Below are 72,089 nucleotides of genomic sequence, written 5' to 3'. Positions count from 1 at the left end.
AAACTTGTTGGAGCTTGATATGTTGTTTGGGATTTCTTGAAGTGATTCATTTGCTGGAAACCCTTACCAAGTTATAGTACCCCTATTATTTGCCACACTTTTGTCTTTCTAACTTGGAGCTATAGTTACATCGCCAAATCGCATATCAATGCCATGTTTTGATTGATACTCCCCCTTCATATTTCTTTTGCTGAATTAAAATCTGGAGCTCGAATCCCCATTTGCTTGTTGTACATGTTCATAAATAACTTCATAATATAGATTTTTTAGTCTATTCATCTTTTCTATCCTATTGCATATCTTATGAGGTTAAAGCACAGGCTCGTGACACTCACAAATGGTTTTATTTCTTTTAGCACTAAATGCCAATACCACTACTTGTTTTCTTTCATGATGGAATGCATTGGTAGATAGATATGTAGTCGTAGAGATAGGCAGTCATTGCTTAGATCCCTCGAGATTTAACATCAGTTGCTTTTATGTTTTGTAGATGTTGGAGATCATGGAGCTTGGAGCTGGAAGGGTGTGACAGGGATGTTGGGAACACATATCCAATTTATAACCAATCAAAGCAATAGGAAATGACTGGTTATCTCTATCACTATTTCTTTTGTGCATATGCATTTCTATTTATGTATTTCCTTATGAAATAAACCTAGCTAATTAGACTCACAGCTTGTGTGAGATCTTCTCTAATCAACATGTTAATTCATTTCATACTTTGTAAAAAAAATGAAAATTGTACATATCAGTTGATGATCTATACAATGAACATTGAATCTCTTTTGCTCAGGATTTCATATCTGATTGCAAAAATGATGGAATAGTAATGAATAGAAAATGTATGCTTTCCTTCTGCATGTTACTTGGAGTAGAATTTTCAGCATGTGTAAAATTTGGTAACATGAACAGAGATGGGGATGTTCTCAAAGCATTCTTGACACTGACTCGGTCCATCCATATTCATATTTGAGTTGAGTATGTCAGTCTTTAGGATTTTCCTTCAACAAACATCTTATTTTCATGATCAAGTTCTTATTTTTAGATTTAGCCATAACATTTCCTTGGGGATAGTAATTTGTAGAGAACTTGATTATAACCTTATTATCCAATGCCCATTGGGTAAGGAATATCGATGCAAAAGATGATCCATTATCACAAACTAGGAAGAATGGCATCCCAAATCTAGTAACAATGTGTTCTTCCAAGAAATCTATAACCACCTTTGCCATGCAATTTCTAAAGGTATCATCTTCTATCCAGCATGTGTAATAGTTTGTATCTGTGAGATTGAATGTATGTCTTGTGGATGATGGTGAGTTTATTGGACCAATAAATTCTAGCCCCCATTTTGCAAAAGGGTGTACCTCAAACACTTATTGTAATGGCATTTCCATATGTCTTTCTTTGTTAGCACTAGTTTGACAAATGTGGAAAGTATGCACATGGTCAAAAGTATCCTTGAAGATTGTAGGCCAAAAAAAACTTGATATTAAAACATATGGGCCATAGCTTCTACTGATCCACATCTTGTACCATACTTATCATGAATTTCTCCAAAACCTCTTTTACTTCTTCCTATCCTAGACACTTTAGGTAGATTCCTTCTAGTCCCTTTTATATAGCTTCCTATTTTGGAGTATGTAAGATTTACGCTTCATCTTGAGACCTCTACGCTGGGAACTATTCATCCAATTGGGGTATTAATTTTGTAAAAGATAGTAAAGAATATCTTGATACCAAACATCTATTATTATACCTTGATCAATATCAACTTGAGATAATATAATCTTCTTTTGTTGGTCTTCTATGCTGATTTCATCATCAAATTTGAATTTATTCTAATTTTTGTTCTTATTATCGACTATCATCTTCATCAATCCTTGTCCTCTCACCAACTTCATTGGTTGAATCTCTAAATTAAACTCTTGTAGTATTTCCATCCATTTTCCTTGTCTTTTTCTCAATTAATTTTTCATTAGTAATGTCTTAACCACTAGATCAGGCACAATTGCATACACCTTGCTCTTTAGTATTTAATGGTGGAATTTCTTTATATCCCTTGTCAAATAAAAATACTATTTGTTAAGATTAGAATAGTTCAACTCAACATTCTTTAGAGAAAAAATCATGAAAGTAATGGGTCTTTCATCCTCTTTGTCTTTCTTCTGTGTAAGAATCCCAACACATGAATGTTCTAAAGCAAAAGAGTATATTTTAAATGGTAGCTCATAATCTAGACTAGCAAGTACTAGAGCTATGGAAATAGCCACTTTGATGTCCTCAAATGATTTCTTAATTTTTGGAACCCATTCTATTTTCACTCCCTTCTTGAGAAAATCATTAAGGGGGCACACTATCTCATCAAATCCACTTATAAACTTTCACCCAAAATGTATCTTTCCAAAGAAAGACTTGAGTTCTTTACAACTATGTGGAGGTGAAAACTTTAGAATGGTTTCAATTCTCTTAGGATGGATGGAGATTCTAGCTTCAAAGACAATGTGACCTAGGATCTTTCCTTTAGTGACCCCAAATGAACACTTCTTAGGATTAGGTGATATGTCGTATTTTTGACACCTATTGAACACTTGTCTTAAATAAACAATAGGAGTACTTTGATCCTTTGAATAGATAATTAAGTCATCCATGTATATGACTATACATTTTTTTTATTAGCCCCTTGAAAGCTTCATCCATGGCTCATTGGAATGTATCCCTTGCATTAATCAACCCAAAGGGAATTCTTCTGTAGGAAAAAGTCCCCCATTTTGTCTTGAATGTAGTCTTCAATCTGTCTTCTTCATCAATCATCACCTGGTTGTATCCAAAATATCCATCTAAGAAAGACATCATTTTGGATCCATTGATAATTCTTAATACTTTATCAAGTGAAGGCAAAGGGCAATTATCCTTTTGAGATGCTAGGTTCAAATTACAAAAATCCACACAAAGGTGAATCTCTCCAGTCTTTTTCCTTACGAGAACCAAGCTAGCCACCCATGTAGAATGATAAATGGGGAAGATGATCTTAGCATCAAGTAATTTCTTGACTTCCTTCATTATAAATGGTTCAATAATGGGATTAACAGGTCTTTTGCTTTGTCAAAAATTTTTGGCATCTAGTTTTAATAGAATGTCATATGTGATGATATCAAGATCATATGTTTTGAGTTCTTCATAAATCCAAGCTATAATCACCTAAAAATGGTCATTTAGACTATTAGCCCCCTTCTCAACATTTTGGCTAAATTTAATTAATCATTCACCTAGACCAAATATCAATTAATTTGATTATAAACTATAGTTTGACTATGCTATCCTAAGTTCATTATTTGATTAAAAGAACATGTCCCATTTTAATTAAATAAAAGACCCCATTCTTCTAACCCACTGAAAGTGCACACATAGAGTCCTTTTCTAATTTTCAAATCAAAAGAAAAAGGCTTTGTGACTTTTGTCTTATATGAAAAGTCAACTTATATTCTATTGGTTGACTTGTGTGTGCACATGGATCATTGCTCTCTTTGAATTCCATCGTTGATCATCCACCATCTTCATCTTGATCTCTACCATTTGTACAACTTTAAAAGGGAGAGAGCTTCCCCCTCAAAGGATCCACACTCTTGAGTATTGTTATGCTATAGGTTTACTATTCAAATTCTTGAGAGCTCTTTGTGGAGAACTTCTATTTCTTGTCTACATTCTCTCATCCATGGAATTTTTAGTATATAGCATTCTAGCCTAGTTGCATGTTAATGTAGCTTCCTTACAATAGCTTAGCTCACATAGTAATTAGTTGGACTTGTAACACTTGCATATTGTTTAGAGTAGTTGAATCTTGCATTCCCATTTTAGCTTAGCTTCATCTTGCATTGCATCATTGAGGAATTCCTTATGGACATTTACACCCTCACATCTTGTCTTTGGAATCTCCTATTGCATGGTTTACTAGCAAGAAGTGTATTCCTAAGGCTCAACTAAGAGCTATTTTACTCAAAACATGCTCTCTTGCACTCTGTGGATAGGGAGCTCCAAGCTAGCATCCAAGCATTCTGAATTCAATGGAATCCCTTGGATAGAAGGGTTTGGAAAGGGACACTTTTGAGTGTATATTTTTGGTGCCCACCATGGGGTAGAACATCAGTTTTAGTCCCCTACTCTACTATTTTCATTTGCATTTTTGCTTATTATGTGCACTTTTTTTCTTTTTTAAGTCACAATTTTTGGGTGACATTTTTCCAGTTTTGTACAAAAGTTTTCATAACTCTTGGGTGATACTTTTGTGGAAATAGTGTCACATGACTATACTGCACTCTATCACCCTAGTATAGAAAATTCTATCATCTGGCTTAGGAAGAAATATCACACTGGAAGATTCTATTGTGCTTTCATACTAATAAGTATTGTATGACAATCTTCCAGTAGAAATTATCACCAAACTTGAATTTCTTTTCCTTTTAAGGGGATTTTGTCAGTTTTTTAGTGGCTACTTACTGCTTACTAGTTCTTATAGGTTCTTAGCTATTTTATAGAGGTTCTTGTTTATAGAGTAAATATTGTTTTTTAAGCTAACTTGTGGGGATAACGATTGTGGTTGCAAGGTGTTGTTTTGAAGCATTAACATTGTCTAAATTGCCTAAAAGAATGCAGGTCAAAGCTTCAAATGCACAAGGGCTACTAACAATTGTTTGCAGGGTTGCCCAATGCATAAAAACCCAACTTTCTTGCTTTTTTATTTCATGTGCAACATCTACTAGTTGCTCATTTTTTTAGGCACATTAAACTTGTGATTAAGGTTCTTCAGTGATCAGAGAGTATGCTCTTCACCCTTGCAGTGAATCAAAAATATTGACCCACCTTTGGATTTCAAAAGAAAGTAGATAATTGAATCTTCTTGGTGTGTTTGGGGGAAGCAATCAAAGTAGGAGAGTATGCTCTTCACCCTTGAGGTGAATCATAAATCTTGACCCTTGAGAGTGGATCCATTTTGTGGTAGTTAGGATCCTTTAGAGGGCCTACTCTCAGACAACCTAAGAGGAACGACCCAAGTGGGGACAAAAAAATTACCTGGCTCTTCCAACCCACTATAAACTCAAGGCTATCAAGGACAAAAAACCTTGGTAGACGTAGTGTTTGTCTTCACTTAGTATGAATGCTTATGGGATTTTGACCATAGGGAGATCACTAGGCAAGAACACTTAAGGTTCTCTTGTGGCTGTGAGGTTTGTTACCCACCACAAGATGGGGTGCCCCTTAATTGGGTGCAAGAGAAATATTACAAATGAAAGCCCTTTCTAAACATAGTAGGTTAGTATCTACCCTATTTTATTGCTCAACTTCTTGGTGCAAGGATCGATCCTTGTGGACTACCTGGATCACCCCAAGATGACAAAGCCAATATCTCTTTTGGGAAATCACTTGGTGTGAGGTGAAGGAGCATCAAACATGGGCCAAGTTGTTGAGTAATGAACTGTGACTCTAAGGTAGATTTCTTGGCTACTATTTTTGAATGTGTTGACCAGTGTTAATATTCTTACAAATCAAACATCTCAGTAATATTGGTAGAAAGGTTGTTCTAATATCACAAGTGCGTGTTGGAAAGATTGTTTTTACCCTTGTTCAACTATTTGAGACATGTTAAGACCCCTACTACTTGCAAACCTTATTGATAAATGACATAAACTAAAGTCTCACACTGTCTGATCCAAAAATTACCTGATTGTCAAACTAAAACACAAATTTTTGGAGTCAAAACTAGTCCTTTTTTGTACAAAAACTAGCACTTTAATGCATTTTCTCTAGCAAAATATCGTGTGATAGTATTTTCACAAAATTGTGTCACCCTCTTATTGTAAGGTCTATCATCCTATTATACTGAGTTCTATTGTCCTACCTTGTGCAAACTATAGCCCATAAGAAAAGTATTGCATGTGTGTGCTAAACTGTGTTGTACAACATCTTATGCTATCTCATTATTGCGTGGTCTCTAAGAAAATATCACTTGGAATTATTTACTATCAAAATAGGGTCTATGTTCTTATTTTTCTGATTTAGGGTCTTGTCATCCTAGTCCTTCCTGGTTCTAGTTGCACTTCCATTTGTTAGGTGTTATCTGAAGTTGAAAATATGGGTTTAGTTTGTTAGATGTAGGTCTTGAAACATCATTGATGAATCACTTGTCAAAATCTAGTTACTATTCTATATTATCTACTTGCTATTGAGCTTCTTGCTCACTTTCTTGGCTCAAGTCACTAGTGTTGTAAATTCTTGAGCACTATTTGATAAGCCACCTATTATACTTTGACAAGTGACTAATCTTGATTGCAAGAGCTTCAAATTTGACATACTTTTCTTATCCTATTAAGAAAAGATGAGTCCTTACATGCCAGTTACAACTAGATTTCAAGTTGGGAGTGGTAGTCATACCCCCTTTGTCTTCAATAAATTGGAAATCCCACCTAGATGTCCTTGTGGATAACCTTGTGTGGAGGACCCTGAACCTACTCAAATGAAAACAACCAATGTTAGATATAATCCACTTTATAGTTTTGAAAACCTGTTTGGTACACCCTTTGAGATACCTAAGGGTAAGAATAGTTTGGTCACCATGGTGCATGTTGATGAAGTCCAATGATGCTTAGAAGAACAAGCGCATGAAAATCAAAGGATCCTAGAAGCCATGTACACTAGAGAGAAAGAACATCAACAAGTTGAAAATGATAACCATACCCACCATGAATGGAACAAGGAGACTTGCTCTTGAAATCCTTTTAATGGAATTTATGGAAACAACACACCTCCAACAACTCCAGGAGTCACTATGGGCACATTGCCTTCCCATCATGAAAGCAATGAAGAAGTAACTAGCGAGGATGTTATAAAATTTCAATAAGATGGCTTTGCTAAAAAACTGATGCTTAGAGCTTTAGAGGAAAATGGAGACCAATACTTCTGATACGTGGTAGAAAGAGGATGGAAACTCCTCAAGATTTTGATGTAGAATGCATAATTCAAAAACAAGAACCCACTGAAGCTAAAATCTTAAGGGAAGAAATACAAGAATTGAGGAAATAATTTGCACAATTGCAAACTTCAAAAGAACCACCCAAAAATTCATTTGTCGAATCAATATATGCTCTTCCATTTCATAGGAGTCTATTCATGCTACAATTTCCTAAGGATATAGAGGTTCCTATGTATGACAAATACAATGGAAATGGTGATCCTCATGATCATGTGAGGCATTTTTATGCTCATAGCATGGATTTTATGCATGAAAACACCTTTCTTATGCATCTGTTTCCCAGTGTAACGCCTCACCAAGGGATCCAAAGAATTAACCTAAAGTTTCACTAAGTTTGGTAGCATTTTTTTTTTTTGAAACATGAAAGTGAAACCATTCATAACATAGTAGCGAAAATAATAACAATATTTAACTAAAAGTGTACATGAACATACATAACAGGTTATATTCCTTAAGGATCCCTTAACGTTGAATCACTTTTAATTAACTAATATTAATTCCATCTAATACCACATCTACATGAAATAATAATGAAAAGTCCAATGTTCTTAAAACAATATACTTTGGTTCCAAATGTCCCTTAACAATTTACATTTCTGAATGCTCAATCATCCACTGTACATGCCACAAGGTATAAAAGGCTTAAAAGAATATACATGTGTGAAATAAAGTACATCATCCTATTCTAATCCATGATGCAAGTGCAATGAAGTAAATGAAACCATATTTGATACATGATACATCATCATAGAAGATATAAACATCCATCATAAAAGATAACCATACATCACAAACACATAATTAACTAAGTGCATGGCTCCTCCCAACCATAAATAACATCATTAAACCATCGTGGGTCCTAGCCATCCCTCTATGCATAACATCCCAAATCATCGAAGAGATCTTCAGAATTATCATAGTGGGAATGTCACTCCTAAAACATACTACATCATATGCAGAAAGAAATCTAACCATGCTACAACATATGCATAAGAATTCTAATCATGCAAATTAAAACATAAGATAAGTAAATAAAAAAATCTATCATATGCTAATCATCAATATAAGGATACGTGTCCACCATCATAATCCAAGAATAGAATGAAAATAGATGCCAACAAGAATACATCAGCCACGGTGTCTCAGACAGATCTCAAATGGTAAGAGTGAAAAAAGCACTACCACCCAACTGCGTGGAACCTAAATGGTCCACTCCCACCATGCTAAGGAGATAGTCTCAAGTCCCAAATAGGATATCCAATTACATAGCACAAGTAATTTCTAAGTCCAGGCATCCTAAAAGTATACTAACTCAAAGGTTTCAACATAAACCGACATCTAAACCCAGAAGCACACAAGACACACAAAAACCTACTATGTAAGCAAGAAAGTGTCATTACATGGATCATGCTAGAGTTACCCTGGTAGTCTCTCTATAGACCCCGACCCACTAGTGATCCCTATGTGGCCACTAGCATCCTCTCATACTGACGAGGCATACTACGGAATGCAAGGTTGCAACCAAGTGTTCTCTCTACTCCCATCCTAGTCTATACTAGCACTCAAGGCATGGGTGAGAACAAAAAATTATCTTATTAGGTTCATTTAAGTCAGTATTAGGTGTAATGTTTTCACTTATTAAATAACTTGTACAATGAGTTACCTTGGCAGCCACTTAGGGCCCCGACCCCCATTGCAAGCCACTTCTTGACACTACAAGTAGATAACCTACCCTAGGCTTATGGAATCATAAATCACAAAATCATGACAGTCCTATACAAGTGACTAGAAAAAAACCAAAAGATAATCCACAATAAGAGCATCAAATCTCCATGAGCAACTGAAAAGCATCCATTGGTAATCATGACCACGACAGTTCTTTATTGGCAACTAAAGGTGTCAATGATAAATTACAATATCCATCGGTCCTCATCGAGCAACTATATGGTATTCCAAAATAAAACTCAATATCCATGTTAATGATAAATCACAACATCCATTGGTTCTCAACAAGCAACCGAAAAGGCATCTCAAAGCAAATAATACTGAATGAAGACCCCAAATCGTCAAGTCAAATGAATCATAGCATGACATCATCAAGATCAAAACAAACACTTCAGTCCCATCAAGGTGACTGGAAAGTAATCCAAGTATAACTGATTGATGACTCAAAAATGGTTAAGTCAAGTATCTCATAATCATACACCCCAGCTTCACACAAGAAGGCTGGAAAGAAATAACAATCAGTAAATACAAACATCTCATAGAGCATACCATCACATTACCATGGTTGGGTTTTAAAAATATTGAGATCAAAAGACATCATCATGACATCACAATTCATAACCCTTGAGCCTCTGGAAGACATCTTATAACTGGTCAACAAACTAGTCAACCCAAAAACCCAAAACAAATAGCATAGAGAAAACAAAAAATGCAAGCACATGTTTGGGTTTGCTAGAATAAGTTAGTTGAGTTAAGTATGGGGTTCCAGTTTTCATTTTGGAGTTAAATATCAAGTGAAAGAATAATATTTATCTAACCCACGTATTTGTTTTCAATAGGTTAAAGATTCTTTTTCCCCCTTAACTCATTTGAATTAATTTTCTAAAGTGCCCAAAAATAGATTTACTTAGACAATCACCCTTATCATGTATTAATAGGACACATAGAAAATTCAATGTAAACAAATACAATTCCTCCCTAGTTATCTATCCTTCATCTTAATTCCTATTAAATTAAATTTATATTATTAGACTAAAATATTACAAAATGATTAATTATTAAAAGAAGTAATCTATTAATAAAATTTTATTTATAATAAATATATTAGTTAATATTATATAATAATTAATATTTAAAAGTTATTAATATTTAATAATTTTAATAACAATATAATATTAAAATTGAATCACATATATCAATTAAAAGAAGAAGAAGACATAATACACATATTTTAAATCACTATCGCAGTACGCAGAACCCTACTGTCCCAGACAGCAGGTACATTGTACCCCCTATCGTCACAGTACCTACGACGACAGTGAGTACGGGATGTGGGTTTCTTCCCCCCCACAAATTCAATTTAATTTTTTTTTTCTATAACATTTTCAAAAACATTTTTTTCAAAATGAGATAATTTTTTTTAAAGAATGATTTCATTTTAAATGTTTTTCCAGTGTGACGCCTTTAAAAAGCAGCATTTTTTTAAAGAAACACACACACACACACACACACACACACACTCTCTCTCTCTCTCTCTCTCTCTCTCTCTCTCTCTCTCTCTCTCTCTCTCTCTCTCACACACACACACACACACACACACACACACACACACACACACACACACACACACACACACACACACACACACACACATTGCAGATTTTTAATAAACACTATAGCGTTTTAAATGCAAATTTGTAAACATATATGTATATTTTAAAGAGAAAACCTTTACAATAATGCCTGCAAATGTATACATAATTTTTTTTAAAATAAAAAGGGCTTTCCAATTTTATAAGTTAAAATTTTTCCCTATAATGATCGTTCTCTAGATTTACCTATTAATCCCTGTAATAGGTTTGTCCATATGCATCTAAAACCCTATTCCCATAGATTCCTTAGATCTACGCATGTGGGATTTTCTCATATAGGAATTTAACTACCCATGACAAGAATGCATACAACCAAGATATTCAACACATGAAGTCCTCAGAAAGCATTCAGAAGACACGAAGAAGAAAGGAAGAGCAAGAAGCGAAATATCATATGCAAAAATCACGAGTGTCTACTTGGACACTAATGCTAAATCACTTCTCCTCAGAATCTACAGAGAAAGCTCCTTCCTTCTCCAATGTTCACGGATCCACCCCAAACATGCTCTCTCTGAGCTTCTAGGAGTGCCTAAATATAAAGAACTCCCAGGAAGCACCTAGTATGTCTCTAGAAACAACCAGAAGATGAGATAAGCATTAACAACTAAGCACGAGCTTTTTCCAACCTTTTAGATGAGTCACAAGGTTGTAGACACCATGTGCTTAATTCATGCACTAACTCCTGTGTTGTAGACATATGTGCAATCAAGGGGTGCACTTACTCCTAGGTAGACTTATGACTTTTATTTTAATTATTTTATTATTTCTATTATTATTATTTATTTATTATTATTATTAATTTTAATTTCTTTTATTTAATTCTTTTACTCTATTAATTTTTCATTTAATTAATGAAAATCAAAATATCAAAATATCATAACATTATATTAATTTTCCCCAAAATAATTAAATTATTAATTAAATCTTTTAATTTTAGAATTAATTAATAGAAAATTCACCATAGACTTCCAAAATAAAATATGAAAACCCATCATAGAACAATCCAAACAAAATCAGTCTAAGCAGTTAAAATCACGAATTACGTCATCCGACGCATTTGGTAGGTAAAACATCTCAGTTACTTGTCCTACCTTTCTAGGACAAATAGTTTAAGGGTCTAGGATTTGGACTTGAGAATTTATCTCCCCTCTCTTACCATTGAGATAGTACGATAGGGTACGCTCATCCTAGCAATTCAGGGAAGTCGATACCTGGAACTTGCAACTTGCATAAAATCTATGCATGTACATACTATATATATATATGCTAAGCTAAATAGGCAATGGCAGGAAGTGGTGCATCGTGTAGATCCCAACTAGCAGGTGACTATGACTCCCTTCCTTAACCACATCAAAAATGTCATGCATAAGAAAACAAACACGCACACCATACACATGTAAGTATGGGGTAAGTATCCATAAGAAAACACATGTGATAATAAACCATCTAACTAATCATCATCAATAACCAAGAATAATGTAATAATCATCATGCATACATGAAATGTAGAATCTAAGCAATCTCATCATATGTCAGCTAAAACTGTAACACAATATCTAATAGTCTCAAAATAATGCTACTATCCATCAACATATAATTGGCCTAACAGAGTTCGACAATTATAGCAACAATGTAACTAGAAAAATGTAAACGAGGGCAGGCACTACACCCAGGAGTCTAAGAGGGCAAGCTATGGAATGGTTCACCAAATTGAGTCCTCCTCTTAAAAAATTTGACAAACTTGCACAACACTTTATCTAGAAATACTCCTACAACATTCAACATCTTGTAACAGTGTTGGACTTATGCAACATCAAACAAAAATTGGGAGAACCCTTTGCAACATATCTTCAACGATGGAGATCCTTATACTCTTGCTATCCTTGGCAAGTTCCTAAGGTTGAAAAAATTGACATTTTTGTCAATACCCTTGTACCAAAGTTGTACTTTGATATAAGAAACTAATTATTCACATCCTTCAATGCCATGGTTGAGAGTGCATATCACATTGAAGATGTTGCTATAAAAAAAGGAGACATTGTTATAAACAAAGACAAAAACAACAATGGAAATGGTAAAGACAAAGGTAAACCTTGGAATAAAAACAACTATGTTGTCAATAAAGGAGTAGAGGATACTCCTAAGACTAAGGAACCTACATTTAACCTTTCTACTACCATCTATAATACAAAGCAACAACAAAGTGTGAAACCAAAATTATTTGACAAGAGCTCTAAGTTTACCAAGAAATTACGTGTTTATACACCAATGGTGGAGCCTTATGAAGTAAGCTGGTTACTTTACCAGATATTTAGTACTACTATTATTAGGTTGTACATTTAGGATGTGCTATCTCTTTCTGCATTTTGTTCTTCAAAATCAAATATCTATATCTATCACTGCCTACTTGGCTTCTATTTTCTTTGATGTAATGTGTTCCTAGATCGATCACACATTAGTCAAAGAGGGGAAAATATAATCACCTAAAAATGGTTATTTAGACTATTGGCCCCCTTCTCAACATTTTGGCTAAATTTAATTAACCATTCGCCTAGGCCAAATTGCTAATAATCAATTAATTTGATTATAATCTATAGTTTGACTATGCTATCCTAAGTTCATTATTTGATTAAAAGAACATGTCCCCTTTTAATTAAATAAAAGACCTCATTCTTCTAACCCACTTAAAGCACACACATAAAGTCCTTTTCCAATTTTCAAATTAAAAGAAAAAGGCTTTGTGACTTTTGTCTTATATGAAAAGTCAACTTATATTCTATTGGTTGACTTGTGTGTGCACATGGATCACTCCTCTTTTTGAATTCCATCATTGATCATCCACCATATTCATCTTGGTCTCTACCATTTGTACAACTTTAAAAGGGAGAGATCTTTCCCCCTCAAAGGATCCACACTCTTGAGTATTGTTATGCTACAGGTTTACTATTCGAATTCTTGAGAGCTCTTTGTGGATAACCTCTATTTCTTGTCTACATTCTCTCATCCATGGAATTTTTAGTATATATAATTATAGCCTTATTAATGTAATTAGAGCATATATTCCCTTTCTTGAGTGTTGCACACCTTTCCAATGCTTACCATTTTAGAATCTTGATCAATACCTAGATTATATGAATCACATTCCTTGATTCCTATTTCTTTGACTGTTCTCTTGCTAAGTGCTAACTCATTACAATCAAATATACATTCCAACTCAACCATTCTATTAGGAATAGTATTGGTTTTCAAATTAAGAATCTCATCTTCATCTTCAAGTTCTTCATCCTCAAGTTTGTCATCCGAAATGTCATCAATCTCTTGTCCCTTAAAATGGTTGCTGTACATGATAAAATAAAGTATGTGTTGGTCATCTTGGAAAAATTGAAAGTTTGTAATGTTATTTGGGATAGATGAGGCAACAACCAATTCTATTGAAAACCTTTTTAATTTAGTTCTCTTGGCAGGTTGTAATGCATTAGCTAAAATTTCCAAGGTATCTACTACCATGTTTCTCCTTAGGGGGATGTAATTTATGTTCAAAGCTTCAAATTCTTCCATTAGATCCCATACTCTCTTTTGGTAAGCGAGTAATCTCCTATCATTGCAAGAATAAATTTATTTCACTTGTCTAGTCACCAACTGAGAGTCTCCTTCGATTATGAAAGCTTTGACTCCCTTCTCTAATGCAAAGAGAAGTCCATGAATCAAGGCTTCATACTCTACAACATTTTTAGTACATCTAAATTGTAATTGATATGCTGCATTAAAAGACCTACCTTTTGGGTTGATTAATTCAATACCTACACTAGCTCCTAATTTGCATTTAGAGCCATCAAACTTGAGTGTCTATATTGTTTCTTCTTTGGGCTTCCTAGACTTATGCTTGTTTTTCCATAGTTTTTCTTTTACTTGAACCTTAAAGGATTGTTTCTTTGGGATCCATTGTAATCTCTCATGTGGTGGACTTGATTATTTTTCATTGTTTGTCTTTGATATAGGGGTGTATGTTTCTCTTGCTGATATTGAATTTCCCTAATCAATTCTATAATTTTGTCAACTTCATGCTTAGAAGTCCAACCTTGGCCTTTTATGAAACATCTCCTTCTTTGGATCTTAATCATTCCCAGTAGAGGAGAAGACAAACCTCCACCATTTGAAGAGGTATCATTATATGATTCATTGAGATCTTCTACCTCTTCTCCATCCTTCCCTACAACTTTAGATATGTATGTGGACTTGGATTTTCTATGGGTACTTCTTTTGGAATGTGGTCACTCTTTATTTCCATTATCAGAGTTAATACCTAAGCAACCACTTCCTGGTAATGTGAACATTTGAACTCTGAATGACTAACTTTGTGCAATCTACAAAATCTAGGAAGGAGAAACACACTTGGGTCTGCTTCTTCACCTAGGCATTTTAAGTTCACCACCATGTTATCTATGAATTGTGTTACAATCTCTTCTTTTGGAATTGGTATCATGGTCCTTTTAGTTTGATCATCTGATTCTTTAGTTGAACTTGTATCAAAAGCCATCACTTTGTAAGATCCTAAATTAGATTTTAGAAATGCCACCTTGTTTGGTGCATTGTATTCTGTAATCATTATTTTCAAATTTGGCTCAACATCAATCTTGATTTGACCATTCAATCCTTTCCAAAGCAACCATAGTTGAGTAAAATTAGTTGAAAACCATCCTCTTAATCATTTTCTCCACTCTTTTCTTAGTAGAAATTTGTATTTTTAGGAATTTCAACCACATATATATCTATGATGTCTTGAATTTTGGGGTCAACTATCAACTATATCCGAGCATCTTTTAGCACACCAATAACCTTTACTTCCATTTTGTTGAGTTGTATCACTATTTGATTAGAGGGTTGAGGAGTGACTCCCATCATTTGTGCTATCAAGAGTGGCATGACTTTACAAGAAGCTCCTAAATCAATTAGGCAATTGTGAAGATTCTTCCTATATATTTTGATGCTAAGAAAAAAGGGAGGCACCTCAAACTTGTTGTTGAACATAGTTGGTATGGCATTTCAAGCATTGACCTATTGTGATACTATCTTTTGAGGAACAATATTCACATTATGGGGTGCCTACATATGATCAAGAGTTTTCATCAGTACTTCCTATTGATTAGGATAGTTTTGTAGCATGTCAAACATGGACATGTTGGCCTTTGTTCATTTGAAATCCTCCACTACACTATACTTTTTAGTAGACCATGTAGGATTCTTCAATATTGTAGGCACATATCCTTGTTTCTAATTTTTTTTCCCTCCATATAGGGGTCTGATAGGTATTGGATTGTTACTTTCTCTTAGATCTAGAGGAGTTGGTTGTAATGCATGAGGAATACCATTGGTCATGGGTTCCTTTTGACTTCATAAATTATAGGTATTTTGATTATCATTCTAGAAGACAAACACTTCTTTTGGTTGAGTATCTGGCTCTTGACTAAATGGAAAAGAAAATTGTTCATTGGCTTTTTGTTTTGTTCATGTGTTCTATGAAGAATCATACAGTTCTAGCATCATGGCATTGAATTACATAAGAGACTCATTACTATTTCCCTATGAATTTTGATTCACTTTCTGATTTCCATTATAATATGAGTTATCATTGTTAGGCACATTCTAATTATTGTCATACTGATTGATGTCTAGATATTGGGCATTGTTGTTCTTACTATCTGCAAAAATGTTTCCATTGTTTGGATGAGTGTTCCATTGTCAATTATGTCTTTGGAAGCTATTGTTTCCATCAGGAGGATTAAAATTGTTTCGTCCATTGTTGTTTCTTACATTGTTATTTCCTACATTGCTATTTCTATTGAAATTCCTATTGCAGTTTTGACCATAATTGTTGTTGTTGTAAGGACTGACATTTGTTCTTTGAAAGTTTTTAGTCTATCCTTGTGATAACCTCAAATGGGTTAGCTCATTAGTAATTTGAGACATGGTCTTCTTCATTTGACCAAGCTTAGATGCAACATTATTCTCTATTTCAATGGATGTTGCTTCTTTTTGCTCAAAGAAAGCAGCCTTTGGAGGTTCATATCCTAGGTATGTTAAATCTAGAACTTGTGGAGTAGGTGCCTATTGTAGTGGAGTTAGAATCGTTGGTATGAATTGGCTAGGCATCACTAGTTCTCCAACAAGATATGTTGGTATTGTGGTAATAGCTTGAGCTAGGGGCATCAATCCTCCTCCATTAGGATTGGCTTGTTTCGTGAAGGTAATTACTTCCAAGAAGACCTTGTCCAATGTGTCGATATTTGTAGTAGGAAGTCTTCTTAGGAAAATAGCCATAAGATGGTCCACAAAATTTTGACAAATCTGAATTGTAGCTTCAATTGATATAGTTTATGGTGTTTCTAGCTTGCGATATGCCATATGAAAGTGATGATTGAAGCATGGAATTATTTCAGATGGGTCCCTTTTGATTGATATGAATTAATGATGTATCACAACTGTGTTGATGAAAGTTTTGAATTATTCCAAGAACAATTTTTTGAAACTGTCACTAGTAGAATTTGGGCAAATAAATGACTATGTGACTAAAAATTCTTGTCACATGACTAAAAATTTTAGTCACAAGACTAAAAGTGATCCAATTGTACTACTTTTTTCCAATTCATAATTATAAATGAGTAAATAGATGACTAACTTGGTCATTGGGTAAAATCACAAGGTTAGATAAATTAAAATGATTAAATAAATGAGCAAATAAATGACTAAATGAATGATTAATGTTTTTCATACAATAAAACTTGATAAATTTAGCATAAATGATATATATGACATAATTTTAAGATTCCCCCCTATTTTTCTCTATCTTTTATATTGTATGTTTGGCCTTTGAGAACAAATAGTAATAATTTTTTTCTTAATACTAATATTTTATGGATAGTGAAAAAGTGGAACTTGATAAAAAACAATTAAGGAGAAATATGTGAAAGATTGATATACAAAATAACTATTTAAAATATTATATGTGTGTGTGTGTGTATTTTTAAAATTTATTTTCAAATTGATGATAATTAAAGTTGTTTCAAAGTTCGGATTTAGATCTAATAGATTAAAGTTTTTAATAAGTTAGAGTATTATTTTTATACATTATTATATATAATTATAATATACTAAATTGAGTAATAAATTAAATTAGGGCTCATTTGATTGCTGGAATAGGAATATGAAATCAGGAATATGTTTTCTATTCTCCATTTGGTGTGCCAATTGGAACAAGGAATATGAATACATATTCCTATTTTACCCCTAAAATGAGCTTATGTCCATTCCAAAAAATAGTTGCTATTGGAATAGGCCATTCATGTTCTCAATATGCATTCCTATTCCCAATTCCTATGCTTGCAACCAAATGGGCCCTTAGTGTATCATTATTTGTATTAGGATTGTATAATATTTATAATATTGGTGATATTTTTTTCTTGTAGGATCTATTGTATAACAATTTTTAAGCATCATCATTTCAAATTATACTACATGGTTCATCATCAAGCTGGAGGAGAGTAGAGGAAATGAAAAATATAGATTGCATAACTTAATATGAGTAAATGAGGAGGGAGGTAGAGAAGGTGGACATGGAGACCAAGGGAGAGAAGACAACTAGAAACTCAAAAAATGAGAGAGAGAGAGAGAGAGAGAGAGAGAGGAAAAACATAAAGTAATATGAATTGGATTAAGAGAAAATGATTTAACATAACAATAAATAATAATTCATTTATTAAGTCTTACATTAAATCTCATATTATTTTATACTAAAGAATGAAACAAATGCACAAACATCCAAACTAAAGTAAAGTAAAGCAATATCTACAAACACAAAAGGAGGAATTAATTTAATGTATATTTAGCTTAGGAATTAATAGATTTTATTTGTATTTTAGGTAATAATATTATAAATTCAAAAGAGAGAATCAATATATGAATTATTAATAATTCATATATTTATTCTTTCTCTCTTTTCAATTCATACTATTTTATCATTTTTGTTTTTCCTTTTCTTTTGAATTAGGCTTTTATATATGTATTCTTTTGTTATTCTTTTGATTGTGATGTTTTCTTTAGTGTAGTATTATATTCAATTTTAAAAATAAAAATAATATGAGTAAATGAATTGACGTTGATATTATTTCTATTAATTCCTTTCACATTATTTTTACTTTTAGTTTGTGTTATACAATCAATTCTAATTTACTTTTAGTTTTACTCTTATGGGCCAAAGTCAAGATTATTTATTATTTATTATTATTTTTATTTGTTGAGAATAATAATTATTGTGTGTTAAGTTTTAGTGAACTCAAATAAGAGGCTCATAATTTACAAATGTGTTGTCTCTTGTCTATATTATATATATATATATATTTTACAATTTTTCTTGTTTAGTTTAATAATAATTCTACACTAACATATAATATATATTAAATGATATTAATATTTTTATTATTGAAACAATACATTTATTCATTATTGAATCTACATTTACAAATATTGATTTAACTTGATATTTCAAAATTAAATTAAATTTATGTTGATAGATAGTTTATTTCATATACACACTGAAAAAAATAAAAAATAAATTTTTTTTACATCATAATATTATCCATTCTACAACTAATAGAATGCTCTTCTAAAATATACAATTATGATGAATAGCAATCATACTTCCCTCAAACAATGTTGATTGTACTCTACTCAACTAATGTATGACAAATAGGATGACACTATGCATGGCTTGAGATCACATCAGATGTGGATGAAGTATTCAATTTTTAATTGGTGCAAGGTAATTTATGAGCCCATTAATTGACTTGTTTTTTTTATAAAAACCCTAATAACTATATCTGTAATCTAGAAACCTTGCTTAGCAAATAAAAATTCAATTTTTTTAGTCTCATAGGAAATCTCCTCCTCTAACACCATAAAGAAAAGGGATGAAGCATATTTGTTTCAAACCCTACCTACCCTTGTGGGTGGAGTTAGACATAATATGAATCTTTAGAAGATCTACGATCTGGAGCATAACAATTGCCAATAGGAGGGTATCTGATATCCCTAGTAATCTATCATATATTATTCCTGGAAACCCCACAACAAGCATCTAAAATATTAGGGTAATATGCTCGTCATAGTGGGCATTGCATGCATATGAAACTCCTTTACATAGATGGAGTTGCAAAGAGCTTCCTGCTATTTTGAAAAAAATTAGAAGTGATTTATTTAAGTATATTTGACAAAAATAATCTAAATATATAAATGCTTTATTAAAATATATTTGTTAACAATAATCTAAACATGTATTTTCAAACCAATCTAAATGATTATGAATATTTACAAATCATTTGATTGAAATATATTAGAAAAGTTTTTGTAAATTAATCATGACAATACTAGTTTCACAACATTCATCTAAGGTCATACATTTAGCAGGCCATATGAGAAATCTTGAAATTTAAACCATCAGTTTTCTTCACACGTTCACACCTTGACTTAGAAAACAAAGTAACTACTTTGGCCACCCATAGGGGGTTGTCAATTACTTAAATTGAGTAATTTCCATGCAAATTTTGAGTTACAAATTTTCCAAACTTGGAATTGCATAATATCTCAAATATGTCTTTGAGAGTGTTGGTGTTCTCTACAACACCCTTAGCTATTCTATTACATTTGAGGGATGTCATGATTTTCACATACTTTCACTTTTGAGATTGAAATAAGTGTAATTTATACTTTGTCTTGTAAAAAATGACACTTGGATCCATCATTAGATTGGACCATAGTTTTAGGATGCCATCAAAGTCATCTTGTAGGATCAAATTTTATCTTTGGCCGAATTCCCAAGCCCCATAGAGATTTGGTTCAATTAGCCCAGGATGACAACATGACTTGGGAAACACTATCTGAGTCATTTATACATTTCCTTTAACAATCAGTATTAAAGGCTAGTTAGAGATAAGTTTTAGTATTTTCATTGACTTGCCAGAAATTAAACCCAAGACCTCTACTAAATATTAAAACTATAGATGCTTGAAGTGATTCCAACAAGAGATACTAAGGGATATGTTCATGTAAACCATTTTGAGTGGATCTAAACTTTTATTTGAAATATGCACAAGAATATCTTGCTTACCAGTTATGAAAAGGACCAATAAAATATCACATTTTCATATCCTTGAGGGTATAATTTTTTCCTTCACTCTTTAGGCTTTGTCTTCTTTTGCCACAATGTTTGTGACGTATTTCATAGTTGACAATTGTGATGAAATAAAGCTGGTCAATCTAATTTAGAAGACTACCAAAGATAACCACTTATAAACTTAAACCAATTACAATAACAATAAAAAAATAGTGGATGAATAGTAGAAGGCAATTTTTCAATAGGTCACAAACAAACAAACACAAGGACCTAAGCAGGTTGGATTCTACATAGCTAACATGCGTTTGGCAGAAGTTAGAATATGAAGCTTATCTTGATAAAGAAATTCTACTAGCTATTGGTTGTTCTGAATGCATAATCCTATAAGTACTCATGGAGAAGATGCAAAGATGAAGCTAAAACATACATAATGTAGCTCTCAAATTTTTCCATGTTTTGTATTTTCTAGTCTAACTCTAGATCGATTATGACTCTCAATTTTCTCCATGTTTTGCATTTCCCATTCTAACTCTAGATTAATTATGAGGTAGTCCACTCTATTTTTGAGTACTTGGATTTCCTCCTCCACACCTCTGAGAGCATATATATCCCATTATTTATGACATCTTCTAGAGCCCTTAAAGGTAAAAGAAGCATCATCCCCTCATCCCCATTATCCTTGACTCTTGAATGTCAGTCATTTAAACATGAAATATTACTTTGTTTTAACTTCCCTTTTACAAAAAAGGGCAATGCAATCAGAATTTTTGTTCAGTTATGGTTCTCTGTATTTATGATTAACATCTTGTTTCTAATGTTCTATTGAACATGAATATAAAATCTCAATAAGTGATGATGAGTACATGATACCAATTCAAAAACAATATTTGTGTTAAAAATGTGTTGTAAAAAGATTTACAATAAGAATACTAAGACTAGTAATTTTGGATTTGGTATTTGGACACAAAAACTACGTATATTTTCAAGTTCTAAAGTTTTAATAAACTTTTTACAAATGTTTGTGTCCTTTAACATTCCACTTCTTGCTCTGAAACAATTTGAAAGTAGAGAGAGAAACTTTTACATCCACTGATTGCACTTGATTGAAACTTTATTTTTTAAATGTATTTAAAAAATTAATCTTGAGTGTATGCTTCATAATTTGATGACTCCTCTTTAGATGTAGAAGTAGGCTTCTCTTTTTTGGTAGCAGAAGTTAATGACCCCTTAGGATCTTAAAAATATTTTAGTTTACTAGTATCCTTCAAGGCTAAGGAATTTGGTATCTAATTGAGTTTTTTACTACATTTTTGTGAAGGGTATTGCCCATATTTGTAAGGGTTTTTTTCTAGGTCAATGGGAGATACAAGAACAATTTTTTATGGTTTCAAATTAGTATGAATAATAGAAAGCTCATTTATATAGTCTAATCCTTTCAAGATATAATAGAAAATTTCCTTTGTCATATTTAATTATAAGCCTTTATAACCATACTACTTAATAAGAGAGAGACAATTGTCACCCAAAAACTATATCCATTGGGACTGTTGAGCATGAAATAATCAACCAACTTGACAACACGTTTCTTGTTCTGCACATCACCATGTTAAATTTCTTTGAGAATTTTGATTTGATCAAGTGTTGCCTCAATGAAACTTAATACAATCTTTTGCACCATAATTACAACATGTCTCTATATGTTGAGAACTAATCAAATGAAAGTTAGAGAAAATGAACATAAAAAAAAAAGTGAAGATTCAAAGGCTTGAAACACTTTAGAGAATACCATTCACATTATGAAAAACAAGCCAATTTGATAAAATTCACTTCAGGAAATTTCAAGCACACTACCTTATTTTATTGAAAGATTGGAGTGACAAATAGAGACTTCCAAACACATTTTAAAGCTAATTTTGTCAAGAAGAATCTGATTGAATTAAACAAGCAAATACTACATTAAAATCTACTCTTCTCAAAGCTGATTGTCTTCACTAATTTGAAACTTAAGATGGTGCAAAACTTCCCCACTTCACCATTTACCTTCTTTGGATTTTTTTTTCATTGAACTAGATGGGTAGTTATTATTTCTTTTAATTTTCTTTCTCTAAATTTATATTTGGTTCAAAAATTATGATCAACTTCTCATAATGCCCTTGCCCAAGAACATTTACATCTTCAAGAAAATTGTGGTAATGAGGTTGTGCCAATAAACCCATCCAAGATGTGATAATTATGGCATAGAACTAAAAGTAGAAGGTGATTTAGTTTATCTAGAAGTCTCCCCACTGGTATTACAACCTTTTTTAGATAACATCAACCTATGTATATCTCCTTTATTATAAATACTACTTAATGGTTTAACCTCAATGCATTGATGGTTATGTGCAAATAGATTCTTTCATTTGATCATTAAAGTTATGCTGTAAGAATGTAATTTAGTTTTCATTCTCCTCGGAATAGAATTTTGTTTTTCACTCTCCTAGGAATAGAATTTTGTGTAGAATTTTCTTTAATCATGCTTTTAGTTTTAGTAAATTCATCATATCAAAGGAAATTATTGAAAATCTATATGAAATATTTAAAGGATATAAGGGTTATTATTTGTGAAATATAACTATTGGGAACTTTAAGGACATAGTTGTCAATGATTTATGCTTGAGAAAAATTATGAACATATGATAAGGTAATAATAAATAGGTAGTAACAAATTACTCAAAATGACCAACACCATGGATGACCTAGTTGCATAGTTTGGAGCTATTCAAAATGAGAAAACATCATCTACTGACAACTTGTAAGTTGTGACCATGTTTCTTTGGAGATTAAAAAGGAAACTGCAAGCAAGACCCTTGAATCAATGAAAGCTTCTCAAATTTCATTTGAAGAGAAGAAACTTCAAATTCATACTATGCTAATACATCCCATCTTCCTATTCCAATTCCATAATTAGTAGAATTCAAAGTTTTACACTTTGACATAGGTGTGGCCGGTGAAAGAATTTCTCCAAGCATTGAAACTAGAATAATGATTCACAAAGATTGATTACTGATTTACTAGTTCCTACCAACAACCCACCTTGCCTAGATCACTAGGTTGGAACAACTCTACATTGGAAAATATCATCTATAGAAGTCTTAGTAGATAAGACAAAATTTTCTCTAGGATTGGAAATAAAAGCTATAAGTTAAACTATAGAATCAAGACGATATTTATAATTCTTATTTAACTGGGAATAAAGCTCACGTGAAAGAGACAAATTCAATCTTGATATTACAATTACAAAAGTTGAAGCACCAAAAGCAACCTCAAAATTTAACAAAGTAGTAGCGACACATTTTTTTAAACCTATTATAGAATTAAAAAATAGTGATTCACTAGGAACAACTCACACCAAGACTATCCTAGAATAGCAAGATGGAGATGATCAACTTGAGAGACGTCACATGTAAAAGGCTCAAATATTGTGACGCAAGTTTCTACAAAGATTGAAAAAGAAACTTCAAGTGAGACTCTCTAATCAACATGAGATTTACAAATCCCACTTGAAGAGAAATAAACCTCAAGTTTACAGAAATGAATAATGTAGTCTAATATTTTAAATTACAAGATTTGAAGAGGAAAATGCCTCAAGATCATATGAAACTAATAAATATGATATTACAGTTCCAATTCTAAAAGTTGAAGAGGAAGATGCCTCACACTTAAGGGAAATTGATAAATCTAGTCTCATAATTCCAATTCCAGAAGATGTATCAACTTTTGACATGGCTGTAGATGTCCATGAGGATGGTTCTAGCTAGGAAAATAGGGAATATAAAATTAGGGGGAGATGCCTGCAACCCTATACCTAAAGAAGAAGTTACTCTAAATGGGCAATTATCAGGATTAGATAAATTAGTAGCTATGTAACATGTTTCTAGGGGTTTAAATAAAAATTGCAAATGAGAGTACTAAATCAACTAGAGATTTTCAACATTCATTCAAAAAGGAGGAAGACTCAAAGTCATATGATATTGATGAATCAAGTATTGTAGTTCCAATTTTGGATTAGGAAGATCATCAATCATTGTTTGTGTCTACCTCGAGAATAATATCCCTTATGGTTTCTTAATCACCTAATCCATAGTTTTTGAGGGCTTGCTCCAATTCTTCCTATGTAATGCACCTATTATTATCATTATCAAAATATTGAAAGGAAAAATATACATGGTCTTTTTTGTCCATTATGTTCACATAATCTATGGTAGTGATAAATTCAAGGTAATCAATGGTTTCATTCTCATCTATATCTATAGTGTCCATCAATTGCCTAACTTCTAGGTGAGAGAGTTTAGACCCTAATCTTGCAAGGTTGGTGTAGATTTTAGAGGTGCAAATTGGACATTACAATTATTGTCATTATCTCCTTTTGCACACCAATAGAAAGTCATCATATCTAACAAAGCTCAAGGATAGTCTGGAAGATGGGTTGGCCTTACACCCATATTAACCACTAAAATTGCTGCTTGGACCATTCTCATGTTCTAGAAGGGAAGCATGACTATTATGAGATCCCATAAAATAATTCCAAAACCATACATAACCACTTTGTAATTGTATGAGATCTATATTGGATCATTTCTAGAGACATCTAGTTATATGTTCCAATCTTTGGAGTCATCTTGTTAGTCTATAATTCAATTAGACAATGACCCCAAAATTTAAAATCTTAATAGACTTATTTGTGACTATTAGAAGATTTTTAAACTCTAGATCCCTATGAATAAATCTAAGACTCTGCAGATACCTCATGCCTCTTACCACATCCAATGCCTGCTTCAGAGCCATCTTGAGAGGTACAACTCAACTTTGTCTCCTTGCCAATAAATATTGCAAAGAGCTACTCTTGGCATATTCTATCACAAAACACCAAACCATGGGATTCCTACACATTTATAACAATATTTCTCATCATACAATTGACAAATGCAAGTGTAGCTAGCTCCCTTGGAACATTTTTTTGATTCAAATGATAATAATCTTCTTGGACATGTTAGATGTTTATAGAATGTATAGTGAACTGATATCTACTAGTGTAGTAGAGGGTGGTCCATTTGCTTCTAAAATGTCATTTGTTAAACTCCTAAGGTCTATGAAGAGGGAAACTCTCAAATTAATTGAAACATTTGCAAACAAAGTAGAATATCAACCCCATATTGGAAATCATTTTTTGCCCCCAATGATGGATTCTATTCTGGGTGACTATGCATGGATTAAAATAGGAAAATATGACTACATGATTACATGATTACAACATTTATATTTTAGCCACAAATAGTCTCCACTATAATACCTATAGCATTAACTTTCTTAATTTTAATTCCATAATTTATGTATAGATTGTGGTCTAAATTATTTTGAATTTCATAAATCAAGTTGTAAAGTTTCTGGTTAATATTTGTATAGAGTTAATTTTAAAAAATTAAAATTTTAGATCACACCATGATTTAATTTTTGTGATTAGATCCCTGTGAATAAATCCAAGACTTTGTAGATACTCCATGCCTCTTACCACATCCAATGCCTACTTTGAAGCCATCTTGAGAGGTACAACTCAACTTTTTCTCCTTTCCAAGAAAATTAAAAAGAGCTACTCTTGGCATATTTTATCACAAAATACCAAACCATGGGATTCCTACACATTTATAACAATAGTTCTCATCATACAACTGACAAATGCAAGTGTAGCTAGCTCCCTTGGAATATTTTTTTGATTCAAATAATCATAATCTTCTTGGACATGCTAAATTTTTATAGAATGTATAGTGAAATGATATCTACTAGTATAGTAGAGGGTGGTCCATTTGCTTCTAAAATGCCATTTGTTAAACTCCTAAGGTCTGTGAAGAGGGAAACACTCAGATTGATCGAAACATTTGTAGACAAAGTAGAAGATCAACCCCATATTGGAAATCAATTTCTACCCCCTATGATGGATTTTGTTTTGGGTGACTATGCATGGATTAAAATAGGAAAATATATTGCATGATTATACAATTACAACATTTATATTCTAGCCGCAAATAGTCTCCACTATAATACCTATAGCATTAGCTTCCTTAATTTTAATTCCATAATTTATGTATAGATTGTGGTCTAAATTATTTTAAATTTCATAAATCAAATTGTAAAGTTTCTAGTTAATAATTGTATAGGGTTAATTTTGACAAGTAGATTTAATTTTGTGATTATGATATTTTTGTCTTCTATTCTAGTCTTATATTTTTTATTCTTTTTGCTAGTGGTCACTATGTTTCTTTTCAACTATGGTTTTTTTATCATTTTGAGTAAATGACATCATTTAGGAAGGACAAATATTGATACTTAATCTATTTTTGTTTTTTAGATGCTTTGTGGTGACAACTTCTGCTTGAAGTTGTTCTAGAAGTGGATGGTGCAAGAAAAGAACTATGCAAAATGTAGAAATACCACTCCTCCCAAGATGTACTCTTAGCCTTAAATTGGTTCAACCCTTGTAATCACTATTCATATGAGAAAAGATGTCCTATTTGATCATTTCATAAGGTCTATTTGTATTATTTTTAGGGTGATCATGCAATTGGATTTCCAGAGGGCAGACTGGGTTCTAGAGATTTCTATAGGTATTTAATTTATTACCATAGATTTATATGATGAGTAACTTTGCTTTGTTGAAATAATTTTTTGTAATATTAAAATTAAAAGTAAAAACCCTACCGTTATGAATGTTGATACCAGGAACTAGACTTCAATAAACACAATCAAAATTTATTAAAAAATACTAAAACAAAATCACAATTGAGCTAGAAGTAGCTCCTTTGGAATAGGGCTTGATTAATTTAGAAACAAAATCAAGAAAGAACTTTTACTTGGTCATTCTATTTCAATTTTTTGTAATGATTATTGATGTATTCTCTAAGATGTAATCCAATTTTTAAATCTATTTTCGTATTAAAATTTGAGCTATGTCAATTTGGATGCATTTGGGTATGTTCATGTATACATGAAAAAATATTAAAGAAGTATACAAAATTAAATCATTTGATAGTATTAAAACTTTGAGACATTATTGGCTGGAAAAAAACTTAAATATGGAATAGTGCTTTATCATAAATCTAAGACATGTAAGGAAAAAATAGACATGTTTTTTCTATTGTCAAGAATAACATTTAATAAATATTCATTAGTTTATTAACAACAAGAACCACAATATGTAGTTAGAACCTTATGACTGCTCCTATAGATTTAGATCCTCACCAACACCTTCCCTAGGCACTTCCAAGCTCTGCAACTATCAACTGAGTACAACTATAATTGTTTTTTCATTATGAAGGCTGCATTCATTTCCTACATATGATGTAGCTTCCCTACACCATCGATAGTCATGCCTAGACTGCTATCATCCATTGAACTTTTTCAAGCTTCAATCAATTAGTATTATGGTCCCTAATTGCTGTCACCTTCAAGTTCATAAACAGGTCGACCTTCATGCTAAATGTGATTTCTATAAATGAAACATCAAGTGTATTTACTAGTTTTTAAATCTTTTAGATGCATATAGGAAGTGCATCCACATGGGGTTGATTTTTCTTCCTGTACTCATATGGATGCATCTCACCTCAAAATCTATGCTTGAAGGCATCTACATCTAGAGATAAGGGGTTAATGTACAAATATGGTAACTGAACTAACATTTGTTGCCATCAACTAATTATAATTCTGAAACCTATTGAGACTCTTCATGGCCTTATTCAGATTTTTTTTTTGTTTGAAATGATAATAACTTGAATAAGAATATTGCAATGTTTATGACTGTGAGGTTTCCAATCTTTGACACTATTGCATGATGCACAATGAATAATGTTCTCATTTAATTTATGTTTTTTTGGGAGCTTTTTAATTATTATTTCTCAAATAAATTCTAATTAAAAGAGCTGGACCATGCCCATATTTTTGAAATCTAAACATTTGACTTTGAATCTAAAGTTTATTTGGTCCTATGCTTTTAACAAGTTTATTTATTTCTTTTACTATTTTCATTGATAAATGAATTTCTATGCAATGTTTTACATCATGCATTTAGAATTTTGCACTTGTGTATTTCATCTTATTCATGGAAGATATTTTGGTTTGCATTTTATTATGATTATATATGACTTCAAGAGTATGGGTGTCACCTTTCATCCATTGGCATAATTGCAACTGAGATCCTTGTTTATACCTAACTATGGTACTATGTGGCTCCTCCAGATAGACAATTATGTTATAGTTTTGATATGTTTTTCTATCCCAATCCACATTTTCTAAAAAAGTGTTTGAAATTTATTCATGCTATAATGGAACTGTTGTCTTCAAGTTTTCTAAGGTGAGAAAAAACTACACATGAGTATTCAACATAGGGGCCAAATAGATCTAACACCACGCCAACAATATAATGTGATAACTAGGTAAAAAAAAGTGATTTAATATGTATTTGTGATGGGGATATTTTAACTTGGTTAAGATAAATTAATGATAATAGGAACAATGAACTTGTTCAATCACTACAAAACTAATGAATTTTTAGTATCCTTTCAAGATTTGAAAGGAGATATTTGGGTGGGAGAAGGTAAAGTTCTGTTACTTCTAAACACTACTACTGGTAAATTATTTTATAATTAAAGGAAATGAATTCATCTCATACTTTCTTATTTAAAGTTCCAACATGTTAAAATTGGATTACAACTTTAGGGATTTTTGGGATGATAAATATATTTCATTAAGTAGAATCGTTCAAAAAATGTGGTTTCTAAATCATTGCCTACTATTTTAAGAGACATAAATTTGGTGCATATTTTAATAAATTGTAAATTACATTTTCTATTGATATAAGATTTTAAAAAAAGTATATTTCCTCTATCTTATGCAACCTCATTAAAAGAATATTCCAAAGACTATCTCCCATCCATGGTATACTGGAAGATCAGGAAGAATCATCATAAATTTTGCACTTTGGTATTTTCCAATATTTTGTATCTAGAGAATTGAACATATTTCTATATTTAAAAAAGTATGTAGATCTTAAGAAAATCCACGTGACCCTCATAAGGTAAATATTGAGATGCTTTTGGAATAACCAATTTAAGATGCAAGGAAGAATATACATATCATATGTATTGTCATCATATGTATTGTTACCATATGTATTGTTATCATATGTATTATTATCATATGCTTTCTTCCTCAAGTTTATTTCCTAATGGAACACATCATATATACTATTTTCCCTTATTGGAATCATTGTTTCAAATCTTAAGACTTTAATATTTTTTTGTCCTTGGCATCTCAAAAACTAATCAATTGTTATCTTGGTAATTCACACCTTTAGTTGGTTCCTGCTGCATTATCTTGTGACTTAATGTAGTTGTGTTGCATTCATAAAGATAGTCCTACCTTATATTGATTAGATGAAATTATGTACATTAATATCGAATTTATTTACATTAAAATTAGCAAAGCTCTTAGATTCAAACAAAAGCCTAATGAACTAGTTGACATTTTTTTAACATTATTTTAAAAGGGTACTAGCTCAATGGAAGTGCACCTAATTACTATTTAATAACAATCAATGATCAAATCAATGAACAAATCAATGATTAAAACAGTTTAGTCACAAATTTGGTTGTGATATTAATGACTGATAATAAACTACCAATGGTCATGTGATCAAAATTGGCCATATATCTACAATTTTTAGTAGTTTATTTAATCATATATTGTTGTTTTTGTACTAGTGTATCCCAGTCTTCGACACATCTTGGTGGTAAATTGACATACCAATTAAAATAAACTTCTCCCAATGAGTATGGGAACAAGTGAAGAACCACATTCTCATTAGCAATTTTCTTTTAGTTGCAAATTTCTTTGAATACCTTGATGTGATATTCAACTGTTATTGTCTCTCTATAGATGAACCTTGGGGAAAATTTCTCAGGATTCTTAGGAAGGTCATTGAGTACACTTGTTAAGTTGATCAATGAGTCTACAAAATTTGCAAAGAAGGCCATCAGTGGAGGATTTGGTAGAATGATGGGTGGTTGGTTTGGAGATAGAATTGAGGAAGATAATGAAATGTTGACTAGAAGTGAGAGAATTTTGGGAAATCACTTGTCACTATGATGATTACCAAAATAACTAAGTTCTAAGAACTTAGGCTCATTATCTAAAGATATCAAAGCTTGTTGAATTAGAGATGTTGGATCAGGATCTTCTAGCTTGTGTCAATTTTGGAAAAAGCTCACCTCTACAAAAGCACACTTTCTCAAAAACATTTCACACTTTGCACACCTTTGGACTGTGATGGACAGAAATTTTCTTGAACTTGTATAAATGTAGAATTTTGACTTTTCAAGTTGTTTTTTTCTATTCTATATGGTTCTAGGACCTCCTTCTAGTGCCACTTTTGTTGAGTTATTTTGCATGATGCTCAATGATAGGAATCCTTTTGAACTCCTCTCTTGAAAAGATAATCTAAGATCAACTCCAAGGTTTTGGGTGATCTTGTAACCTACTAGAATCTGCTCAGTTGAAGATAAATGTGTTTTTTCATAGGGAGGCATTTGCTAGTTCTGACCAATTTTAGATAAGATGTTCAATTTTCTTGCTATTTCAAAATTAACCACAAAAGAGATATTTTTTGGTATTTTCTATTTTAAAAATGAATGCAATCTAACAATGCAACTATATGAATTCCTAATTTAACTAAGTGTTAGCAAAGCAAATACTGCTTCCTAAAATCCAATAATGCAATCATCAAAGGGAATTCAGTAAAAACCAAAAGATGTTTCACTTCTCATCAAATCACAAGGCCACAAAAAGTGCACTAATGTGAGACAAGAAGCTATATGGGAAAAATAGGGTGATCTCTTCTCAAACTCAGTATATCAGGGGAATTCATTAACATGATGCAAACACCAAAACTAAAAGATCGCACAATAAAAAAATCCAAAATTTTCCCAAGTGTCAAATTGAATTTCTAGCTTCTAGGTTTTCTTCCCCTTTATACTAGAGCTATGTTTGGATGCTTGCTCTTGAATTTCTCTATAATCTCGATCACTTGGGAACCTTCTAAAAAATCCAATGCTTTATACTTATCTTTAACTATCTACTGGTAGTTACTAAACTCCATATAAATATCCACAAAATCATCTAGTTTAGTTTCCAACTTTAACAAAACCTCTTTAGTCTTGAATGTTGTCTAAAATCTTCTTCTAATGAAGCATCTTCAAAGGTTTTTCAGAGCTGTTAAACCATTAATTTTATTGGAATGAATTTAGTCCTTGAATCATCTTCAAAAATATTAAGGCATCACTATAATACTTCTTAGCTCCCAAAATATTCTCTTGTGTTTGATCTCTCAACTTCTGAATATCTTCGTGAAATCCTTCCATTACCTTATTCTCGACAACTATCTTTTCAATCCAATCTCCTAGTTTATCAATCTCATCCATTATATACACCTTTGTGATTGTATGATACCTTTGACCCTTTATCATTTAAAGCACTTGAAGGTATTTTCACTTGGTATGAATCTCATCCATCAACCCAAAATCCTGGTCCACTATGGATATCAGTTTATCCACATTAGTTTGAAGATGGTGTAATAGGTTCAAATTAGCCTATATAATTTGTACATCTTTATTCTCAAAATTGTCACGCCATTTTTGACATGCACCCAAAAATAAATCTAATTGTACACTTTCCTTATCTCTCCTCTCTAATGCCACAACAAGACTAATTTCTAGATTATCAAAGTCAATGGGGCCTGTTAGAAAGGCTAGGGTTTCTGTTGCACCAAAACATCAACCTGTTAATGCCTGATACAACCAATAATCTTATAGAACCATAGGAGGTGGTTAAGCCATGTCACAAAACCTACAAGGGACGCTGACCCACTACCAAAAATCCCCCTCCCAACATCACTCACCATGGCCAACAAGATTCAAACCTATGACCAAACTCTGATACCAATTGTTAGAAAGGCCAAGGCTACCATTACACCAAAAGATCAACCTATCAATGCTTGATATAACCAATAGTCTTATAGAACCACAAGAGGTGGTTGAGCCATGTCATAAACCCTACAAGGGACACTGACCCACTACCAATAACGCCCAAAAATTCATGAAAATAGACTCTCAATAGATCATTTTTCTTCCTCAACATTACCAATTCTAACTCATACCTATCCACCTATTTAAAAACTTTTTTCATGCCCATATTGATCAAAACTTTAGTGATGTCTACTATAAGCTTTCCTAGGAGGACCTCCTTGATTTGGTAATCACTAGAAGTCAAATCCTTGATGTTAGCATGTGGAGCAGGGATGATAATATGTGCAAAAAAATCCTAATCTTGGTTCTTCATTATGAAGGCCAAAGTTTGTGCATCACCTATAGGTGGCTTAGGCTTCTTGATAGATTCCACTAGCTCATCCATGCTTTCCTCTTCATTCAAGTTCAGCTACCTCTTTTGTCTAACCATAATGTCCCTCTTTAGCCAAGTTGGTGTAGTGCCCATAAGAGACATGCATTTGGCTAAAGAGGGAGTTTTTCTTGTGATCCCTTTTCCCTTATCACTCCTTTCTAGAGTCTTCTCCTTCTAAGAGAGATCTACATTAAGAGTTTCTATATCTATTGTAGCCACAATTCTTGCCTCTGTAACTTGAGAAGTTTACTAAGGTTCTTCACATAACTACCCCTCTTCTGATACTTCATTAGGTGGCCTTTGTTCCTACTCTTCTCCATGTATTGGTTGTTCTTATTCTTCAGTGATAGGAGGAAATGAAGTGGCTGAATCTTTGTCTAAAAAAGATAAGTTTTCAAATAGTGGGGGTGATGTACCTAGAAACCCTTGTGATTGAGGTGGCACTTGGTTCTAATCCTCCCCCAAAGGTTGGTTTGAAGGTGTATCTAATATCTTATCATCCAACATTTTAGTTCCCATGGGCATAAAATTGAAATTAGACATGTTGAAGGCATTTGTTTCTTGCCCCTCTTATTCTTCAATCCACTGCTGTTGCTTATCTTCAAAAATTGTAACCTAAATAGGTTCCTTAGGAATAGATGATGCCATCATAGTGGAGCTTCTTCTTCTCTCTTCTTGAGAAGCCTTAGCTAAATGAGTCCTATGACTCAAGGGGATATTTTCTTCTTCTTCTTCTTCATCATCTACCTTAGGGATGGTTTTAGGAAATTGAGGGATGGGAATAACCCTCTTTTGTAACTTTGGCCTTCTTGTCCTTCTCACAATAGATCCAACCCTAGCTTTCTTAGTAGCTGAAGGATAGGCTTCTTCATCTTGATTAGGTGGTGTCACTTCCTATGCTCCCTTCTCTGGTTTCTATTCTTATTCCTATTCTTGAGGGGGCACTTGTGTAGTATCTTGAGCTTGAGCTACTTCATCTTGAGGCTCTTCATTCACATGTGCTTGAGCCACCTCTTCTTCAGGCTCTTCAAATTTAGGCTCAACTTTTTTTTGGGACTTTCTTTACCTCTAATTTTTTTCCTTTATCTACTCTAAATTACCCAACATCCCTACCATGTTGATATACCATTTCTAGCCTAAGTGGAGATTTATTAGGGAATGTTGGTATTATAACTTTTGCACCTTTACCCTTTTAAGATATGTTATGACTTGAAAGGTAACAATTTGTGGAACTGGGTCAAGGTTAAAATGATTCTTGATCTAGTCCCTTGTCAATTAAATTATGTGCTTAGCCCTATGGTTTATATTTTCATTTTCATCCCTGTTAATCTCTACATTCATAATCAGCCTATCATATATCTTATCTCGGTCATACAAGGGATCCAAGAAATCTTGAGTGTGTTGTTGATAAGCCTTGAGCATGAAATTTATCTTTAAGGTGCTCCCTACCAAATTTAGAGTCATCCTACAATAATTCCTTATTTAGATATCATACTCATCTATTGCATTCATCCAATGATCTTTGATGGCATCTTTGTGCACAAATTGCTTTATTGCCAAATGTTGAACTCTGCCAATATTGTCAAAATAGGGATGAGGGGAGTTGTAATCTTCCAAGGGATATTGATCCCACTCTAAATCAAAAGTCATAATATCCTACTTTTTCTTTGCCTCAAATGCACCTATAGTAATATGCCATACCCATGTCTTCTTATGCTATTTTTTCACTCTATTATATACAAATGTGAGTTGTCTTGAAATCTCCAATAAAAAGAGCCTATTCAATGGATATCTCAAGAGTTTCTTCAGATTCACTATCATACTAGCCACCCTTAGGTAAGTAAATGTTTTAAATTGGATGTAATAGGCATTAAGCTTTGCAATCCCTGTTGCTACCTCTACTGATATCCTCTTAGCATAATTGCCCTCTATGAATCAAATGATTGCAAGTGTGAAAGCATCATTCACTATCCAAAATTCCTTGCTTTTATCTAAGAGCTTATTCTTTACCAACTAAGGATATACCACATATGGCCAAGCATTGGCATCTTGCATGCTTCCCTTCTTAAACAATCCTAGATAATTAGTTTGTTGCATGACTTTTGTTTTATAATCTATTGGAAAAAGTGAGTTTTGTGTTTTAGACCTGGTCAGTCTCTTTCACAAAATGTTTGAGTCTAGGTACAAATTCTTAAAAGCGAGGTGATCTCTATGAAAGTTTCCCAATACACCTTCTCTTTCTCCATAGCTGGGTGGGTGGTTATTTTTATATTGTAATTTATCGAGTAAGTTAGTATCTAGTTTGATAGAGATAATGTTTCAATCATTATAGATGAAACATGTTCACTATTTGTTTACAACATATTAATGGTTGAAGAAATAAGCTTCATCAAAAAATCTCATATTGCCTTCTCTTCAGTGGGTTTCCAACCCATGAAGGCAAGTTTCCATGAAGGCTCGCTTGGAGGCATGTTTAGCTTAAAGAGATTAAAAAAGTTATATTTTAAAAGTAAATAGAAATTAAAATCTAAGATAAGACTCCTAAATACAATTTAGATTTTTTTATCACTCAAATACTAAGCCTTGGTAGAAAACTTGAAATAGTCTTCTCCCTAGTGGGTTTCCAACCCATGAAGATCATTTTCCACATAAGAGATAAAAGTGAAAAACAAGATGTTAAGTAAACCCAAGTGGATCCTTACACCTTAACTAAACACCCTTAAAAGCCAAAAATACAATTGTCAAAGATTCAACCAATAAAGAAGCTTTGGTAGAAAAATGGAAATTGCCTACTCCTCAGCGAGTTTCCAACCCATGCAAGCAATTTTCTGATTATATAAGAAAAATCAAGTCAACAAGTAGATTTGGCCCCCATACTATATTTAGTGTATGTCTAAATGATATTAGAAGGAATTGAGCCATTGTGAAAGGAAGACATGGTCAAAATCTCACTTGGTAGATTTTTACAAATGGAGTACCCCAATGGAAACTTTCTAAAGTCTAAAGGAAAATGGAAAAGTAAATAATGGTTTTATAGAAAGTTACCAGTATGCTCAATGGAATAGTAAAAAAAACTTTTAAATGTCCATTGAGCCTTTGCATTTACTCTCTAATGGGTATTTCCTTAAATTTCACTGGTGTGGAATAAATTCTAAAGTATAATAGAGGAATCAAAATCCTTATATAAAAAAACACAAGAAGTTAAATGAGTTACCTTGTTACATTGTTTCCTTGACTTCTCATTCTATCAATATGCATAAGCTTTTTGGAAATTAGTGACTATTGTATTTGTTGTACTATCCACTTTTTTGATTCAAAATCTCATTCATAAGCTATGGCCACTAGGTTCATGGGGTTTGATGGTTTGATTAGAATCAAGTCTCAATTGTAGAACATCATAGACACATCCCTCCATTTGTATGATATGACAAATTTCCAAAGGAGGGTAAAATCTGAACAAATTCATCCTATCACTGAGAAGCTTTGAGGATGTGGTTTAGTCAAAGCCATTATTTTCTCAGTTGTAGTCCAAGCCACAAAACTCATTTATGAATGTATTCATCATTACAATCTGGAAACCAAGCAAATAGTTCTGTTGGATAACACTGTGTTGATTTCAATTGATAGGTAGATGGTGGTAAATTGTCTTCATGTGCCAGAGTGAGAGGAGTTCTCTAACTTAATTGTTGATGGGGCTTCCAAAGAATTCTTAGCAAAGAAGATAATATGGAGGAAGGAGATCATGTGAGCATGGTTCTAGACACCACCAAGTGACAAGAGAAAAGTCCCCAAAACTTTGTTCAGAACCAACCTCAAACTGGAGATAATTGACATCTTAGTTCTCCTGCACAGATTGAGTGGTGAAGTAGAAGCCTTAAATTTTATTGAGAAATATTTATTTTTGGTTCAAGTTATATGCTTAGACACCTAGTATATTGATTGGGCACAAGAGGTAAGTGAGATTTTGTCCAGTGCCCTCTAGCCAGCCAAGTTTTACAATTTATTCTACATGTCTTCATTCTTGAGTTACATGTTGGATTCTTTGCAATTATGGCCCGACCATCCAATATTAGAAAATTTTCTTGATGATGTTAAGTCCTATGAGTTTTACCCATATCTCCAATTGGATAATAGTTATGTGGATTATGTAAAGGTGAATGATGCATTTAAATATTACTATGAGAATTTGTAGAGAACTACAAGGCTTCCTAGAAAGGAGATTCTCTCTCAAAGCTATGGCCAATATCAATCAATTCAACTAATATTTTATTTAGTTCTCATCCTTTTCTTATCTATGTCTTGTAACTTTTGATGGTTTTCCCCTAAAGCTACCAATATATTCGAGCAATATGATAGTGTTAATCGAGATTATCTGACAAGATTTGGAGGTGAACATCCTAAGAGGAAGCTTGAAGAAGAAGGGATATGAATTCCCTATGAATGTTGGAGCTTTTAGTTGTGACACCCATTCAGATGCCAAGAACATGATGAAGGTGTTTGAAAAGAAGTACAAGCTAATATGAAGTCCTGAGGCCTATGTTTGACCCCAATGGGTATGCTAGAGATGTCTTACAAATTTGGAATGTGATCAAATATATCACCACAATTGAAGATTATTGGTCTAATTGAAAAGATTAATTTGAAAGCCATGATCAAGCCTTCACAAGGTTGACAGTTGATGAAATTAAGATGTATAAGGTAAACATAGATGTGAATAGAGTTGAGGATGATGGTTAGAATATGTATAGAAATAATTATTTGACCAAGTTAAGGGATAATCCCATGAGCTCTAAACCTTTCAAAGATGCTATAGAAGATCTAGAAATAATGATGGCCAAAATCTACAAGAGAAACAAAAAGTGGGTTGAGTGGACCACAACATGATGAAGTAGGAGCAAAGGCACATCTGCCTAGTCCTCCCCAAAGGTAGCAACAACTTCATCTTCTCATAGTAATGCCTTAGGAACAATCCTACCTCTCACTCAAGGACTCACTCAACTAGTTGGTGGAGGTGATCAACCTCATGACAAGAAAATCCTAATTGATAAAACTTGTTAGGATGGTTCAATGCCAATGATCATGATAGATACAAATGTAAAAAAGAAGGCAAAAGAATTAAAAGATAGTGAACTCATGATGGCTCTCTCACCCTGCATCAGTCTAATCCAATATATAAGTGCCATGTTACTCCTACCAAGTAGCCCTCAAATACAAGTGGTTGACCTTGGAGATGGTGGGTGTACTAAAAGTGAATTTACAAAGTTAGATGAAGCAACGATGACAATGGGTTTACTAGACCAATGAAGTCTAGCCCCCACTTTGCAAAAGGGAATACCTCAAACACTAGTTGTAATGACATCACCAAATGTCTCTCTTTGTTAGCACTAGTTTGACAAATGTGGAAAGTATGCACATTTTCAAAAGTATGCTTGAAGATGTAGGCCAAAAATAACCTAATCTTAAAATCATGTGGGCCAAGGCTTTTATTGATTAATTTCCTATGCCATGCTTATCATGAAACTATTCCAAAACCTCTTTTACTTTTTCTCATCCTAGAAACTTTTGGTAGATTCCTTCATAGTTCCTTTTATATAGCTTCCTATTCTGCAACATGTAAGATTCACACTTCATCTCGAGACCTCTACGCTGGGAACTATTCATCTAATTGGGGTAATTATTTTGTAAAAGATAGTAAACAGTATCTTGATACCAAACATCTATTATTATACCTTGATCAATATCAACTTGAGATAATATAATCTTCTTTTATTGATATTTTGCATTGATTTTGTCATCAAATCTAAGTTTATTCTCATTGTTGATCTTCTTATTAGTTATCATCTTTGTCAATCCTTGTCCTCTCACCAACTTCATTGGTTGAATCTCTAAATTAAATTCTTGTCGTATTTCCATCCATTTTTCTCATCTTTCACCCAAATTGTTTTGCATCAGTAATGTTTTAGATGCAGGATCAAACACAATTGCATAAACCTTGCTCCTTAGTATATAACGATAGAATTTCTTGACCACTTTTATCAAAGCAAAAGACTATTTATTGAGATTAGAATAGTTCAACTCAACACTATTTAGAGGACAACTAATAAAAGTAATGGGTCTTTCATTCTCTTTGTCTTTCTTCTGTGTAATAATCACAACACATGAATGTTCTGAAGAAAAATACTATTTTTTAAATGGCAGCTCATAATCTAGACTAACAAGTACTGGTGCTATGTAAATATCCACTTTGATGTCCTCAAATGATTTCTTAATTTATGGAACCCATTCTATTTTTCTCCCTTCTTGAGAAAATCATTAAGGGGGAGAACTATCTCAGCAAATCCAATTATGATTTTTTGCATAAAAATTATTTGCCTGAAGAAAGATTTGAGTTCTTTACTACTATGTAGAGGTGGCAACTTTAGAATGGCTTCAATTTTCTTAGGATTGATGGAGATTCTAGTTTCATAAATAATGTGACCTAGGAGCTTTCCTTTAGTGACTACAAATGAACACTTCTTGGGATTAAGTGATATACCATATTTATGAAATTTGTTGAATACCTATCTTAAATTAGCAATATGAGTGCTTTGATCCTTTGAAAAGATAGTTAAGTCATCCATATAGATGACTATACATTTTTATTATCCCCTTGAAAGCTTCATCCATGGCTCGTTGGAGTGTAGCCCCTACGTTAGTCATCCCAAAGGGTATTCTTCTATAGGCAAAAGTCCCCCATTTTATCATGAAAGTAGAATTTAGTCTACCTTCTTCATCAACCATCACTTGGTTGTATCCAGAATATCCATCTGAGAAAGAGATCATTTTGTATCCATTGACAATTTGTAATACTTCATCAAGTAAAAGAAAAGGGTAGTTATCCTTTTGAGATGCTAGGTTCAAATTACAAAAATCCCACACAAAGGTGAATCTCTCCATTCTTTTTCCTTACTGGAACCAAGTTAGCCACCCATGTAGAATGATGAATGGGGAAGATGATCTTATCATCTAGAAATTTCTTGACTTCCTTCATTATTAATGGTTCAATAATGGAATTAACATGTCTTTGTCTTTGTTAGAAAGGTTTGGCATCTAGATTCAATGGAATGTCATGTGTGATGATATTAGGATCATACATTTTGAGTTATTCATAACCCCAAGCAATGACATCTTTGTACTCCCTAAGAAATTGGATCATATCTTCCCTTTCCTAAGCATTGCATGTCTTTCCAACCCTTACCATTTTAAAATCTTGATCATTACCCATATTATATGAATCACATTCCTCGATCCCTATTTCTTTGACCATTCTCTTACTAAGTGTTGATTTATCATGATCAAAGATGTACTCCAACTCAACAATCCACTTAGGGATAATGTTGGTTTTCAAATTGAGGATCCCATCTTCATCTTCAATTTCTTCATCCTCAAGTTTGTCATCAGGAGTGTCATCAATATCTTGTCCCTTAAAATGGTCATTACACATGATAAACTCAAGTATGTGTTGATCATCCAGGTGGAAAACTTAGAAGTTCATAATATTGTCTAGGATAGATGGGGCAACAACCAATTCTATTGTAAGTCTTTTCAATTTTGTTCTCTCAACAGGTTGTAATGCACTGGCTAAAATTGTGAGGGCATCTGCTACTATTTTTTTCCTTCTAGGGATGGATTTATATTCAAAGCTTCAAAGTCATCCATAGATCCCATACTCTTCTATAAATGACTAATCTCCTATCATTACAAGATTAAATTAATTTCACTTGTCGAGTCACCAACTAAAAATCTCCTTTGATTATGAGAGCTTTGACTCCCTTCTCTAATGGGAAGAGGAGTCCATGAATCAAGGCTTCATACTCTATAACATTGTTAGTAAATCTAAAATATAATAAATATGCTACATAAAAAGACCTACATTTTATGTTTATTAATTCAATACCCACACTGACTCCTAATTTTCATTTAAAGCCATCAAACCTAAGTGCCTAGATTGGATCTTCTTTGGGTTTCCTAGACTTATGCTTGGTCATCCATATCTTTTCTTTTACTTGAAACCTAAAGGATTTTTTCTTTGGGATCCATTGTAATATCTTACATGGTGGACTTGATGATTTTTCATTATTTATCTTTGATATGGGGGACATATGTTTCTCTTTTTGATCTTTAATTTTTCCAATCAATTCTATAATTTTGTCAATTTTAGGCTTATAATGAATAACTACAGAAGTCTAACCCTGACCTTTAATGAAATGTCTCCTTCTTTGAATCTTAATTATTCCTAGTGGAGGAGAAGAAAAACCTTCACCATCTGAAGAGGTATCACTATATGATGCATTGAGATCTTCTACCTCTTCTCCATCTTTCCCCATGACTTCATCTATGTGTGTGGAACATGGAATTTTTGTAGGTACTTCTTTTGGAATGTGGTCACTCTTTATTTCCATTATATGAGTTAATACCTACGCAATTGCTTCTTGGTAATGTGAACATTCAAAATCTCAATGACTAGCTTAGTGCAATTTGCAAAATCTAAGAAGGAGCAAAACACTTGGGTTTTCTTCTTCACCTAGGCATTGTAAGTTAGTCACAATGCTATCTATGAATTACATTACAATCTCTTTTTTGGGTCTTGGAAACATGTTCCTTTCATTTCAATCATTTGATGCTTTAGTTGAAGGTGTATCAAAAACCACCACTTTGTAAGAGCCTAAATCAAATTGTAGAAATGCCACCTCATTTGGTGCATTATATTATGTAATAACCATCTTCAATTTTGGCTCAACATCAATCTTGATCTGATTATTGAACCCTTTCCAAGGTAACCAGAGTTGAGTAAAATTAGTTGAAAACCATCCTCTTAATAATTTTGTCCACTCTCTACTTAGTAGAAATCCATATGTTTCAAGAATTTTAACCACATGTATATCTATGGTTTATTGAATTTGAGGGTCAACTCTTAACTCTGTCCTAAAATATTTCAAAACACCAATAACCTTCAATTGGCATTTTGGTTCTTCTGATGGTCTCTATGAAATGGACCATCTAGATGTGAAGATTCCTAGCTCCCCATAGACTCATAATTCTGCCCAAAAGTACAATGTCATAACTGATGTCATCCTTCATATATCCTCAAGTCATATCTACCTCTCTAGCTTTGCATCCCATTGGTATTCTATCAATCCAAAATGATGATTGTATAATCTCTAAGGCCTTCTTGTCATTCTCTGTATACCATCTTTCTACTTGTTGATAGGTTATCTTCACATATTGATTAGCTCTAGGGAGATGGAAAAATTTCTCAATGTTCCTCGGTCTTAGGTCTAAGACTATCTCACCTGTGACACTTTTAACAACTCTTTCCTCTGACACAGTTTTTTTACCAATGCCATGATAAGCTCAGAAGACTGCATAGATGTGGAATGTGATGTGGCATTTACCAACCCTGATTTGATAAGTGTTGATACCATCAAGGACCTCTCCTTAGGCTTATTATAGAGTACAATGAATATGTTCCAGTCAATGTGTCCCAACTCGATATCTCTAATCTTTGAATGATTATCCTAAAAACATGATTTCTTTGGTGCACCTTGAAACTTGATGACAATGGGTTTTGGAGAAATCATTAAGGTTCTCTCTTCCAAATATATAGTCATCCTACAATAATCCCTTATTTAGATATAATGGTCATCTATTGCTTTCATCCAATAATCTTTGATGGCATCTTCATGCACAAACTACTTTCTTGTCAAATGCTAAACTCTGGAAATATTGTTATAATAGGGATGAGGGGAGTTGTAATATTCCAAGGGATATTGATCCCACTCTAAATCAAAAGTCATGATATCTTGATTCTACTTTACCTCAAATGCACCTAGAGTAATATGCCATACCCATGTCTTCTTATGCTATTTTCTCACTCTATCATATGTAGATGAGCTATCTTGCAATCTCCAATAAAATGACCTTATTTGATGGATATCTTGGGAGTTTATTTGGATTCACTATCGTACTAGCTACCCTTAGGTAAGTGAATGTTTTAAACTGGATTTAGTGGATGCCAATCTTTGTGATCCTTGCTATCACTCTACTGACATCTTGTTAGCTTAATCACCCTCTATGAATAAGATGATTGCAAATGTGAAAGAATCATTCACTATCTGAAATTCCTTGCTCTAATATGAGAGCTTCTTCTTTACCAACTAAAGATATATCACATAGGGCCAAGCATTGGCATCTTGCATGCTTCCCTTCTTATATAGTCCTAGATAGTTAGTTGTTCTTGCCACAAATAAGTACACTAAATATGATGTCATGTAAAACTTGGGGTCAGATTTAACTCCTACTAGTTGTTTGTCTAAGTTTTCACTTAGTATTGTAGCCCAATCATGCATTTTGGCTTTTCTGATGGTCTCTATCAAATGGACCATCCAAATGTGAAGTAGTCCAACTATTGGTAGACCCATAATTCTACTTAACAGTACAATGACATAACCGATGTCATCCTTCATATATCCTCTAGTCATATCTACCTTGAGATCTATTAGATTTCCACAATCCATGCTAGTGTGATATAACTTTTTTTGGATTTGATTGTGTGTAGTTTTTTTAAACATCAACATTTTAGATCATACTATATGATCCATCATTAGGATGCAAGAGTGAAAAGAACATAAAAAGTAGAAAGAAGATCCACCAAGCTTTAAAGGAGGGGGAAGGGGAAAGGGGAGGAGAGAGAGATGATAACACAAAAGGATAACATCTTGGTGAACCAGGATACTCTGTTAATAGAAAGGGAAAAGAGTGAAGATTGTGTCCTTTTCTTGAATATGGTCATCCAAATGAAGATTAAAGTAGCAGTAGAAGCTAACATCCTACAAAAGGGTGATAGGCCCTTGTTCAAATGACAATAGAGCTTGCAATTCAAAGCTAATATGATCTTGACAGTAGAGAATGGACTGCAAAAAATGAAGATCAAAGTTAAGGAAGAACATGATAAGGATTATAAGTTGCTAAAAGGACTACACACTGACTCCCAAAAAAGTGGGTAAGGGAAAGGAGTAGTAGGAATTTCTCTTATTAAAAATAATGTCTTTAGTTAACTAGATAATCTAATAGATAAATCTACTAATCATTAGAATAGAGTGTTAGATCTCCAACAACTTAGCAGGTGTATACACATGGTGATGGAGGAAATGCAAGAATGGTTGAATGCAATCAAAGACTTGGCTAGAGAACACTCCAAGTGGCTCTTGAGATACACCAAAGTTCATGTCCACAGACACAAAGAGCTTATTCTGATCATCATCATTGCCAAGGCCTCTAAAACAAAGTTTGAAAAGTGAAAGAATGTGAAGTGATCTTTCTCTTGCCATTTTGTATTTTGATGTAAAATTGTAACTGATAATTGGCTTCTTTCCATTTTCCATTTTTTTAAGGAGATGAATTGGTTTAGTTCCATTTTGTAATGGTCATCTCAGAATCCTATATGTACCCAATTGAAAGATTAATGAATGGTCGACTAATTTTTGGTGTGAGATACTTCAAGTTGTAGAGACTAATTGAATTTATTTTATGTCAACCATCACATGTTTTGGTTTAAATTTCTCTTGAAGTTGAATTGAACTGGTGAATGAACAAAGCTTTGTTCCCCTATTTTAATGCAATAAACTAAAGATAATCATAGTATTGTCTAAAGTAAAAAGAGGCCCTTCCAGTCTTTTCTTAAATTAGTTTTTTTCCATTTAGAAGTTAAAAGTCTTTGTCAAACATCTTAGCCTTCCAATAATATTCATTATTTCATTACTAAGTTTACGGGTTCATAGGATGTATGGATTCATAGATTTGGTTAGTCAATTGACCCAATTTTTTTCCTAAGTTAGCTCCTATCTAGGCCTAACTTGGTTTTCCTCTCTCATTCTTTGGTCAAGAAAAAATCCCATCTTAAAACTAGGAACAAAAAAATTCATTGCAAATCACAACCATAAGGGAGTTGTACCTATAAATTTAGAGGGAAATTAGTCATTTAACTATGATTTCCCAACTATTGTTCAAAAATATTGGGCATTTAAAGAGTTAATTGAAGTGAAAAATCTATTTAACAACATAGTTTTAATTTGTACCAATAAGTGCACCAAATATGATGTCATGTAAAACTTGGGGTCAACTTTAACTCCTACCAGCTGTACATCTAAGTTTTCACTTAGTATTGTAGCCTAATCAATTGGCATTTTTCTATTCTGATGGTGTCTATGAAATAGACCATCTAGATGTGAGGATGTCTAGCTGCCATAGACCCATAATTCTGCTCAAAAGTACAATGACATAATTGATGTCATCCTTCATATATCCTCTAGTCATATATACCTTTCCAGCTCTACATCCCAATGGTGGTCTATCAATAAAAAATAGTGATTGTATGATCTCTGTGACCTTCTTGTCATTCTCCCCATACCATCTTTTTGCTTGATGATAAGTTATCTTCACATATTGATCATCTCTAGGGAGATGGGAAAATTTCTCAATGTTCCTCGGTCTTAGGTCCAAGACTATCTCACATGTAACACTTTTAACAACTCTTTCTTTGGATACATAGTTCTCAGTCAGAGTCATAATGAGCTCAAATGATTACACAGATGTGGGATGTAATGTGGTATTCCCAAACCCTAATCTAATAAATGTTGACACCATCAAGGACCTCTCTTTAAGCTTACTATAGAGTACTAGGAATGTGTTCTAGTTAATCTGTCCCAACTCAATATCTCTCATCTCCGAATGATTATCTTGAAAACATGATTTCTTTGGTGCACCTTGAAACTTGAACACAATGGGTTTTGAAGCAATCTTTTTAGCAAGTAAGGATGAAAAGGAATCTATTTTATTAGCACAAAACAAAAAATCATTAGTCCAGAGAGGTGAAAATTAATCCCTAGAGAAACCCTAATTTCCAACAAATCAAACCCAAAAAACCAAAATCCTAAAAAACAACTCAAATCCCCTTTAAAAGCTGTGGAAAAAAATTAGTGCACCTTGTAGACCTTGATAGGTGTGCTTAATGACTCTTAGATAGTCATTTTGTGTGCACTTGTGTAGGTACACACCCTTGTGGAGTGTGCACATAAGCATGTGTTCTACCACACACATGCTTTACCATGTGCAAAAGGAGGGGATTGAGTTAGTTCTCAAAGAATGCACTAAGGGTGTGCACATACACACCTTGATGGGTGCACATGTGTGCAACCTTACTTGGTCTTAATGTTTTGGCTAGAAAATGGTGCACAGATGCACACCTTAACAAGGTGCACATCTGCACAACATTATTTAGGAGTTTTTAGTTAATTTTTAAAAAGGTGCACACATGCACACCTTTTATAGGTGAACATGTGCGCACCTTTCACTTAGTTTCTTTAATCTTTTTTAAGGTTTTGAGTTAGGTTTATTAGAAAATCTTTGATGACTTAGTTGTTTGTGTGTGTGTAGGTTGGTGGAGTGTCACACCTTTGGAGGTGCAGAGGTGTGGTCATCGAAGGTGATGGGAGAATAATGGAGAGAAGAGGAGAGGATCTTGAGCTTTTATAGACTTGGGATAGTACACACCCTTTGGAGGTACACACCTTCACATGTGTGCATCTCCAAAGGGAGACAAGTGAGCACTTGCACACCCTAGAAGGGTGTACATGTGTGCTAGGTGTGCAAGTGTGCTTTTTAGCACTAGAAACCAGCCTTCAATTCAAAAATTTTCAATTTAGACTACTACATTTCTTAGATAGAGAACTAGGCAGGACCCAGACACTAGCTAGAGTCCCAAGAATGACCTAGGCCTTGGACTAGGGGTCTAGGAAAACAAAAAATTACTAGGGGGTCCCCATTTCTAGGAGAAATGGGGTGTGCAATGTGAAACCACAACAAGGCCCACAAGTTCATGCAAATAGCCTCTCAAAAGCTTATTTTGCTTCCTCAATGTTATCAATTTTGACTCATACTTGTCCACCTACTTAAAAACCTCTTTCAAACTTGTAGTGATCAAAACTTCAGCAATGTGTACCATGGGCTTTCCTAAGAGGACCTCCTTGATTTGGTAATCACTAGGAGTCAAATCCTTGATGTTAGCATGTGGAAGAGGGATGAGAATATGTGAAAACAAGTCTTAATCTTGGTCCTTCATTACAAAGTCTAATGTTTGCACATCACCCATAGGTGGCTTATGCTTCTTGATGGCTCCTACTAGCTCATCTACACTCTCCTCTTCATTCAAATTTAGCTGCCTCTTTTGTCTAACTATAACCACCCTCTTAAGCTAGGCTGGTGTATTGTCTATAGGAGACATATATATAGCTGAAAAGGGAGTTTTCCTTGCAATCTCTTTTACCTTATCACTCATTTTTGGAGTCTTCTCATTCTAAAAGAGATCTACATTAGGAGTTTCTATATCTATTGTAGCCATAGTTCTTGCCTCTGTATCTTGAGAAGTTTGTTGAGGTTCTTCATGTATCTACCCCTCCTCTAATACTTCATTGGCTAACATTTATTCCAACTCTTCTCCATGTACTGCTTGTTCTTTCTCTTTAGTAACAAGAGGAAGAGGAGTGGCTGAACCTTTGCCCAAGAAAGACAAGTCCTAAAATGGTGGGGTTGATGTACCTAGAAACCCTTGTGGTTGAGATGGAATTTGGTTCCAATCCTCTTCCAAAGGTTGGTTCATAGGCGTATCCCCTATCTTATCACCCACCATTTTAGTTCCCATGGGCATAAAATTGAAATCAGATATGTTGAAGACATTTATTTCTTGCCCTCCTATTCTTCAATCCACGACTACTGCTAATCTTAAGAAATGGTAACCTAAATAGGTTCCTTAGGAATGGATGGTGGCATCACAATGGAGCTTCTTATTCTCTCTTCTTGATTAGCCCTAGCTAAATGAGTCCTTTGACTCAAGGAGAGATTATCTTCTTCTTCTTCTTTATCATCCACCTCAGGGATTGTTCTAGGCACTTGAGGGATGGGAATAACCCTCTTTTGTAAATTTTTCCTTGTTGTCCTTTTCACAATAGTTCCAACCCTAGCTTTCTTAGTAGAAAAAGGAGAGGCTTCTTCCTCTTGATTATGTGGTTTCACCTCTTATGCTTCCTACTCTAGTTCTTGTTCAGGTGGGGGCACTTGTGTAGTATCTTTAGCCCAAACTACTTCTTCATCTTGAGGCTCTTCATTCTCAGGTGCTTGAGCCACATCTTCTTGAGGCTCTTTAGATTCTTGCTTAGCATGTTTTGTGGACTCTCTTTTCCTCTTATTTTTCCCTTTATCTACTCTAAAGTACCCAACATATTTCTCATGTTGATATACCATTTTTGGCCTAACTGGAGATTGAGTAGGGAATGTTGGTACTATAACTTTTTTGGAATTACAAGTGGGAAGAGAGAAAAATTTTGAGAGTGGGGGGGGGGGGGGTGGGGGGGTTGTGAATCAAGAGTTTAAACTTGGACCCATAAAAATTTCACCACACATACATCAAATGCATTCAATATGTAAACTGAAATAACATGTAAAGCATATGCATCTAAATCACACACATAACATTAGATATGATCACCTAGAAACCCTTCACATTAGAAGGTAAAACTGGGGTGGGAATGATACCTGCAAATCTTCACTACTACAACAATAAAGTGTATCCAATGAAGGTTATAATGATTTGACCATGAATCATGGTCTATCCTATGAAAGGCCTACCCTATTAAAGGCTTACAAAGACTGTTAAGTCCCAATTTGTTAGAAGATTTTGACACCTTGTTAGAAGTGTGCCTGGTTAGATAACTTCAAATTAGAATTAAGTAAGCACCCCATTAAAGGATTTCATATAGCCTATTAGGACTACTTTGTTAAGAGATTTAACTGAAATCACCTATTAAAATGTCTTAGCATAGATCCTATGGTTGGCACTTTCTTTCCTAATAACATATCACCTCTATACAATGTCTAATTGATCCTTCATGATCATATGTCTCAATGCTATATCTTTCTCTCTATCCTTTGTTCTTCTTTTACTGATTTTGAAATTCACTCTTACTTTTAAGTCACCTTGAATGCTCTACAAACTATCTTGTTCAATCCTTCAATTTGATCATTTATCCATCATACACTATAAAGAGTTTAGGGTTTTGTCCTCCTTAAGAAGACTCTAGTGGGTTAGGGTTAGGTATGAATCTATAGCTGAGATTCATCCATTTTTCCTCTTAAACCTTCCTATTTTCTAATTGGTTGTATTTAATTACATAGGGAATCCAAATGTAGATTTGTCCTTATCTCCAAAAGATCACAATATATCCTTAAGTTATCTTTAAAATGGTTTACATAGTTGTTTGTGCCATTATAAACAAATATACCGAATCTGTGTCACTTAGCATATGAAGTCATTGATGCTCAACATGCACAATATTTCTATTCTGACTTGGCACCTACATTACTCAACATCCACTATTTACTTGGCTCCTGAATCACTTGGCATGGTCTATCTGGTCAGCACATGAGTGACTCAACACTCATTGTGACTCGGCAGGGTCTAATATTTATATGTTGTGCTCGACATATGTTAGTAGTTTGGCATAAATTGAGTAAATGGCTTAAGTGTGTTGACACTCACTTGTCAAAACCAATCTGAGATCAACAAAATTTGGCTCAAGGCTAAAAGGCTTCTTGATCTAGTCCCTTGTCAACTAAATTATGTGTCTAGCCCTATGTTTTATATTTTCATTTTCATCCCTATTAATCTCTACATTCATAATTGGCCTAGCATATATCTTGTCTCAGTTATACAAAGGATCCAAGAAATCTTAAGTGTCTTTCTAAATAGTCTTGAGTGGGACCTTTATCTTTAAGGTACTCCCTATCAAATATAGAGTTATCCTACAATAATCCCTTATTTGAATATCATAGTCATCTATTGCATTCATCCAATGGTCTTTGATGGCATCTTCGTGCACAAACTGCTTCCCTGCCAAAAGCTGAACTCTACCAATATTGTCAAAATAGAGATGAGAAGAGTTGTAATATTCGAAGGGATATTGATCCCACTCTGAATCAAAAATCATGATATCTTGCTTTTTCTTTACCTCAAATGCACCTATAGTAATAGGCCATACCCATGTCTTCTTATGCTATTTTCTCACTCTGTCATATGTAGATGTGAGTTTTTTTTGTAATCTCTAATAAAATGAGCTTATCTGATGGATATCTTAGGAGTTTCTTTGAATTCACCATTGTACTAGCTACCCTTAAGTGACTAAATATTTTAAATTAAATGTAATAGGTGCTAATCTCTATGATCCTTGCTGTTGACTCTACTAATATCCTCTTAGCATAATCACCCTCTATGAATCAGATGATTGCAACTATGAAAGCATCATTCATGATCCAGAATTCCTTGCTCTGATCTAAGAGATTCTTCTTTACCAACTGAGGATATACCACATAGGGCCAAGCATTAGCATCTTGCATGCTTCCCTTCTTGTATAGTCTTGGATAGTCAGTTGTCTATCCTACCAATAAGTACACCAAATATGATGTCATGTAAAACTTGGGGTCGGCTTTAACTCCTACTAGTTGTTCATCTAAGTTTTTACTTATTATTGTGGTCCAATCAGTTGGCATTTTGACTATTCTGATGGTCTCTATGAAATGGACCATCAAGGTATCAAGATGCCTAGCTACTGGTAGACCCATAATTCTACTCAAAAGTACAATGGTATAACTGATGCCATCCTTCATATATCCTTTAGTGATATCTACATTTTTGACTCTGCATCCCATTGGTATTCTATCAATAAAAATAATGATTGTAATTTCTTTGTCACCTTCTTGTCATTCTACCTATACCATCTTTCTTCTTGATGATAGGTTATCTTCAGATATTGATCAGCTCTAGGGAGATGGAAAACTTTCACAATGTTCCTTGATCTTAGTTCTAAGACTATCTTGCCTTGACACTTTAAGAAAATCTTTCCTCTGACATAGTTTTCTACCAATGCCATGATAAGTTCAGAAGACTATAGGGATGTGGGATGTGATGCAACATTCACCAATCCTAATTTGATAAGTTTTGATACCATCAGGGACCTCTCCTTAGGCTTATTACAGAGTACAAGGAATGCATTCCAACTAAGTACCTTTGATCTTTAAATGATTATCCTAAAAATGTGATTTCTAAGGCGCACCTTGACAGTTGAAGACAACAGGCTTCAAAGCAATCTTTTCAGCAAGTGAGGATGATGAGGAAGCCATTTCTTTTGTGCAAAATAGAAAACCATTAGTTTGAAGAGGTGAAAATTAAACCCTAAACAAACCCAAAATGCCAAAAAATAAAACCCAGAACACCAAAACTTAAGAAAAACCACTTAAATCCCCTTAAATAGCCCTGGTATGTAATTTAGCACAGCATGTGCACCTTGATAGGTGCACTTAAAATTTTTTAAAAGCTCATTTTATGTGCAGTTGTGCACCTGCATAGGTGCACATCCTGATTGGGAGTACACATGTGCATGTACACTACTACACACATTGCAATAGGCATGTGCAATAGTTGGACTAAATAGTTGACTTTACTAAGGGTGTGTGCATGTGCATCTTGATGGGGTGTACATGTACACACCCTTACTTAGTCTTAGAATTATTAAGTGTTTAAACAATGGTGCACATATGCACACCTTAGCAAGGTGAGCATTTGTGCATCATTACCTCTAGGTGTCTTAGGTTTTGAGTTTGAAAGGTGTGCACATGTACACCTTTCACTTAGGTGTGTTAGCCTTTTTTTAGGTTTTGTAGTTTACAAATAAAGGTGTGCATGTGTGCACCTTGGATAGGTGTGCACATGTGCACCTTTATAGTGTTTTAACCATTGTGTGTGTGTTCTTGTAGGTTTTTTGCACCTGTAAAGGTGTGAAGGTGTTTGATTAGGGAGAAGTATGGAGATAATGAAGAGAGGGGAGGGGGTCCTGGGCTTTTATAGGCTCAAGATAGTGTGCACCATTTGGAGGTGTGCACCTACGTGGTTATGTAGGTGCACATATCTAAGGAGAAAAGTGTGCACTTGTGCACCTTGGATAGGTGTGCATGTGTGCTAGGTGTGCTAGTTTGCCTTTTAGCACAAAATTCATCCTATCACTCAATTTTTCTTTATTCTAGTATGTGGGTTTCTCAGTTAGAGGACCAAGTAGGACGTAGATTCTAAGTAGAGTCCCAAAAATGACACAGGCCCCAAACTAGGGGTCTGAGAAAAAAAAACTTTTTACTAGTGGGTGATAGCCTTATTTTCACTATGCCACAAATTTGAAAATTCACTGTGAAAATATTTTTTTGTTCTAGGTTGTATTGTTAGGGTTTGTATTTTATTTGTAATCATTTTCCAGAGTAAGCACTAACCTGATTATCTTACCCTAATCCCACTTTGATTTTTGTCCTAGTAAGATAATGTGATGTCTTAAGGTTGCATTTTCACCCTGGCCATGAAAAATTTCATTAAAATTGGAACCCTTTTCCTTTACCCTAAGTTTTCTTTCAAGCAGGAAATGGCAGATCTTTCAAAACATATGTTACAATCTTATGATGTAAGGTTATGTATAGGATTGCAGGGATAGTACTTTGAGTTCCTTGATATTAAGATATATTGTGTGTTTGTAACATTGTAAATTTTCAAGGTGAGGTCTCTAACTTTGTGACTCCCTTTGTATCATATTATCCTAGGTGTCTGATAGAAGAATGATAAATCATAAGTTACAATCTTATGACAAATAAGTCATCACAAGATCTCAAAGAAACAAATAGAAGTTCATGATACTACAAAAGGTAGTGATCATAAGATCATGATGCAGGAGCATCCAGAGGTATAAGGGCAATCCTGTGTCACCCAAAAAAAATACTTAGACTTAGTTTATGTTTCATGTGTTTTCATATTTGGATACCCATTTGGGTCAAATAAAGGTTCCAACTCTCATAGTTCCACTATCAGTGTTCGTGTAAATCTTGAAAAAATAGGAGTATGAAATAGAGCCATCATTTTGGTGAACTAGGAGGTGTAAATTGGCTAGATGAATGTAATTTTAATTTAGAGCATTCCAAAAAAGGAATCAGGTCAAAAGGCCCCACGGTTTGAAAGTTATTGCAATTTTTCGGGTTGTGGAGACCTCCTAAGAATGCTTCAAAGTTAGGTTAGGGGCATTAAATGACCTTGAAAAGGGCCAAAAAATGGGGGATGAGTGAAGCTGGTCCATAGGGCTATAGGGCACTTCGAGAGCTTTTCAAAAATGTAAATGGTTCGTCAATCAGAGCTATGGTTCAAAAGTTATGCCTCCTGAAAGTTCAGTTATCATTTTTGGATTCTTCTAGATTTGCGTCAACTTTTGACGCAGCTTCTGGAACCTTCTATTTGGTTAGTGGATGCCTACTAGCACTTTCTAGAATTTACTCCTATTCCTTAACCCTATGGGGTCTATTTAAGGAGATTTTTGGCATTGTAAAAGGCAGTTCAGAGTGGAGTTTGAGAGGAGGTACTGAAAGGAGAAATTATCTCCACATTTATGCTATTGTAAGCCCTTAGGGCATGTTTTGAAGTTTATTTTCTTTGTACTAAATGTACTAGCTTATTTTTTAGTTAATACAATTTCCCTTTTCTTTTCTGTCCACTCTGTTCTTGGGTTGTGTCCCCATCAAGTGGTATCAGAGCTGGTTTTTCTGAGTGTGTAGATAGAGTGCTAACTGTGAGACAGTTTGCACCAGGACTATGTGGTTGTGGGTTTGAGTTAAGAAGATGCCTCCACAAAGAGAGCATGGTGAAAGGGCTAGAGCTATTAATCCTAAGGAGGTTAGAGCCCTCCAAAGGTAGGTACAAGCATTGCAGGAGGAGCTCCATAGAGGAGCAACTATGGCTGCAGGTGATGAAAGTGAAGATGACAACGAAGAAGATGAAATTGGACCAGAAGGGGAATTTGATGAGGAAGTTTAGAATCATGTAGAGGAATGGCTTTTTAGGGCCATTACTAAGTTTGGGAAAAGACCTATAATTGAAGTGGGTGTATTTTTAGGAAATCTGAAACTAGATGAGTTGATCGATTGGATCAATGAACTGGAAGAATACTTTGAGTATGAGGATATCAGGGACCCAGATAGGGTTAAGTTTGCAAAGGCCAAACTGAAAGGCCATGCCAAAAATTGGTGGCAAGAGGTCCAATCAGAAAGAAACAAAAGAGGAAAGGAGAAGATCACAAGATGGGATCGCATGGTGGACAAATTGAAGAAGCAGTTCATTCCTGTGGACTACGAGCTTGATTTTTTTAAGAAGATGCATGGGTTAAAGCAAGCCAGAAGATCAGTCCAAGAATATACAGAGGAATTTTACCGACTCTTGATTAGAGCAGGGCATGCAGAAGCAAATAAGGAGAAGGTTGCTCATTATATTAGTGGGTTGCAACCTAGCATCCAGGAGGAATTAAGTCTGGTAAGAATGACCAGCGTTGAAGAGGCATACCAGTTTTCCCTACGAGTTGAAGAGAAGCTGAATAAAAGGTTTGAAGGAAGACAAAGAGGGTGCGGTCAAGGAGGAAGGGGAAGCGATAGATCATCTCGAGGCCACAATGGAACCCAAAAGAAAAATGTAGATGTGGGTGCTAGCAGGAACCAGAGGAATAAGGGTTTCAACCGCTCCCATGATCAAGACTTTGGAAATCAGAGAGGAAGAGGTAGAGGACATGGAAAAGGAAGAGGAGGCTTCCGTGGTACCTATTTCCATTGCAATGAAGAAGGTAATTGTGCCTTTGAATGCCCTCAACGACAAGGAAGGATAGATAGGAGAGCTGAGGGCCAAGCTAGGGTTGCTCATGTGGATGAGGATGCACAATCATCACATTTAGAGGATGCAGAAAGAGGAGAGACCTTGGTAAATGAAAGAATCCTACTAAGTGGTGAGATTGAACCAGGACAACAGAGGAGTTTGTTCTGTACCAGATGCAAGTGTGAGGATAAATGTTGTGACGTGATCATTGATGGTGGTAGCACTGATAACTTGGTATCAGAAGAGATGGTCTCTAAGCTAAAGCTCAAGAGGGAGAAACATCCCCAGCCCTATCAGATTGCTTGGGTAAAAGATGATCATAAGGTCCTGGTAAGTGAACAATGTTTAGTGGAATTCAAAATTGGGAGTTACCATGATGAAGTTCTCTGTGATGTTATTCTGATGGATGTTTTCCATCTATTGTTGGGTAGACCATGGCAGTTTGATAGACATGCAATACATGATGGGCTTGCAAACACATACTCTCTGACAAAGGATTGAGTTCACCACAAATTGAAGCTTGTGAAAAAGGAAGGTGAAAACGTATGTAGCAGTGCTAGGATTTATCTTGTTGATAGAAGGATGTTTTTAGATGGCATGAAACATCAGCATATGTGCTATGCTTTGATTTCTAGGAAAGATAAATAAGGTAGTAGTGAAATACCACTTGAAGTTTCAAATTTTCTAAGGGAATTTGGAGATATTATCTCTAATAATATTCCAGATGGATTGCCACCAGTAAGGCAAATCAATCATCAGATAGATCTAATTCCAGGAGCTAGTTTTCCTAACAAGGCTGCTCATAGGATGACTCCTACTAAAATAGAGGAGCTAAATAGACAGGTTCAGGAGCTGTTGAGGAAGGGCTTGATTCAAGAGAGCCTGAGTCCATGTGTAGTACCTGTAGTACTCACACCAAAGAGGGATGGAGAGTGGAGGATGTGTACAGATTCTCGAGCTATAAATAGGATAACCATCAAGTACTAGTTTCCTTTGCAAAGGATGGATGATCTTATGGACTGCTTGAGTGGAGCTCAGTACTTCACAAAGATAGCTCTGAAGAGTGGTTATCACCAGATATAGATTCGAGAAGGAGATGAGTGGAAAACAGCCTTCAAGACCAAGGAGGGTCTTTATGAGTGGTTAGTCATGCCCTTTGGATTGACGAACGCCCCAAGCACCTTCATGCGGCTCATGAATGAGGTACTTAAGAAGTTCTTGGGAAAATTTGTTATTGTTTATTTGGATGATATTTTAATTTTCAGCAAGACTTTGGAAGAACATTTATTGCATATTCGTAGTGTCCTTGAAAGGCTAAGGGAAGAGAAACTATTAATTAATTTGAAGAAGTGTATCTTTGCAAAAAGGGAGTTAGTCTATTTGGGGTTTGTTATATCACCTGAAGGTCTCAAAATGGATCCCGAGAAGGTAAAAGCCATCTTGGAATGGCCTATTCCAAGGTCTGCTACTGAGGTAAGATCATTTCATGGTCTAGTTAGCTTTTATAGGAAGTTTATTAAGAATTTCAGTGGCATATGTGCACCCCTAATTGATACAATAAGAGGGGATAGAAAAGAGTTCAAATGGACTGCAGTAGCTGCGAGAAGTTTTGAATTGCTGAAGAAGAAGGTGATAGAACAGCCTGTGTTGGCACTTCCAAATTTTAGAAAGGTTTTCTAGGTGGATTGTGATGCGAGTGGCAGCACTATTGGGGCTATATTAAGCCAAGAAGGTAAGCCTATTGCATATTTTAGTGAAAAATTGAATGATGCAAAGAAGAAGTATTCTGTTTATGATCAAGATTTCTATGCAATAGTTTAGGCCTTAAAGAAATGGAGGCATTATTTATTGCCAACGGAATTCATTTTGTATACTAATCATCAGGCATTACAGTACCTAAATAGCCAAGGTAAATTGAATTAGAGGCATATGAAGTGGGTAGAGTTCTTGCAGAGCTATACATTTGTGTTGAAGCATAGAAGTGGAAAATCTATCAGGGTTGCAGATGCACTAAGTAGGAGACAATTGTTGCTTACAGTAATGTAGGTTGAAGTAGTTGGGTTTGATGAACTCAAGAAATTGTACCCCGAGGATCCTAATTTTTCTGAAGCATGGAAAGCTTGTAAAGAACCTGTTGCTGTAGATGGAACCAAGTGGTTAGACTATTTGATTCAGGATGGCATGTTGTTCAAGGGTAGTCAATTGTGCATTCCAAGGAGTTCCATGAGGGAAAATTTGATTAAGGAGAAACATAGTGGAGGGATGGCAGGACATTTTGGTCGAGATAAGACCATTGCCATTCTTAGAGAACATTATTTTTGGCCTCAAATTTCACAGGATGTGAAGGAGTTTGTACAGAGTTGCAAGGTTTGTCAAGTTGCCAAGGGGTTTAGTCACAATACTGGCCTCTATTAGCCATTGCCTGTTCTATCAAGGCCATGGGAGGACATAAGTATGGATTTTGTTCTTGGATTGCCAAGGGCACAAAGGGGTAATGACTCAGTATTTGTGGTGGTTGATAGGTTCTCCAAAATGGCACATTTCATTCCATGCCACAGAACTCATGATGCTGTCCATATTGCAGACTTGTTTTTCAAAGAGGTGGTAAGACTACATGGTCTTCCAAGGAGTATAGTTTCTGACAGAGACTAAATTTGTGGGGTATTTCTGGAGGACATTGTGGAAGAAGTTGAGAACAAACCTAAAATTTAGTTCCACGCATCACCCGCAGACTGACGGCCAAATAGAAGTGGTAAATAGAAGTTTGGGCAATTTGCTGAGATGTTTAGTTGGGGATAAGCCCAAGGGATGGGATTTGATTCTACCACAACCAGAGTTTTCTTACAATAACTCTATAAATAGGAGTATTGGAAAATCACCATTCCAAATTTTATATGGGAATAGCCCAAGGACTACAATAGAATTGAGGAAGATAGAACAAGGGGGGAGGACAAGTGTTGAAGCTGAGGAATTTGCTGAACATATCAAGCGTCTACATAAGGAGGTTCAAGCACACATTACCAAGATGAATCAAGAGTATAAAGCTAGGGCTGATCAAAGGAGAAGACATAAGGAATTCCAAGTAGGGGATCTAGTCATGGTGCACTTACGAAAAGAAAGATTTCCAGCCGGTACTTACAACAAGATGAAAATGAAGAAATTTGGCCCCTACAAAATTTTGAAGAAACATGACTCAGGAAATGCATATGAAGTGGAGCTGCTAAATGGTATTCACATTTCTCCCATTTTCAACATTGCAGATTTAACAGAGTATCATGATGATGGTGCAGATGAGGAGCTGGTGTTAGAGCCATGTCCAATTCCTGCTTCTAAGAAGGAGGAGATAGAAGACATTCTAGATCATCGTGTGGGTAGGAGTACTAGAAACAGGTAGTATGAAGAGTATTTGGTCAAATGGAAAGGACGACCAATCGAGGACTCAACTTGGATTTCAACAGCTGAGGTTTCCCATTTGGGATTTCCTCTACCATTCATAAAGTGATAGGGTCACTTTTAAATCTACCCTGGGTGTCTAATGTAGGAGCATCCAGAGGTATAAGGGAAATCCTGTGTCACCCAAAAAAAATACTTAGACTTAGTTTCTGTTTCATGTGTTTTCATTTTTGGATACCCATTTGGGTCAAATAAAGGTTCCAACTCTCACAGTTCCACTATTAGTGTTCGTGTAAATCCCAAAAAAATAGGAGTATGTAATTGAGCCATCATTTTGGTGAACTAGGAGGTGTAAATTGGCTAGATGAATGTAATTGTAATTTAGAGCATTCCAAAAAAAGAATCAGGTCAAAAGGTCCCATGGTTTGAAAGTCAGGTTAGGGGCATTAAATGACCTTGAAAAGGGCTAAAAAATAGGGGACGAGTGAAGCTGGTCCATAGGGCTATAGGGTACTTCGAGAGCTTTTCAAAAATGTAAATGGTTTGTCAATCGAAGCTACGGTTCAAAAGTTATGCCTCCTGAAAGTTTGGTTACCATTTTTGGATTCTTCTAGATTTGCATTGACTTCTAACGCAGCTTCTGGAACCTTCTATTTGGTCGGTGGATGCCTACTAGCACTTTCTAGAATGTACTCCTATTCCTTAACCCTCTGAGGTCTATTTAAGGAGATTTTTGCATTGTAAAAGGCAGTTTGGAGTGGAGTTTGAGAGGAGTTATTGAAAGGAGAAATTATCTCCACATTTATGCTATTGTAAGCCCTTAGGGCATGTTTTGAAGTTTATTTTCTCTATACTGAATGTACTAGCTTATTTTTCAGTTGACACAATTTCCCTTTTCTGTTGTGTCCACTCTGTTCTTGGGTTGTGTCCCCATTAGATCACAAGTTACTTTAGTGCAAAGAAGATATTCTAAGCTATGATCTTATGATAAAAGGGGATTTGTGACATCAAAGAGGTTATCTAGAAAGCTTTCGATCCTATAAGGGGCTTATGATCGTAAGATTGTAAGAGTAAAATGAGAAGTATAAGATGGCACGATGAAGGCACAATTGTAAGATTGTAAAGTAACAAATAACAATATGGCAAGTTTCATTCTCCGATCTTATGACAAGGTATATATCATAAGATCTCAAAGGCAAGGATAAAGAGTTATGATGTTATGAAACAATGTATCATGAGATCATAAAGTTGAAAGTTAATACCATCTATTGTATGATGAAGAAAGGTAACAATTTTCATAAGATCATAAAGATAAAGAAGGAAGGGTACGATACTATGCCAAGGGTAGTATAAATAGTGATTGTAAGGTCATATGAGGTCTTTGGGAGAGATGAGATGATATTATAAAGGGTTTATCATAGGCTCGTAAGAGGCTTAAGGGAAATTTTTGAAGGCATGATAAACTAGAGTATTGGGAGATATAAAATCCATGTTGAAGGCTTGTGATGGTAAGATAAAATTGTTTCATTCTGAATGGTTTATCATAAGATCATAAAGCTTAGTTTCCCACCTAAGATGATATGAAGGGACTCTTTTTAGAATATGTTGTAAGATCATGAAGCCTTAGTCTAACATGAAAGAGAACCTTTTTGCTTTTTTTGAGCTAGAATAATGACATGAAATGCTAGCCAATGAAAATTGAGAAAAGTACAAAGTTTTCCTAGCTAGATAATTATGTGGACACTCCATCTAAGATGACAGGCTACACTGAATTTAAAGCTTGAGTGTGCAGAGTATCAATGCATAGAGAAGGTTGATGAGTGTACATACAACATAAAACATTCCAAAATCTAGTAATCGATTACCATTTGTAGAGATTAGAATTTTTAGAGAAATTAAATTATTTTTAGAATTAGTAGATTGTTATCAAGAGCTATTTGTAGAAAGTTTTTAGTGTTTTAAAGCTATTTTCATAATGTATGACAAAAAATTTGAAGAGATACAAGGTTCAGACATGGAGGTGGTGGAAACATCAACTCAAAAGGGAGGAAAAACCCAATAGAGAAAGCCCAATAGTTTTGTAGAAGAATGGATTAAGCTTTTTGCAGGATCCTCCAATGCTAATGTTGTAGATGATCATGTGTTCATGGACCCATATGCTCTATATAGAGATGCTACATATCTTGGAGTTACAAGTTATGAACTCTTTAGATATTTTTACCATAACAAAGAGAAGAAGATCCCTGTGTGCAATCCATGGAAGAAGAACCTAGCAAAATTGATCTTTCTAGAGGTTTTCATTGATGTCAATTTGGTAAAGGCCCTAATAAAATCATACAATCTTGTCACCAAATTATTCCATAGGAGAGATGGAAATATTCTATGTACACTGGGCTATGCCTCATTCATTGAAGCATTTGGACTAGATAATGCCATCAGTAAACCAGTAGACCTAGGTGCCCTGTAAGGAAAATTTGAGAGAAACACCAAGGAATACATAAGGAAATAAATGCTACAACACATTCCCATGGAATTGAAGTAGGTGGGTGATTACCATAATAAGGTTGATAAGAAGATGTCTTTGGACAAATTTAAGAATTATTTTGTAAAAACCGTATATGGTGTCCACCAGATAGTTGGTAAAGATGGAATAGATATGGTGTATGGAGCAGAGTTTATCATTGGCAGGGATATGCAAGACTCCTACCATGGTGGAGAATATGATTATGTTGAGTATATTTTGGTAGGTGAAGGAGAACACTAGACTGGCTTAGGGTGGAGATATGGAGAAATTTAGTTTCCATCATTACTCATTATTGATGCATGTGATCCTATATAAAAATGTGGGATACATAAGCCTAGATTTCATAATCATACATATGATATCAATGGAGACTTTCCAATTCAACTATGGACATGGGTATGGGACACTTCTTATCATTATTCTGATTTTGTCTCATTTTTCAATAATTTTAGTACAATTATAATGAAAATGTTAGACCTAGGCTACTTTAGGGTACCTGAGGTATTGAAGTCTTTTCAGACTAACCTTCCTCTTAGAGAATAAAAGGTTAGACCATAATTGGATATATATTTTCCTTTTCCCAACTTTTTCCTTGACAAGGATTTATGGTTATCCTTAACCCCCACATATATTGCCAAAATTCATTCCCCCTAGATTGGCCATCATTGAATTCATGTGATAGTTGTTCATGGTGGATAGCGAGTATCTAGGGCCTAAGGTACATAGAAGTACATTCCTATGTAGACGTTTTAAGGTGGGAGACTTTTCAATTGGAAAGGAATCCCTTGATCAAATTCATTCCTTCCTCCACCATTACAAATTGTCAACTAGCCCATATACAATGTATGATCTTGATAAATGGATGAGGAACACACTCAAGGAGATAATAAATTATGTGTTTCCCAACACCAAGGAGTTTCCCCATGAAGACCTCACTTCTAATATTTTTGCTCAGGGGGAAGCTGTAGGTAAATTTTCAAAATTTGATGATATACTAAGGGTAGAAAGGGAGCTAAAAAGGGCTGATCCAAATTTTAAGGGGTTTTTCCTAGATGTTCCCTATCTTGAAAGGATAAGAAATATGGTGGTTGAAAATGTAGAAATCATGGCACAAATGCTAGAGGAACCACTTGGGGAAGAGGAGAGGGTTAATCCTGATAGCCCTAAGACTAACATGTCCTTGGAGTTGGAAGAAGATGAGCCCCTTGAGGCATCATGGGTTACTAAAGGAAATAAGAGGCATAAAATTGTGCATATTCCTAAGAAGATTAAGAAAAGAACATTGCAGATCTTTCTTGGTAGAAGTCAATACTTTTCTTATTTAAGACAAAGTTGCATACAAGAAAGAGTCATTGTAGCTAAAAACACACTGACTAACCTAGAGCTAGCAGTAGCAAGGTTGGATGATAGGGTCATCCAAGCCCAATAATTTATATAAGATGATGAGTTCATCAAATCAACTGAATTTAAGAGGTTCTTGTACAAAGTCAAATAGAGTGAATTGATATTGAAGATGAAACTAGGTGATTCAGATGAGCAAAAGTAAGAATTAATTGAAAATTTGCATGCTTATGACCCTAAAAGTGAAGTCATGACCCTTGAGGAGGCAAGGGATCTAGTTTAGAGGAGTGGGATGCTACTAGTTCCTGGATGGGATTTGAAGCAAGCATTTATGCTTGACCAAATTAGAAGACAAGACAATTCTATCTGAGGCATATGATGCTGGTGGATTGTAGAGAGGATCCAGATTCAATATTGACACCAAGTGTCTAGTAGTATGGAGCATGGCTCCTGCAATAAAATATCCCAAGTTAATGGATGTGAAAAGCACATAATAGGGCAACATGATAGTGTGGACACTTCAAGTTACCTTTGGGATAGAGATCTCCAAGGCCATGAAACATTTCTCATTTATGAATGAGGCAAAGGTGGAGGAGATAGAGACAAGACTAGCTAAATCCTTCCATGATTACATTGATGTTAGGAAGCAATATGAGGATGAGATAAAAAAATGCCATGTATACAAGGAAATAATTGAGGAACTTGAGGCTAAGGTCCAAGTGCTAGAAGTTGAAGTTGCATCTCTTAGAGAGTAACTATCCAATGTAGAGCAAACAACCATTGCAGAATAGGGCAAGGAATAAGCTAGTTAGATATAACCATCCAAGGTCACAATAGAAACCATAACATAGACTAATGAGCTAGAGATAGAAGAGATAGAGCCCTAGAGAATGAGCATTTATTCTCCACCACCATAGCAAGGTGATGAGGTAAGGACATCTATCCTTAAGAGTGTGATTGGCCATAGGGTTGAAACTCTAAAGAGTATATCACAATAGGCCCATATGTTATATAATTCTTTACAAAGTGCTGAACAATTTTGAAATGAAGCACTCTCATGGTTATCACCCATATTTAATCTATGGGGGCCATATATTTAATTCTTAGAGAGGCTTATTATGTTGATGGCTAAAAAGCCAAATTTTCCTTATAAGATCATTACACTGAAGGAGGGCCTAGAAATGGTAAAGGAATTAATTGGCTTCTTCATTGGTAAATTAAAAGTAATACAAGGGAAAATGAAAGTACTATCTCAGGGAATTGAGCCCTACATTCCACCAAATTTGGATATAGTAGTAAGTTAACAGAGTGATAGGAATGGTTTGATGCATTCAGTGTAGTATTGACTCAAGAGACCATAATGTCAATTTTTGAAAATAACAATGATTTCCCATTTAATAATTTGATTGAATCCTTTTTTAGAGAAGAGATAGATTAAATCTTCAGTGGAGTCAAAGTCCATAATAGATGCTAGGTGGACAAAAGGCACGAAGGACCTAGAAAAGGTTAAAACCATAGAGTGGCCTACCAAGTGAGAGATCTATGTTTGGGAAGTAGTAGGAGAAATAAAGGCTTTGTTGGCGAGAGGTAGCCAAGAAGTTACTTGTTGAAGATAGAAGATGACAAGGAATTAAAGTTAAAGTCCCAGCAATAAATAGTCATCTCCTGACTTTTCAACTACTTCCCTATTTTTGGATTGAGTGCAGGGGAATGTATTAATTTGTAACTTTTAGTACATGTCTTGCCACCTTTCTTTTCCATTAAGGTTTTGACATGTGTCCTCCTCCCATTTGTAGCTTGTTGCAATCCTTTATAAGGATTTCCAAGATGTGGATTAGAGCTCAGAAGTCTTTAGATTTTTTAGTTTTATGTCATTTTTTTAGTCTTCCTAGTTTTTTTAATTGTATAAATACATCTAGTCTTGTATACTTGAAGATATAGTGAATATGAATGATCCAGTTGTCAAATTCTAAGTTATAATGTGAGTTTATACTAGTATTGTATCCATTTTAAGAAGTAATTAATACAAAAGGAAGTTCTACATATCTACATATCTAAGTTTTATCTCCTTTCTTGTATATTTGTGATCTTTGGATTGAAATGAACAATTTTCTTTTAGTTTAAATTCAATTTAGATAAATTTTATGTCTCTTATTGATTGGTTTTGATTCAAGGAATTAACTAATTGCTTTTAGTAAGTGATGAGATTTTGGATATGTGAAAAAGATATGATAAGAATGAGATTCAGAGTTCACTATTGAAAAATTTAGTTGCAAGTAAATTAGATAGGTCTAAGATTGCTGGTTTGACTCTATATGACAATGGATAAAGCACCAGTTAATCAATATCATTTGCAAGTTAATGGTTTTTATGGTTACAAAACATATATATCTATCAAAATCAATTTTTAATTTATGTAATGAAGAACTAGAGTTGTTGGTCAACCCTTATTTTTAATAGCTTTCCTTTTGATTATAATTAGCTATTGTGATTAGAAAGTTGGTTGCAAATCTAAGAAGAAATTGTGACTAATATCTACTATAAGGGATAGGTTTGAAAAGAAAAGTATAAGAAAGTGTTTGAAGAGAGAATATTAGAATAACTAGTCACATTCATATCCCTGAGGTCCACCAACCTTGACCCTCCAAAGCCTAAAGAGTAGAGAGTATTTTGTAATCTATTGAAGTTGGTTCAGAGATGAGACTAATCATACTGAATATAGGATTTAGCTAATCCTTAGGTTTATTTCCATCTTTTTCATCCTCGTATTGGGTTCAAAGTACCTAATAGTCCAAAAACACCAACAAAGGGTCTCCATTTCTAGGAGAAATGGGGCATCTGTCATGAAACCACAACAAGACCTTTTGTCACTACTTGAGCTACTAATAGATGGTGAATATTATTCATCATCATCTTTATCATGTGAAATCAGAAGCCATCTTCAGCATAGTATGATCAATAGATAGGTCTGTATGCTACTTCTATGATGGGATATTTTCTCTCTTATCTTATGAAGTTGGGTGATCCTTGGAATCCATATTATAGGTATTGGAATCACAAGCACTACAAAAAAAGGAGGTGTATGTTTCAACTATCATCTATTTGCATAGGCTTTGAGTAGAAGAAGATCTATTCAAAAAAATCTATATATGATTATGCTTAGATATCTTCCCTATCCATCATTGAAATTATTGGCAAAATAGAAGGAATAAAATTGTTAGCCATCTTTTGGAGTTGTATGAATGAAAATCTAACCTATCAAGAGAACACATAAATAAGAAAACATTAGTTTTACATGTATATCAAGATTCAAGTAAAATCCAAATACAACTAATATACTTGAGTTTTAAAACTAGAGCAGCTCAACAAGGCCGCCCACAAGAGCCCTTGTTGGTGTGCTCAAAATGAGGGATGTGGATGTGCTCTCCTCTAACACAACTATGAATGAATCCCTTCAAAATTGATCGAATGATTGCAAGAATGAAAATATGAAACTATTCTAAAATGTATGTGGAATACCTTCAAGAAATGGCTATGAGTAAGCCAACCTCAAAAGGATTCTAAGGATGTGAATGTAGAAAAGAGATGCAATGAAGAACGATAAAAATACTATGGTACCATGAAACTATGCTAGAACTAGGAATTGAAAGAATGCAAACAACTACCAAAGATTACTCTAAGCATGAAAATCTTTAAAAACTCTAAATTTAAACTAGCCTGATAAAAATACAATGGAGGAGATGAAAAATTCTTGAGACAAGGGCTCAATTTATAAGCTTGAGGGAGACCTTGAGGAGGTTATTGTTAATATTATATTGGTTTTGACAAGTGAGTATCAACACACTTAAGCCATATACTAAGTTCATTCTGAACTAGTAATACATGCCGAGTACAACATGTAAATATTAGACCATGCTAAGCTATAGTTAGTGTTGAGCCACTCATGTGTTGAGTCACTTAAGTGTTGAGCAGATAGACCTTGGTGAGTGATTTAGGATCCAAGTAAGTAGTGGATGTCAAGTAATGCAGGTGCTGAGTCATAGTAGAGAGATTAGTGCATGTCAAGCATCAACAACTTTAGATGCCAAGTGACACAGTTTTGACATATTTGTTTGTAATGACACAAATAACTATGTAAACCATTTTTGAGCCAACTTAAAGGTAAATTATGATATTTTTGAGAAAAGAATGAATCTCTAGTTGGATTCCCTATGCAATTACATATAGCCATAGATTCATACTGTGAGGTCTCACTCGATCCGTCATAGTACCAATGAGATAATTGTATTACGGTGATTTTAATCCTATGTTTGATACACTTTTGAGACTGTAGGGTTATGTCATTTTAATATTTGCATTTTGATGATTTGTAATTACTTCTGTATATTATGACCTAATTGATGCATTTAATGATTTTATTCATGTTGACATTGCTTTAATAAAAATTGAATGTTAGAAATGCTTGTAATGTAAGAATGTAATGTTTAAAGTGGAAATTAGAGTTAAAAGATAAATTTTGTATGCATTGAGACCTAACCCGCATACCTAAGGATTCAATAGTTGTGGATTCAACATCTTGTCACAATGATAAAAATAGACTATGAAGCTATTCAGAATATTAAGTTGACCATATTATGATAAGTAAAGTTTGATGCTATAGTAATTTGAGCATTTTACATGGAAATTATTAGAAAAAGTAATTTAATTAAAAAGAATGAAGTATGGAACTCAAATGTTGAATGTGTTATGTAAGTTTTGATATTTTAATATTCTGAAGGTTATGTTTGAAATGACTAAGAAAGGGAAAGTTAATTTGAGATGATGAAATATATGCAAGTCTAATGTTGAATAAGATAATGACTATTTCACTTATGTACTTATTGTTTACACGATTTTCTTGGACTACTGATGCTTGAGTTTAGTGTGCAAGAATTTGACCATGGGTTTAAAGGGGAATTAAGGCTCAAACTACTACAAACATGACATAGCCAAGGTTGAATCAGTGGAAAATATTGAAACCTCATTGTAATGTGTTTTATTTTGTATATGTGAATTATATATGTGTGTAATAGCTTAGTTCATGTATTATTGGAGTTAAGTCATTTTTAATGTAATGTGTTGTTTTGTGTGTGTCACTTGACACTCGTGCTGTCCATGTGGAGATGCCATGTCATTCAGGGCTTGGAAAGAAGTAACCTAACCCCAATGAAGAACCCAAGTTAACCTCACATAGAAAAATGCCATGAGGAGTCTCAATCAAAGGAAATTCGAATTTGGACTTGGCTAGGGTTTTTAGGGGTCATTAGGTGGTCCCTAAGTGTCTTTTAGGTAAAAATAAGTTACCCATATGATATTACATCATGTCAAGGACCTAATTTTGATCATGTGAGTGCCTAGATAGCCTAAGGAGCCCCTTTACCCATGCATTCTTCCATCAATTCGAATTTGGAGTTGTCATATCTATGTTCCCACTAAGTCAAAAAGAGAAAAAGTTAGGGGGGACAAGTTTGTAAGAAGAGGTGGTTTATTGTTTTTGCTAAAAATAGTTAGTAGGAAGGCTTTATTAGAGGGTCTTGGCCAAACTAGTAGGGTGTCTACCCACTCTCTAATTTTAGAGACTGTTAGGTTTTGGAGGGAGATTAAGGGAGCTCTACCACAACTATCCTTACCCTAGCTTGGACCAAGGTTGGTATCTAAACTTGCTTCTTTTCCATTTCTTTCTTTTGGCATGGTTAAGAAAATCTGCAAGTGTGGAGTTCATCAATGGAGTATGCATTGCATTGTCAATCTTGTGTAATGAACTTGTCATTGTGTTGGGAAGAAGTGAATGCGTTTTGTGCTTTTGGAGATCCTTTCTTGGTTTTGTTTTGTTGTTCTTCATTTGTTTTGTTGTTGTTTCTTGTTGAATGTGAGTGTTGATTGTGATTATGGGTGTCAAGGCTTCAGTCACCCTTGGGAGGGCAGAGAAGCCTTGGGTGAAGGGCACAAGTTGGGGTTGACATTGTAGGTGAGAAAGAAAATTTTGTCTTTACCTCATGATGAGGTTGTTATTATCATGGAGCATGGGCTCCATCATGGCCATGAATCTTGCTGTTTGGGAGGTACAAGGAGGTTTGGTGGATGAGGAGAAGATGGTTGTTTTGAAGGCCTTGAGAGGCAATGCAGTGGAAATATGTTTTGGTGGCCTTGAGAGGCAAAATACATTGGCAATATGATACTTATGATGTTAGAATTTCTCCTCCTTGAAGAGCCCACCTTCACCCAACGTTTTATGATTCCAATGGTGAATCATTGTGCAAGCCATGGAAGGGTGTTGATTGTGTTTTATGTTGTGTCTTCATGCAAAAATTTATGATGAATGTGTGAAACTCGATTTGAGCCTTGTTCCGCTAGCGCGGGGGCGGTCTCTTTGAGGCCTATGGTTGGGTGGAAAGCACCCATGGTCCTTGTTGTTTATTGTGATGCATTTTCAGGTTCTTAGAGAAAGACCTTGGAAACTTGGAGTCCTTGTTATCTTCCATGTGCATTAGAGGAGAAGACAATATTGCATTGAGATGAGATAGATAGAAAAAAAACTCCATCTTGTTATGTGAGCCTAAATGTATTGTAAGAGAAAGCTACTGTCTTAGTTTGATTGTCAATGGCAAGATTGTGAGTACTCATGTGTAGTAAAAGCATGTTCCATTGTGTATATTATGATATGTTGATTTCATCACCTCTTGTGTATCATGAGAGCATCACTGAAGATAAATTCATTGTAATAATATTGTTGTTTTATTGGATAGTAATACCGATCAGGGATTCAAAATACTTGATGCTCTTGAGTGGAATGCAAAAGAAATTTAGAAGAGATATATTGATAGGAAGATTATCCTTGTCGAATGTTATTATCATCTCAAGTTCTATAGCATATTAGTTGATTTCTAGTTAAATCTTGCATGAGAATACAATGTTAATCCTTGAGCAATGTTTTCTAAACTTCATAATTCATAGTTAGAAACGAATCAGATAGTCATATGTAACCTTGTCATGAAATGTATAATATCTATTGCATTATTTTAACCTTGAATCACCATTCTAGACTATATATATAGTCTAATGAGTAACTCCAAATCATCATTGTAATAATCTAAGTAAGATGTTGTGAATCTTAGAGATAGAAATTCAATAAATGTCTTAGAATGTATAAGTGCATAGAAAATAAACTCGCTGTAGGTGCCCATTTAACTCACTGGAAATTGTATGGAGAAGGTGGAAATAAGGTTTCTTGTCAATACAGAGCAATAAAAATAATAAGCCTGAATAATATAAGAAAATCTTGAAAATTTATAGGATAGAAATAAATAATTTAAAAATCACCCAATCAATGTGGTGTCAGCCTTGAGTTGAAGTCCTTGATTCACGATAGGGCCTAGCACATCAATAATAATAATTACAACAACATGCATATAACATGATTAGTTTATAACAATATCAAAATAGATAAATAACATAAATGTTTCCACCAATCAATAAAGTGCATTCTAATATTAAAAAAAAAAGCCATTGTGCATCATTGTAGCGCTCGCCTTGATTTGGGCATAGGTATAAATTAATTATGGGGTAGGAAGAAATCTGACATTAAGTCAGACCCCCAATCCCCTATCACATCTACCTTGGGCTTAGTAAAAGGGTCCTGCCTATTTTAGGCGCTAAACTTTAGTAGTAGCTAGTTAGGTATGTAGAATTTGATACAAAGTTAAGGGAATCACTTTATGGTTCCAGCCCCGACACGCCTAGAAAGGTGAACCCATGCACTTGGGAGAATGGGTGGGCAAAGCAAGTCAATATGGGTGTGTGATCCAAGGTGAGATAGACATGATAAGACCTTGCTACCATATTTCATTGGTTTGAAAAAGTGCAGAATGTAATTTATCAACATTTTGGAAAGAGGGATAAGAAACTCGTGACCCATGTCTATGCATTCAAATTTGGTAGGAAAAGAAACGAAGGGCACATTGGTTAAGGAAATGTCATGTATTGAACACAAAACTTGGTGCCCACTTCTCTAAATTTTTCATCCAAGCAAATGGGGAAAGATGGGATAACACGAGCTTAAGACTATCCTCTCCCCTTAGGCGCCATCTTTTTTAGGGAAAGGTAAAACTAGTATTGGGTGTTTAAATGTGTATGTAAATACTCTTCCCCATCAAAAATCACCATCATGCCTTGGGAGGACCCCCATGTCATAGCCACTTGTATTAACGCCTCCCTAGAAGAAAGGATACCTCTTGATTGTCTTGTCTTATTTCAAACTTTTCAATTTGATGCTTGAAAGAAGTTATGCAGACTTGACCACATTTAGGGATAAGAGATAAAAGTAATTTCAAAATCTTTTGAAAGGTTAGGAATAAGGGCACGTGACTCTCTATAAATTTTGATTGGGAATTAAGAATAAAGTTTTGGACATAGTGGGTTAGCAGGTTAAAGGTTGGAATATTAATAGGTTGATAAGATTTTATAACCTTTATAGTAAGTGGAAAATTGAAATAGTAGGTGTATATAAATTGGATAGAAATAAAAATCATATGACTAAATTATCTAGTGTAATTCTTCCTCATTAGGAAGCTTAATGTAATAGAGTTAAACTTGAGATTTGTGGATGCTTGAAATTACTAATGTTTGATTTCTTGATTTAAAGATTAATTTTTGGGTAGTAAGGTTAAATGGATGGATAGACATTGATTTTATCTCCTTTTGATTCTATTATTAATTCATGAATTTACTGATTTATAAATTTGCAAGTTATGAATATAGTGGGAAATGGTTATTGATTAAACTAACATATCAAATTGCAATGTTGAACTAAGGATCAGCCTTGACTTAGATTCCTTTGAGAAGGTTAACTATGTGTTATAGCATGTTTTATTTTAAATAAAGGAATAGTATTAGGATGAGTAAGTAGAGTGTTAGAAGTTATGTGCTAGTTTTTGATATGTAATTAGAGATGTGTAGTAAGGGGAAAGAAACTTAGAATAGAATTGTTAATTAATTTTCTTTTTATTTTGTAGGATGAAGTTGTTATTAGGAAATCTTATATTTGAATTTAAATTGAAATAATTTATTGGAAGAATCTAAATGGTAAGTAATTAATGCTTTTCTTAGAGTTTTATTTGTTTTGTGGAAACCAAAATATTAGGTTAACCTTAGAGTGTAGCTCCTCCTAAGGGATAGATCGAGTCTATTACAATACATGTTTGGAATCAAATTAGAATATTGGTTAGAAATCATTGAATGATTTGGAAAAGGTTTAGGTAGGCATGGAAAATGATTAAGCTCTAATAATTTAGTTTAGATAATGATTGTGGTTAGCATTAATATGCTCATAGACTTAAATTATAAGAATATTCAATGATGTGTATCAATCTTATATCATTATTGTTATGTGTAAGGATTAAATTTTTTAAAAAATAATAATAAAATAAAATAAAATTGGGTTGTGTTTTATCTCAGTAAATTTTGGGCATGACACATACCTAACCCTAAGCCACCAAAGTCTTCTTCAAGAGGACAAAAACCCTAAACTATCTATGAGAGTTGAAGGATCAAAGAGGACAACTTGCATGATCAAACAAAGCATTCATGGTGACTTAGAAGTTATGAAGAGACAGTGAATTGTAGAATTAGTTAGAGTAGAATAGAGGATAGAGAAAATGATACAACATTGAGACATCTCATCAAGAAGGATCAAGAAGATATTGTTTAGAGGTGATTTGTTATTAGAAAATCAAATGCCAATGGCAAGATCTATGCTAAAACATTTGAACAGGTGATTTTAGTCAAATCTCTTAATAGAGTAGTCGTAACAAGCTGTATGAAATCTTTTAACATGATACTTACTTAGTTGTAAGTTGAAGTCCTCTAATAAGGCACACTTCTAACAAGGTTTTGATATCATCTAACAAGGTGAGACCTAGTATTCTTTGTAAGCC

This window comes from Cupressus sempervirens, chromosome 10 (genome assembly GCF_028749045.1).
Source record: "Cupressus sempervirens isolate cs-2001-9-10 chromosome 10, ASM2874904v1, whole genome shotgun sequence".
In the NCBI taxonomy this organism is placed as follows: domain Eukaryota; kingdom Viridiplantae; phylum Streptophyta; class Pinopsida; order Cupressales; family Cupressaceae; genus Cupressus; species Cupressus sempervirens.
The sequence above is the reverse complement of the archived record's forward strand: the minus strand, read 5'-3'. Positions refer to the sequence as shown.